Below are 72,089 nucleotides of genomic sequence, written 5' to 3'. Positions count from 1 at the left end.
TGACCCTACTAATTCAGTAATCATACGTTCTTTCATCACGGATATGAATGCAGGACATGAAGCAATTCAAGTGCCTCTTGAATTAGATTGTTTTAGGTTGTTTTTATTCTTACTTAGCAGCAAGACTGGTGGAGAACGAGATACGGGCAAGGACAAACTCAAGCATTGTATTCATCTCAGACTGGCACATTTACAGAAACACCTCCTCCAGAATCTAAATATGTCGTGTCTCCCTCCACCAGGGCACCGCTCTGCTCACTGTGGACCAGAGAAGATGGGAGGATCTGAAGAGTCGACTGAAAATAGCCCAACCTCTCCACCTGCCCCCTCGCCCCGGTACGGCCACTCGTGCTAAAATGCAAACACATTCAACAAATGGTTTTGGAAATGACACTGCGGTACAATGCATCGAGCTCAACATCATGGCAGTCACGTCTCGTCCCCTCTTCCCTGATTGAGTGTGTGGTGTGTGTCAGCGCTTGTGCATTGTTAAGCAGCACCTGCATGATTAATCCATATTTAATAGTCCTTGTTTTTCATTGAGGATGGATGCCTCGAGGGATTCATCATGACACCCAAATGATGATTAGCAGCAGTAATGAAAAAAACTGAATATGAAGACAGATAATGGCTCAGACGCTGAATCACACATCGCTGCCTTCTATGGCCAATTTATTTACTGAAGTTATCAAATTTTCACACCCACTGTTGAAGTGAGCTGCCTGCTCTATCCGCATTAATGTACATTTTTGGATAAGTAGGAACCGTATGCCAATTGTACTGATATTCTACACATGTTACAGTCTTGCTGATCACTTTTCAGCATGAGAACACTGCACATTTGCACTGTTGCTCTCCCTCCTGTGATTAGAGTCATGAGAACCGTTGAAGTGCCTCGGAGGCAGTGTGGGAAATTGCCTGTTAGTACAGTTGAGGCTGAGAGCTAACAGAAAATCAATGGCTTCAGTTTTCGTCAGCAGTGCCGCTTACACCAGCATTATCAACCTGACTTTGATCCACATCCAAAGGGCCTTCAGCGCCGGCGCCACTCACTCACCGCTGGCAGATCATTACAACGCTGCGCTGACCTTTACTCACATGGCCGAAGCCAAAACACTCGCAAAAAAACATTATCTGTGCCGTCCGCAGTCATATGTAGCAACGCCTTGCAACTGGATGTAAAGCTGTTTTATGGTAATTTGACATTCAAGTGGCTTTGAAGTGCGCAGAAGAAGCATCTGTAACAAGGATTACTAACAAGGTTTTTTCGAACAGTGATTTGCTGTGACAAGAATATTGGTCAGATTTAGATCTACAATGCTGGCAGATGGAACAGACTTGGAAGGGAAGTACATGTGAATGGATCCAACTAATTTTTGAAACCAACGTGTAATTACAGTCAATTAAAATACACAGTCATCCTTCAATGTATTCATACACTCCCAGTAAAGAAAAAACAGCTGTCACTGAAATAAATTGAAACTGACGAAAGTAATAATAAATAAAAGTTTAATGAAAATCATGACATTGCTTTTGAACTGTGGCTCAACAGAAATATACAAAATAAAAATTGATTAATTAATTTAAAAAAGAAAAAAAAGAAAAACAAGCAAACAAGCATGATGGGACCCGTAAACTAATATTTTGTCGAACAACCCTTTGAGCCAATCACTGCAGTCAAGTGTTTTCTGTAACTCTCAGTCAGACTTCTGCACCTGTTGACGGGTATTTGGATTCTTGCCCACTGCTCATCAGCAAAGTGCTCTAATTTGTCCGGGACAGTTTTTCTTTTTCTTTTTTTAATTATTCTTTTCAATCACCATTCAAAAGCAGTGTCTAATTTCACTAAGTTATAATTTTGCACATTTTTATTTATTATTACTTTTTTCAGTTTCAAGTTATTTGAGTGACTGTTGTGAATTTTGTCTTTTCTTTAATGGAAGAGTATGAATATATTTGAGGACGACTGTAGGTATTAGGTAGAGTTGGGGTGGACTCGTGAATTCAATTCGATTCTCTTCATATTGCACCATTTCACAGTGAAAGTCATCCCAGAGCGGCTTATATTGTAAGGCCACGACCTTACAATATTACATTAAGGAGAGAAGTCAACAATTCCCTTAGAGCGTGCACTTAGCCAGTCTTATCCCTTTTTAAAGCAGTAAATAGCCTCCTAATGCACCTTAGAGAAGAAAATCTTCCCTGTCTGGGAAATAAGATCCCTGCTGCACAAATAAACAGCATCCCAACCTTGAATATGATTACGCTCCCTCAAATAAGGTTATAAAGTTTTACAAATATGCTTAAAAGGACAGATGATGTCTTTTTAGTTTTTACTTGACGCACTGAAATTGCTTTTTGAGAGCCAATTTTGGAGCCTGACTGTGCAATTCTTTTTTCTTTTTTTTTTTCCAAAATCACAAAATCTAAAGCATCTTTACATTGTTAGCGTTCGTTATCTCGACGCCGCCATCTGCATGAATAAAGGTGTGTGAAACCTGCAGCACTAAAAGCTTGATGACACTCGAGTGGTCCGTGCGTGCCATCTGCTGGACAGTAAAGGATACTACCACATATTCAAGCTCTGGGTTTAGACACTGTTAGAGCCGTTTTGAACATTTAAATCTGATCTCTCACTTGATCAAAACCCTCTGCCTGAAGTAACTACTGTGCAGGTTGCAGTTAATTTGTGTTTTTTTTGTCTGTCTGACAGAAAACGGAGGTTTCCGAGCCAAGATGTATGACATTACTCAACACCCCTTCTTCAAACGGGGCATTGCTGTGCTGGTGTTGGCACAGTCTGTCCTGCTGTCAGTCAAGGTAACGCCTCAAACAACAATGCATTATGTCATTTTATCTAAGTATTGCTCTGTATTTTGTTCCATCTCTTATGATTCTTTCATTCTATTGCAAGTTCATTTTAGATGTTGTGAACTGACATTAACACACATAAACCTGCTCTTTTTTCTTAGTGGGATGTAGATGATCAAGTAACATTTCCCCTCGCCACCATGTCTGTAGTGTTCACCTTTATATTTGTGCTGGAGGTGAGCTGTTTTTCTCTCCGTACATCCATCACTTTAGAGGTGTTACTGATTGTTTCCTCTGATGTAGACTAATGTTGTTGTTTCCTAGGTGACAATGAAGCTGATAGCCATGTCTCCAGCTGGTTACTGGCAGAGCCGACGAAATCGCTATGACCTGCTGGTCACATCACTGGGTGTCATCTGGATAGTTTTGCACTTTTCCTTACTGGTCAGAAAAAAAGGATATTTCATTGAGTGATTTTTATTTTTTATTTTTTTTAAGAATTGTAATTAAGTCAGTGTTAACACAAATGTTTGTGTTATTTCTGTCTGCAGAATGCATACACCTACATGATGGGCACATGTGTGATTGTCTTCAGGTTCTTCACAATATGCGGGAAACATGTGAGTATGTTTTTAGAAAAAGTAAGTCATTTCTACAGCGGTAATAGAATATTATACTACTGAGTGTGTGCATATGATCTGTGAAGGTGACGCTGAAGATGCTGCTGCTGACTGTAGTAGTAAGCATGTACAAGAGCTTCTTCATCATCGTGGGGATGTTTCTCCTCCTTCTCTGCTACGCGTTTGCCGGAGTCGTTCTCTTTGGAACCGTCAAATATGGAGAGAACATCAACCGGTAATCATTGAATTTCCTGATCTTCATAATGTTTTTCCTGATGAGAAACAGGCTGTTAGCAGCAGATACTGTACAACATGTCTTTAGAGAGTTGTCTCACTCTGTCTCTCTCCTCCAATCACAGGCATGCCAACTTCTCCACAGCGGGCAAGGCTATCACTGTTCTCTTCCGTATTGTCACAGGGGAAGATTGGAATAAAATCATGCATGACTGCATGGTAAGATGGGCTGCTGGTCCAGCACACTTCCCCATAGACAAAGGAACAGACCATCTCGTCCCATTCTGGGAAAATGCTGTATATTGTTTACATTATTTTTTGTGTTGAAAGGGTTGCCTCACCTCAATTTTCTGCAGCTGTTCCCGTACAATAGAATGATTGGATTTTTGTTTGTGGTGCTCACAGGAAAATTAACAGTTACTGTGGCTACCTTCCGTTGTTCGTATTACTTTAGATTCTCCGCTGACCTTAATGTCAGCAGTTTTACTGGAGCTCCTTTATACAAAAGAAATAGTGAGAGAGGAAACTGTTGAAATTATGTTTTTTTGTCTTTGGTTGATACAGTTATGTTTTTTCTGTCTGTTTATTTGTTTGTTTTTCCTGTCCCCAGGTCCAGCCTCCGTTCTGTACCCCTGATAAACTTCGCTACTGGGAAACCGACTGTGGCAACTATGCTGGAGCACTTATCTACTTCTGCTCTTTCTATGTCATTATAGCGTACATTATGCTCAACCTACTTGTAGGTCAGTGTGTGCATATGCACATTTTTTTAAATCGTTTTTTGCATGTACAGCATTGCACCATCACGTGATTAACTTACCTTCAATTTGGTAACAAAAATCAAGTAGGTAACCTGTTACATTTTCAGGGTTAATTAAGGTTCGAGTAGTTTTTCAGAGAATTAAGTCAAGACAGGGTTACAAACACAACTGTGTGCACGCATAAAATCAAATGATAGCGATCTTTTGAATTGCCAACTGTGGAGCTCTTTGTCTTTTTCCGCTGTACGTTGCACAAGAATGCAAAATCTGTAAAGCTCACTTACATGTGGTTTTATCACGTCTCCGAAGAGACAACAAAGAATTTCTCTGGCGACAAGAGTTTAGTTCGTTACAGCTTCAGTACAGCAATCAAACCCATTCATGCAGAAATTATGTCTCCCTCATGTCAACAGCTGCCAGACAGGAAGAGGGAAAGCGGTAGAATAAAAAATACAGTTAATTTAAATCCCACACAAATATTGCCCAATGCATCAAAAAAACAAAGCTAGAGTAATTGTGGTAAACTCAATAATCAAATGAAAAAATTAAGCCAAATGGATCGTCTCTGATAGTTTGAGCTTGTTTTATGAGATGAATCATAAAAGTCTGGATTACAGTCAACCTATTATCTTGTGATTTATTCGGTCTATTAGCAGCCTGTGCTGTTAATTCATGCCATCATAAAATACATTTAGAGCTCTAAAGAAGTGGCTCTCAAAACTTTTTGTATCATGACACCCTTTTATAATGTTTTTTTCATGCCAGCCCTTCACATAAAATACTTGGCTGGAATGTGTGTTTGCACTACTTCAACAACTGGCATCCATACACTCTTATTACTAGTCTTAATTAAACTGCATATTTAATACATCCCACTTAATCATCTAATGATTTCAATATATTTTTCTCTTCAAATACATTTGAAAAGTTTAATATAAAATATAAATCATATCAATTTTTGCCCTGTTTCTGTATGTGATGTAATAAAAAATGTAAAGTATAGAGCATAAAATGAGAACTAACCATGTGGCACCCCGTGGCTCACGCTCAAGACGCCCCACAGTGCTTCAGGGAACCACAGCTCCAAAGTGCTGAAGAACAACTTGATTTAATTGTTATGCAAATACTGACAACTGATGCCTCTTGCAATGCAAAATACTTAGATGTTGCCTTTATGGAATATCTTCATCTGTGAGAGTTAATATCGCTTCCTGTCGCTGCAGCCATTATTGTGGAGAACTTCTCTCTGTTCTACTCCACCGAGGAGGACCAGCTGCTGAGTTATAATGACCTGAGGCACTTCCAAATCATCTGGAACATGGTGGATGACAAACGGGAGGTGAGAAATTAGCAGTAGGAGAGAGGATGAGGAGACTATAGAGAACAATATAGGACAATATAGAGAAGATAAAAGCTGCACAAGAGCTAATGAGAGGGACTGAAGGGAATGGAGTAGAGCATTCAGTAATAGGAATGACAGTAATTAGAACAGCGGGGGCTGGATTAAAAATGTAGACCCCCTCCTTTGTATCCCTGCTATCATTCAGATATAGCCTATCTCACTTCTTTGTACATTCACACGCAATTGTAAGGCATAAAACAAGTCTATACGCAGCAGCATGTTGGAACCAACCATGGTCATCTTCCAGTCACCACCCCTATTTATAATCTGATGTCCTAAATTCATTAAAGGACATTAAAGGGTTCGTACTCTTGGAGAATACTCTAGGAGCCTTTTAAGGTGATTTAGTTTATCTTTTTGTTTCCTGTAGTAACATCACTCATGCCGCTTTTAGGGGAGTGCAGCTGAATTATGCTCAAAAGACATGCAAGCAGAGTGCGCAATTAGGATGATTCAGCTCCAGCGTTGTGTGAAAATTGACTAAAATGTACTGAAAATTTCACACCCAAAATCCGACAATTAGGCACATATTCTTAATAGCAGAGATGATTGTGTTCCCCTTAAACCGTGAGCTGTGAATTATCATATCCCATTTAATCTCCCCTGTCATCTGCAGTTCAACGAAGTTCTCACAGTTTCGAATTAAGTCACAGTATCGCAGGCTTCTCGAGTCATGTCACCTCCTGATTAACCCTGCGACCTGTGGGAATCTGTGTCTCCAGGGTGTAATCCCGACATCCAGGGTGAAGTTCCTGCTTCGTCTGCTCAGAGGCAGGCTGGAGGTAGACCTGGACAAAGACAAGCTGCTGTTTAAACACATGTGCTATGAGATGGAGCGGCTGCACAGCGGAGGAGATGTGACCTTCCATGATGTGCTGAGGTGATTGAGGAGCACCACATGTAGTACACGCAGAAGCAGTGCCTCAAATGCAAACCTCACATCATTAGCAACCCAGTACAATACAACAGCCTGTTTAAATCAATAAGGATCTGGATCAAATTTTCAAACAATTGAAAAAAAAAAGACCTGTTACTCTAATCTTTTTATCCAGTGACAACAGTGTACACAATGAAAGCACGATAGATGACAATGTTGTCATTTGTAGTTTTAGTTGACTAAGGCTTCAGACACAATGACACAAAACTGTCTATTTAGCTTATTGTCACAGTAACAGAATGGTGATGCAGCTGTGTTACAGTATTTCAGAGCAGCATCTTTCATATTGGACTGTTTTGATGATGTACCGTGCATCTCATTTTATTTATTTGTTTATTTGACAGGGACAGTTCTCACTGATTATCCGAAAAATGACTGTACATAAGCCAGAGTAACCACTAAAGGCTGACTGACTTTGATGTGTTGTCCCTGGACAGTTCTTAGCCCTCTCCAGGACTTCCATCTTGCCATACGTAGAAGGTCTTTCGGGGTCCATTCGACCCCAAGAAAGAATATGTGCAAAATATCTGTTGGTTTTCATTATAGACTTCTGTACTATGTTAAATACATTTTCTGATAAGTTGATGTATTTTTGGTTCCAAATGCATGACAAATGTCCCTCTTTTTATATTGAAAAAAAAATCTTCAAAAACAGAAAAACAATACCTGTCACCTAAACCAAATGGCCTGGGGTCCAAAAGACACTAAAAGCTCTGAATAGGATTAAAGTTACCTCAAAAAAAACAGCATAAAATTCATGAATCGGATCATTTAAAAGCAGAACTGGTGTATGAAACCATCCCCTACTTTGAAAGCAACTAATTTGGGCTCTTATGAGGGTAGAGTTAGTTAAATCACATTACAGATTTTTTTGAAATACTTTAGCTTGAGTCAGGTCTTGCTGCTTAGGTGCCAACATTGCCTTGTGCAAGTTAATGCGAGTAATGTACTTTTGCTTTAAAGCTCTTATCATCTTTAATTCCACTGGGTTCTCCTCCAGTAACTATGTCTGTTTCTTGTCTGTATGTTCCTTGTTTGTTGTGTGTGTAACCATACAGCATGCTGTCGTATCGCTCAGTGGACATTCGAAAGTCTCTCCAGCTGGAGGAGCTGTTGGCCAGGGAACAGCTGGAATACACCATTGAAGAAGAGGTTGCCAAACAGACCATACGCATGTGGCTCAAAAAATGTCTCAAACGCATCCGGACGGTTAGTGTCTCAACAGAAAACACATACGCTTTGCTTTGCCTATTGCATTCACACGTGTGTATAACACGTCCCTGCTTGTACTGTGTGACGCTGACCACAAATGCCTGTCTGCACTCACAGAAGCAGCAGCAGTCGTGCAGCATCATTCATAGCCTGAGAGAGAGCCAGCAGCAGGAGCTGAGCCGCTTCCTCAACCCTCCCAGCATAGAGACCACGATGCCAAGTGAAGACCACAATACTAACAACCCAGACAACCCCTCGCAGCCTGAGGTAGAGCCCTGCAACTGCACCGCCGCCGCGTACACACTCGCATGTGCTCACAGCTTGACATACAGCAAGCGCATCATATAATCTGCAGGTGTGCGCTTGCACTGTTGAAACAAAGGATATGTGCTCTTTGTTTAGATGAGTGGTCTCCAGCAGCTACTGAGCCCCACGTTGTCAGACAGAGGAGGGTACAGGCAGGACTCCTCAGACCTGGGGAGACCACAGAGGAAGCTGGGACAGTGGCGGCTGCCTGCAGGTGTGTGCTGCCTCTGTGTGCCGTCTGTATACTACAAGTGGCGCTTTTCTTTCATTAAAAGTGAAGTGAAACTGGAGCTTTTCTCAACTTTCTCCCTGCTATAGAAAAACCAGGCAGCCAGTTTATGTAACCTGATGTTACAGAGAAGCAATTTAGTCATCTGCTTGTTTAGGATGAACTTTTACTTACAGTGGCAGCCAGGAAAGATCTAAAGGTGGAATTGGAAAAATAAGGACAAAAATTACAGGTAGACATCCCAAGACTCAGGCTGTGAATTTCTCCTCTGTGTGTGTGTGTGTTGTGTTGTGTTAGGTCGCACAAGTGTCAAGTCCATTGTTTGCAAGATGAACCCCGTCAACGATGAGGCTTCCTCTGGGTCAGAGGTGAAGAAGTGGTGGACCCGTCAGCTGACTGTGGAGAGTGACGAGAGCGGCGACGACCTCATTGACATTTAGAGATGAGTTGCGGCGTATCCTGCCGTTTTTTCTAGATGAGCTGGGAAGCTTGCTGGTTGACACAACTTGTTTCATTTCCTCTTGCTCTAGCCTAATGAAAACAAAGCTTTTTTTTCTGATCTCATTGTCACCCAGTTTCTGACTGTTCAGACGAATCGGTAGGCTGTGTGTGGACGCCAAAAATGAGACAGCCATTTTGGCATGCAGTTATAATATTTTATACCTCTGGGATGGGTATTACCATGTGTTCTTACTCAATACGATGGCTGAGTTTTTTCTATGCAGGCACATATGGTGTTAAAAGTAGATTATCTGATGACTAAGGCCATGGTGTATTCATAAAACAAACCAAGAAGCTGCTGCTGTGTGTGTTTTCTACTGTTTCATGTCAATATTTAAAATTCGCTAGCTACAATAATGTCTTTCCATGCTTTATCTCTTTTCGTCTGTTTGAGTCAGTGTTTAGGACGATGTCTCGTGTGGTCTTCGATATTATCATATAAATGTTGATTTTCTTATTGACACTTTATACTTAAACCAGGCCACTTGTTCTTGTTGGTAGAACAAGCAAATATAAGAAAATTTTTAGATTTATGACTGTGAATGTAATTAAAATGTAATCTATCTGTATTTGTGCAGCATTAAAATATAAACTATTTTGTAAATTATTATAAAACTTTATGGAAAATTCAATTATTATAATAAAGGCCGAAACCACTTGGGTATTTATGAGCAAAAGAATGGTGACATTGATTTTCTTTTACATTACATTACAGACTTTTAGCAGGTTTCCAAAATGACTTAGAGTAAGAAAGCTGAACCTCCATGAGAGCATGTTCTATGGCCATGTTCCATATATTTACATGTTAATCATAAGGTAACAGATTCTTGCTCCCCTCTGAACATCACATATCTCCACTTTTGGTGACTTTTCACAGAATTTTGCACTTTCTTTCTGCCCTGATGAATATCTGTTGTTGTTAAAACTGTTCAAAATCCAAATACACAATCTGAAATATGCATTCTGGCGAAGCTAAAAACATGGCAGGAAAAGTTTAGATATCCATGGCTCTTACTTTGATGCATTTTATTTGGAATTTGTAGGACACCTTTAGAAAATGTATACTCCAGCATTTTGTATTAAGTGTTAAAATTAATTTCAGAGCAATACACTTTTAACAGTGAGGTACTATAAAGAAGAACATTTTGATAAATCTTACATCTGTTTTTTTCTTTTTTTAGAAAAATCAACAGAATTTGGTTCCTCTCAGCATGCCCTCCTTGTAACTGAATGTGCTTTTAACTAACAGAATCTAGATGCAAAACTGGTCCAGGAAGCTTCTCAACTTGCAGACTCCCTCAATAGCAGGTGAGCAGCTTGCGTGACAGCTCTGCAACCACTGGCACATGAGTGTGTGTCTGTGTGTGTAAATGGGGGAATGAGAAACGCATTGTAAAGTGCTTTTTAGAACCTAATTAAGGTTTTAAGTGCACATTGTTCGTCATTTTTAGTTCCTCGTGGATCATTAAACTCAACGTAGCATCTGTGGGCAGATAACTAAAAAACCTAATCTGGAAGAATGAAAACTAAACACATACATGACAACCTTACTGACAAGAGGGTGCTGTTGGGAGCAGTCAATATGTCTGCTCATTAATGCATATGGTCACTGATGTCACACTGAGCAACTTCAGCTGTAGTCTGATGGTTATCCCATCATTTTTAACTGCCAAGTATCTAAAATGTTGATTCGGAGTCCCCAAATATACAGATTTTCTTGTTTAAATTTTTGCTTCACAATAAAATGAAAGTCTCTGACCCTTTACAGATCCCTTACATGCTGGTTATTGAGTCATTGCTTATCCTGGTGCTCAGCGCTCTCTCCATTTCACAGCAATGACCGATGATGACAGTCCTGTCATCTGCTATGAGCAGCTTGCTGTGGCTCTAGATGAGCTCAGTTTCCAACCAGCCATTGGGGTCAGTGTGAGTCTGTCGCGTCCACAGAATGAAATGTAGTTGATCCAGTTGACAGGCACTGTGAGTGCAGCACACACTGCCGTTCACACAAACACACAAACAGAGGTGCGTGCATAAGCCTCTCATTTCATTCCTTGTGCTCCTTGATTATGTATTTCTTTCTAGTTAATTCATCAGACAATCGCTTCAGGTTAGATTGAACCTAATTGACTAATGCACTGACATTTATACTGCTGGCTGCAACTAAAGCATTTTTCCCTTAACAAGGGCCCTTGTTAGATGGAATTAGCCTATTAAAAGAGACAGGGTCTTCATTTGTCCATTCAAAAGCCTAGTAAGTTTCACAGCTGATGGAGTGTGTATGGGGCGGGCTGGATAATGAATATGAGGGAGAGCTGAGAGGGTGTAGAGAATCAGCTGCCTGTGGGACGCCTACTTGCTCTATAGAAATCATGACTTACACATTCCAGTCTGTCGGTGACTGAGTGCTCTCCCCGACATATGGTCCTGTAGGGAAACAGTGTGACATCAGCCCTCTTGCCAATCAACTGTCTTTAATTTATCTTTTCTCACTCTTTCTTCTCTTCAGCCATCGCCTCTTAAGCTCCACTTAGCTAAGAACCAGCTCATCAAAGGGCCTTTTTCTCTCTCTCTCTTTTTTTTTTTTTTTTAGTATTTTTGCCCTGCGTGGTAGAACACTTTTTTGTCTTTTAATTGCCTCTGCATCACACTGGCTCTTGCAGGGCCTGTTGTTTTTACCCTCTCTATTGTAATTTGCCCACCTCTCCCTCGTGCATGTCCACTGCTTATTTAGGGCCTAATTGAGGCACTTTGGTAATTGAGGAGGAAGTTCTTAAGAGCAGAGGGAGTGGCAGAGCGTCTGCGAGTCGAGATTACCTGTAATTAAAGTACATGATGGCTTTGATAGCTTGGTTCTCTCCCGTCGAGATGTCACATTCAAAACCCTGGCGGCGGCGGCAGCAGCGTCATGGAGACTAGAAAATGCCTTTCTCTGCCTATTCTGCAATGCAAGACTATCACTTAGATGTGAATACTGCATGAATGACAGAAAGATGAAGAAAATAATTAAATAAGAGACACACACTTGTACCAGTGCAGTTGTTGATGGCTCTCCATAGCTAATTAAAAACAGATTCTGGAGGAGGAAGTGTTGGAAAGCTGATATAATTTAGAGCACACTTGTCACCCTCCTCCAGAAAGTCTGAATTTGTACCTCTGAGGCTTCACACAGAGACAATGTGACCAATCTGATTATTAACCAGAAATGAGGTGTGATTGCTCTTGAATGTGTAAATGCTTGCAATTTCAAACGATAAAGATGTAAGTGATTCGGTTCACTCGTGAACCTTTGATCTGATTTATTGCCGGCCAACGAGGAGCTACGAGAATCCTTAATGTCTGATTTGCCTGCGTCCATTGTCCATGTAGTTGTTACTGTGGATTTTAGTTTCATTACACCGCAGAGAAACATCTTGACAGAATTTCTTTAACTGAAAGAAAAAATGTTAAATAGAAGAACAATACAGTTTCACTCAAATGAAAGACTTGGCTTAAAACCATTACAGACGCTGCCGATCAGACCAAAGAGAAGAGCAGTCCATACAACCGGTGGCATGAGTCTCAACAGTAGCACTGATTGGAGTTTAATATGAGGTGAAGCAGGGGTAAAAGCTTCCTCTCACTGAGCTCCTCATGGCTATTGTCCTTTTTAGAAATTAGCGAAAGTGTCTGCAGCCTTCAGCCATTAAAGGGACACAGACAGGGGTTAAAGCAGTCTGAGCCTCAGAAGGAGAGACCATTGTTCCTCAAGGCCAAAACGTCTCTTTCAAAGGATGTACCAGATAATCTGGCTTGTACATCTGAACAACTAATCATTTATGCTTTTTTAAATCTGTTTGATGTAGATTTTGACTAAAGGTGCCAGAATAATAATCTATTTTCATATTTTCACCGCGGCAACCTCCCCTCGTTGTGAAGCTTTCCCTCCTCTCCACACATTCTTAGCCTCATAAATAAAGGTGGTGGCAGTGCAAATTAGCCGCCTGTATCTCATGTCAACATCCACCCCAGGTCTAGGCCTGATCCCGTCCCCGTGTTTTGAAACAGATGGCTACTACTACAATAAAAAAGTAGCAAATTATTTTAGCAGCAGGCGGCAAAAGCAATTAACAACTGGCATAATGTGTTGATTAAAATCCATTCCAGTCTCAATGAAGGGGAAAAAAAACCCTCAATTTTTTCTATTCAGTCAGTTGGCGTCCGTCCACAGCTCAAAATATGCTGACCTTGACCCGACCAAAGCTGTTGTTCTTTTTGGACCAAAACATGATTCTTTGGCCTCATTCATTTGCCATTGATGTGAGTTTTCAGTAAAAAGTCTGTATTTCTGAGTTGTAAAAGTTGGGATGTTTTTTTCTCCCACATACCAACTTATATTCGCAAGTTTTGGGCCGAGATGTGTCGAGAAGATGTCTTAGTTAAAATATTCATACACAAAGTTTTAAGGCACCATAAAACTGCCTCAGTTTAAACCCAAATTCAAGTTCAGTCCCATCATCACACTCAAATTTTAAAGCTGTAATTTCACTTTTTTTTTTCACTCTGCGCTTCATCATCTCCACAACTGATCTCTGAGAATCTGTTTTCTGCCTAATTAGAACAAAAATCTTCTATTTTTTCTCCATAAATGTTACATTTAAAAGCCCATTTCATGCTTGATGTGTGTCGTTCAAATTTACAGGCAGACTTTGACACCACGGCTCCTTTGTAAATATGATGAATGCAGGAAGTCATTTTCAGGCCTTTACCTCATGTACTTCATCACCAGCAGTCAGTTGCCACCCCACTGAACACCGAGCACCAAGTGAGAGGCTTTACTTTGTCTTTGAGCCAGAAAATCTCATTTTCACTAAACACCTAATCAGTCCCATTCATCTGGCTATGGTTCCCTCGTTCCCCAGTTCTACACCTGGCTTTGCCGTCTTTAATTACTGGGAGACAGGCTTTGTCTGATCTGGAGCCAAGATTAGAATATGAGTGGCAAATCAAACCAAGTCAATTACCCACCAATCAAAGTAGAAAGGCCTGTAATTGCAGAGCAACAATGAGAGCCTCCGCTTCAGTCCGAGCATTGAGAGCATTATTAGCAAGGCATAATGCCTGCCTGCAGGGGGTGCTATGCTCAAACTATTAAATTTCATTGCAATCTCACAGATCACTGGAAAAGCATTTCTTAGTGTGACTATAGTCGTTAGTGAGACATTACCTTATAATTTAATGTTTTTAACTCTGCTATTATGTCAAATTGGGCATGTGGCCTTTGTATGCAAGGGAGCAGAAAATAGATGCAACATTATGAAGAGGCAGAGCTGCTACACAGCAATGGGAAGAGGAGTCGCAAAAATACCAAGAAAAAAAAGTGCTTTTGTGATGTACTAGCAGCAACAGAACAATTGTGTAGGAAAAATTTCATATCAAAATATTCCGTCACAAGATGCCCTAAAAGATAGATGTTGCTATCGCCTGAGATTAAATTATTTTTCTTTGTAAAAATCAATGCCTTGTCCTGTATTTCTGTCCCAGTATCATGTCAAAGCGTTCTGGGATTTTTATATCAGGCTGTGAAAGTCTTCAAAGCATAAAAACAAATAGCAATACAACATCACATGCTAGAGTAGGTCAAGCTGAAGAGGTCTTTTTTTCCTCCGACTCTGCATCACTGTGCGCCGGAACATTGTGTATTCACACAAAAGAACAACGTGCTTCCTCCTCATCCCAATAAGAATCCATACGTAGCTTCTTATTCTATTGACACCGAAGGCTGCCTGTAATTTGTGTCCGTCCCCACCTGCCTACCTTTCCTTTTCCTTCCTCTGGAAATTGTGAATGTTTTTAATGTATGTATTTGTCGTCTGCCCCCCTCCTCCCACTGTGTCCAACCTAGTCATTTCAAGCCGCAGACCCAGAGATGTATTAAAGCCCAGACAGAGAAATGAATCTGCTGCCGACTGACAGAAAAATACCCCCACCGGCTGCAGAATGGGATAGTTGTGGACAACTCAGGTTCAAACTGACAACTTCAATTTTGCCTTTGCTTTGTTTTTCTCTTTTTCTTCCTCTTTGTTTGGCTGCATTTGAAGATTGCCAGTCACAATATCAAAAGAGAGCACTGTTGTCATAGACTTTGTTTTCCAAATGTAACCTTTTGCTGCTCTGCAAGTCACACACAATTTTTTTTTTTCTTTCAGAATCCAAAAAATCCCAACTCATGTGTGGGACACGCACGTGCACGCTCGCAGACGGACTGGCGGATGCATGTTCAAAAGCAAACAAACAAAATCAAACAACATCAAACGGTATCAAAGTGAAAATCAGTGTCCTTCATAGACTGTGTGATGTTACAGATTATTTTCTGCTTGGCTTGGCACAGCTCTGATTTTTAAGACAGTGTAGATCTGATTTGAAAATAAGATTTTGATATTTGGCATGACAACTTCACAGCAATTAATTTCACACTGGGGACAGGACTCGCCAGAAAGTGAGAACACCTAAATGTCTGGTTGCAAGATTACTGGGATAAACATTTACTTATTTTAATTATTCAAGCAAACCTAATTATCCTCTTTTTTTCTGCTGCAGTTGTCAACATGTTCTGCTGTTTAAACTGACAAGCTCTTAAACATGTGTACGTTCAAGACGAGGTTGTGTCCTTTGTACTGGAAACAGTTACGAAACCTAACAGGCGAGTCAGTGAGCGTACCGTCAAATGGTTTGTTAAGCTCGACTCAATCCTTGAGGATGAAGTTACAGGAGTCTTTGCCTCTCCGGTCTCCACACAACTCATTATTACTGATGTGAGTCCGCAACAACACCAAAAAAGAACAAAAATCGTAGAAATTACCACAACGCTGTGTACGTTTGCTGACTTAGGCCAATGCTGTATATGAATGACTGGACTTACCATAAAACGGTGCAGGAGTAATGGAGGCCGAGGGATTGAGACTCACTGGAGCGCAGACGCAGACATTTGTTGTACCGGTCTCTGGGTGGGAGATGGTGAAGCATCTTGGAGTTGAAACTGGCTTCACTTTTTCCTGTTTTTGCAACTTTGAATCACAGAGGAATGATTAAGCAGGAACAAATTCTCTGACGTCGAATAAAAAAAGATGCTGCCGCGAATGTAGACTTAAATTGAGGTCAGACAAACTCAAAATAACGGATTGTGCGAGAATTTAGTCTCTTTATGATGCAACATAAATAACGACTGGTGTGGCCAATTTGTTAGAAGTCAATATATATAATTATCACAGATAATAAGCATCCGTGCTGCCAGTTCTGACCTCACAATGACACACTCAAACAACCAAATAGATAGGCAGGAATGTAGAAAGATTCGTCTTTCTATGGTGACATTTATTCATTAATTGTATATGCTGAGTTACTAAAGGCCTAAACATTACATCAAATGTCAGAGAGCATCATCAGTCATAATGAAACTATTTATAAGAATAAAAAAGGAATTAACTCAATCAAAATGGTGCACAATGAGACATATTCCATAATGGTTCCTGAAGGTTTTCCTCCTTCTGGTATGTTTTAGCTGTTTAGGAATGATCAGGACTTGTTAACCAAAGGGTCTCAGATTGAGGACAGTTTATAGGGTCCAGTTAAATGAACGCTGCTCTTGGCTGCAGGAGGTAATCAGCAGTAAACGTGTGGTCGTGGTGGTGACACCGGTGTCACATGTGAGAAATGTGGGTCAAATCCCAGTTCCATCAAAAAGGTAAAAAAAAAAAAAGTTTGGTCTGGAATTTTATTTTCAAGTTGCACATCAGAAAAACATCACAATCCCCCCCTACAAAAAAAACATCTCCAATATCAGTGCCATTCTGTGACTATTATTTTCGCTCCGCATACAAAATATTCACATATGGAGTTAATTCACCATCCGCCAACATTTTCCACATAATCTTGCACACAATAAGGAATGCTTTTCATTGTTTTCCAGTACGGCCGTGCCACTTTTGAATAAAACATGATTGCTAGAATAATGTGTGAAGGCTCTCTGAGTACTGAGGGATTCATTAGGACGAGTTTGAGGATAGTCCAGCAGTGGAAGTAAATGCCAGCGTCTGAAAAATGTCTTTCTCACACAGAGCGATCCAACCACAGGACGAGCATCATCATCATAGCAAATAAACAAAAATCTGTGAAGTATCAACAATGTCCCAAACCACTTATACAAACAAACCCCTCAAGCAAATATGCACTGATATTTTTTTTTTAAATACAACAGGAGAATTCATCCAAGCAGACAAAAACAGAAGGAAGCATACTGAACAACTTCACCAATGTACCACAGATCATTTCCAATATGACCTATTTTAAGTTTTAGAATTGGTAATTATAGTTCCATTATTTATTAGCAACCAAAAGAACCTGCAAGAAGTTGCATTAAAAATACATTTTATGATTTAAGCATATTAAAGCATACCTCTCAGCACAGTAAGTTTGGTGGTTTCAGTTTAAAGACTATAAAAATCTGATTTCAGTCATCTTCTTACTATGAATAATAAAATTCTACATTAGCACACTTTTCTGCAAACATTAAAGGTAAAGCCGATGTCATGGACTTCTTTACACCATGTAGGACTTCACGATATTTCAATTAAATATGATGACATTCGTAGGGTTTTATGTTGCAAAGCCAAGTTCAGTGAGTCCCACGCAGACCCGATAAAGTAGCATCTTTCTGGGAGTTAAAAACTTAACAAAACACATAAAGATGTTCTTCTGATCCTTAACTTTGTTGCTTATTTGTTCATGAATATTTCATGGTATACAGGAAAACATTGTACTACAAATACTACTAAAGTTTAAAGAATCTTTACCAGACATTGTTTGGGTGGGTTTTACTTTATTCTCTATGGACTTAACATAAAAACATCCAGGGGGAACGAGGTAGTGAATACTTTTTATAGGCACTATGTGACTGTTGTTCTTTTATGCTCATTGTAATGTCTCTGATGTATTCCCACTGCATCACTGTTACTGTTATTGATGATGACTTCAAATGTAATCTCAGAATAACGATATACTTTTAAACACAACCTCTGGTAGAACAATGAACAGCATGCAACAAGGACCTAAGAGGCAAACATTGTAGTCATGTGAGGATAAGCACATATGTTGTACAATGCTGTTCATTGCGAGCTATTGATGGTAGCCACGCAGTGTGATTCTCTTAAATTGTATATATTTACAGTGCATTTGGTGCTAAATATTGATTGACATTATAAATGCAATTCTCGAAATATCAATTTCACAAAAAAAAGCCAATTTTGTGTTGAATACTGACACAAAGAAATGAATCAGAATGGTACACCAATCCTTTGTAAATATGCTGGACATACTTTTTCTTCTCTCCTTGCCTTACAATACCAGGAGGAATCATGCCTTCACAGCATGACCTCTTTTTGACTATATCAAGTCAACATCTATCACTCTGCATGGGCTAAAGTTGCTACAGTAACTGTGCCCCTGATCCTCAAGTCCTCATTGATCCCTTTTTTTTTTCTCTCTCTCCCTAAATTTAAGATTTCAGCTTCCTCAGTCAGCTACAATAGAAAATCATTCCGGAAACATGGGCAAATCGCTGCTACGGAAGACAAAAGGAGGGATGTACATTGACACTTACAACTAAAAGTTAGGTTAGAATGACTGATTTACTTTGTGAAAGATGAAAAGCAAAATCAATGCAGCTACAAAGGTGAAAAGTCTCCTTTCATGTAATGGGCAGATACTTGATGATCCTAACAAAGATCACTTCCTCGTACAGTAATACACTTCTGTGGGCAAAGCAACTCTCAGCTGAGCGCTAATGACTCATAAAGCCTCACTGCCACCTCAACTTGACAAATGGCAAATGTCAGCGGCATATTCTCCTGGTAGGCATAATTTTATTAAGTGCAAATATCACTGTGCTCCTTAGGAGACACTCAAAGGTTAGACCAACAGCTGTAGCGGTTTCATGTGTATTAGCTGGGATTTTGCAGCAAGTCAGGCTCCCCTGAGTTGATGGACACAAGCAGTCAAGCATGAGGACGGACGCTCTGACTAAATGCAATAAGGAGAAGCTCGGGCTAAGATCATGTTTATTTAAAAGCCTGGGACAGTAACCTAATGGAGGACAGTAAGGTAAAGGGTTTCGGGGGTTGGGAGGGAGTGAAAGGGGGAGAGAGGGGAAAATAAGAGACTGGTGGTATATAGAGGGGCAGATCATTTTTTCCCATTTATTGGCTGTGGTAATTTGTTGATTCACTCATCCATGCAGAGTCTTTATGTTTAATGCAGGCCTCCAGAGGGAAAGGAGGGGAGCGGAGGGGGGGTGAGGAGGAAATGGAAAGACAGGCAATAGGGGGTTACGGGGTACCCCGAGAGATTAGCCTCCACCCCTCAGTGTGAGAGACGGAGGCGGATGAATATCAACCCTTAAAGAGGGCCTCAGATGCTAATCGTGGCTTCATATTGGCACCACTCCTCTCAATACACCTGCCAAGTAATTGACGGAAATGCTCTAAAACCTGACTTCTTGCTAAAGGCTGGTTTGACCTTAGAGGTGTTTGAATAACATAAAGTTAAAAATAAATTAACCACAAATTCACCACCAAAGGACGAAGCATTCTGTAGAAATAATGTATGATCATGGTTCATGAAAAAGCCCTTCACTGATATTAATTAACTTAACAGGCAGATTCTCCTTAACTTCCACTTCAATGTCATCCAACTGTCAAATGTATGTCTGGTCTTTGACATGTGCTGCGGTCTGACACCCATCATCCTAACCCAGCTGTTACCGGCATGCCTGCCCTGACCCGGCCCTCGAAAGGGTCACACCCACGTGGACAAACATCGGTGGCCCACTGCTGGCAATGGCTCCCCGTGAGTCCCATTTATGGAAAGGGTTACCACTGTCCGTTCTGCTTAGAGGAATTTCAATATCAACCTGCCCCTAACAACTACTGACGAAAGCCAAAGCCCTCAAAATATCATATTTTTAGAGTAGAGCCCTACTGTGAAGTTTCATGGTAGATAAATGTTAAAATAAGTTAGTTTCTGAAAACTGTGTGGCAGATCTTCAACTCTGATTCTGAAAGTTGTCTGATGAATAAGAAAAGTGGCACAACTAAGCAGGCGGTCGTGGTGCGATGGCTTGGACATGGCTGAGGATTTCCCAAACTGTCCCTGCTACTTACAGTTTCTAAGAAGCAAATAGGAACAAAAAAGTTAATTTATTGCATTTGCATTTGTGTTTCTGACACGTCAGAAGAACCCTAAAGATGAGCCTGATAATGGAATAAACCCAACAGCTTTGTTTGTGATGGATGTCAGAATTTTAAAGTCTGCAACTGTGCATTGTTTGATTGAATGCTGAAAATGAGATAAAGTGTGCAGTGAACTGAATATGCTGCCAACAAGACACCTGTCAGAATATGCATCAGTGCTATTTGGTTATTTTTCTTGCTTTATTATTTAGCAGAATTGAAACAATCACCAAACAGAGCTATATTTTCTCTTCTCAGGCTACTCTTTTTTCTCTCTTTTCTTGCACAGTTTTCTACGGAGCCCTTCTGGTGACATCGATGAGAAATAAAATTAACTCGTTCCCACGCATTAGTAAATTGTGGCCATCAGATATTAATGCGTGGGAACGACATAATTATCACACGGTGCTTCATCGCAAGAAATCGCAGGATATCGTTGTAGTTCATTCCAAGGTTAAAATCAAATCAAATCAAATCAAAATGCTCCATGTTTCATGCAAGTACGCCCGTTATCCTTAGTCGACAGCTGGTATGACCGCTCTGTGAAATTTGCTCCACAACTTCTCTTGTTGCTTCATATTTGTAATGCAAGGCCACAATTTAACTATGTCATTCCCACGCATTAACAACTCATGGCCACGATTTACTAATGCGTGGGAACGAGTTCTTTTTATTTCTTATCGATGTCACCAGACGGGCTCCGTAGTTTTCAACTTTGTTTTAGGCATAAACAATATCTACATCCTAATTTTGTAACAGTCTTGGATTAATTGTGAATACAGTTTCAAGACTGCAACACTGCAAACTGCACCGCAACAGTTTGTGAGCCAAGTAAGACTTCAAATGCAAGAACTCCTTGCAGGACCGAAGCCAAAATTAAAACTAAGCTCCTATAATCGAAATGCAACCACTCAAGTTTCTAAAAAAGTTTCTAGAAAATTCCTGTGGTGGAAAAATAAAAGCCAGTTGCAACAGTGTAGAGGGCATATGGTCTCAGTAAAAGATCACACTGCAGAACATAAGGTAGAAACAATGCCTTTGCTTGAGTCATATTTGTAGTTCTACTGTACTGCAGCAGAATTCAATTCAGCGCTGATGGTTCTTTAATGTTTCCTCAAGCTGCAAGCTCTGTTTTCTGTCAAATCCACAATGAAAGCAGAATGTTACTGATTCAACTTTTTTTTTCTTTTCTGAGCCTCACATCATGTTAACTTTAGAACAAAGATGGGATCAACATTTAACTCTCCTTGATTGACTTTCATCTATTTTCGGCCTCTTTAATGATCTATCACTTCTTGGTATGTATGCCAGAGATGTTACGTTGCTACAATACAGCATCTCTTGGGTATAGAATGACATAAATAAAAGCCTGGAGCTACCTCCGGCTATAGAAACCGATGCTCATAAAGTAATCAGCAGATTGTTCCATACACCCTGCTGCCTAAAATAGCACATCTCTGGAGCATGATGTACACGATGTGCAAAACATCTGCGCCCCTGTATGAACCATCTCCAGTGTTTGGTTGAATTCTGCCTCTAGAGCACGAGCGCGCACGCTCACACATCAAGGCTGAGATGTGTTTCCATTACCCAGCTGGTGTGTGTTGGAGCTCCTTAGGGTGTGTTTTCCATCTACTGTATTTGTGTGTGCACGCATGCATTAGCGCAGGCATGTGTATGTATGTGCAGCCATGTGTGTGTCTGTCTGTGCGCAGGTCCCCAGCCACTTCCCAGTATCACTCCTCAGCACTCTCTCTCCACCAGCGCTGTCATAAGATAATGTGACAGGGTGTCAATCATGCCGGGGCCTGGGGTACCATGGCGACAAGAGGGTTTTTGGCAGAACACTTTTGTGAGCAACACCAGGAAAGGGGCAACAGCAGGGACCGCAGTACAGAACAAATCAACCTAACCACCGCAAAGATCTCACACATCCCTCTTTTTTTTTTTTTTCTACAATCCCCCTCTGGCCACTCAATTCATCCAACCATTCTCCTGGACTAAATCCTGACCCCTGTAAGAAAGAACCTGGTGGGAGTCACATGCAGACAAAATGTTCCGCCGTGCCCCGAGAGAGCCATTCCTGGCATCAAGCGGATGATCTGATCCATCCCGTCTCCATGCCCAGGGGCCTTTGCCGTACAGTAGGCTGGCTGGGTGCTGCCACTCTTCCACTCTGAGCCGTGATGTGTTGTGATGGCTCCGTCACTCTGTGAGGCAGGGCTGCAGACACCTGTAGAGGCGCTGGATAAAGTTGATGGAATTGGACAGGACTTAATCTCTGTCTGTGTCTGTGGAGGAGTGTTGATGACGACAGGTGTTGAAGATTTGTTGAATGTCTGGAGTTTAGTTCAGCATCAGGTATTTGTTTTGCTGCATTTTCTACATTTGATAGTCTAATTCTCTATGATATAGGACTCAGTAAGTTTGAAAGTTTTTTGATGCTAATACCAATATGAATAAAACTGATATTTTTCTGTACTTAGAATAAATTCCCACACCCTGTTTTTAACTGTAAAACTTTACCACTGAGTGTTTCTTTCCATTTATTCGTGAAATCATTTCAATGTAATATTTGTTTATCTAGTAACCATAAATCAAATGTAATGTGAAAGAGGCAGCTTGCAGCGATGATCCCACCAAGAATTATTATTAACTCAACCGAGTATCTATCCTATTAGAATATTTTAACAGCATATTAAGTGGTTTGGGGGTTTTGTTATCCCCTATTGTTTTCCAGGATATGCTGGTTATTTCTTTTCCGACAAAAAAAAAAAAAAAAAACTCTAATAAAACCAATGTATTCTGTCTCTGTAATCAGAAAGACAAAGTTAGCAAATATTTCCTGTCATAAGTGGATCTTTTTCTGCTCTGAAAGATAGAAAACATCATTCTCAAACAGTGTTTATTGTTGTATTTAGAGAGTACAATTTAATATTTAGATCAAGAAATGCAACATACCAAACTTTTATAGGCCCTGTTGATATCAACAATAGATCTGTTTTTATGATATGGATTAACACAGAATCATACAAATGAAATATGTATGAAAGGGTGTCTGCCAAAAAGTGAAAACCTTCCTAGCGATATCCTCAGAGAGGACAAAGGCCATGCATGCTGTCATTTTTAAACAGATTTATTACTTCTAAGGTAATGCACAAACCATCCAAACACACTAACAACAGGATGTCGTGGTACAATGTTTTTCAGCTGAGTGCATCTTTGCCAGTGATGGAAACAGCAGGCTTTGTTCCTAAACCGGTTGCATGTGACATTTGTGGCCTGTGTACAGCGATACTGAAGAGCGTAATCTGTGCATTAGTACTGTCAGCACAAATGTGGGGTTGTGCCACCGCAGCAAAATCTAAATATGATAAGAATGGATGTGTGGCTACAGAGGTTCTTGATGGCGACTCGATGATGGACACCAGTCTCCTACGTACCCATCTTGATGTGAAAAGCCTTATCATAGAGGACCACAAATCCCCCCCTGTTGTTCTTTGGCTTCATGAGGAGAACAAAAGTGTTTAGCACCAACCATCTAAAAAGTGCAAGGTACGACATTTACACACATAATGGTCAAAATGCAATGTGCAAAAAAGCTGAATCTGTTTTAACTCAGGGGTAAGCACTGGGAGCTGCAGGAAGAATGGGTTTTATGGATATTTAGTGAGCTTTGTACTGATGCTAACTATAAATATGCAAACATGTCTTCTGTTTAAGTAACACAGTGCTTCAAGATAAACCTTTAACCCCAGAAAATCTCACACAGACTCCCCAGTAGTAAAGCATGCATAGGGATGGAATCAAAATTTCTAGACTTGCACATGATTGTTCAAATAATGCAAATAAAATCTGATGTAGTGTTTATTGTATTTAGTGCATAGAACAATAAATAAAAGCGTTGATTTTGCATTTGCATGGACATCAGGTTCTTAATGAGAGAGATCTGACTGGCTTCCAAAAAGTTTAGGCAAAACATGAAGACAACAATTTTAAGATTCACTGAACCAAACACAAGATTCATTGAATAGAAATAGTTTAGAATAAAATAACACCACCATGGCCATTTTCTTGGAATGAATTTGCCTCTGACATGCTGCAAGTCTCATAATGAAGCTGCAAACTTGAGAAACTTTAGAAACAGTTCTGTCGCACATATTCTTTAAGACCAAATTTACTTTGTTTTACTGTAACATGCTTACTTTGCACTTATGCATCATTATCATAATGTGTCATCTCATCACTTTTTTCTGTAGGCAATGGATATTAGCCACCATCTTAGCTCTTTAAGTGATAGTTTCTTTGCTCCTGCCCGCTGTGTTTCCCCTCATTAATGCAAGCCATTCTCCATCACCGTCCTCTATGAAGGGACTCTCCTCATGCAGGCCACAGCACTCTGACAAGAATGAAATTACTGTTAGCTTTCACACCTAATTAAGGTGTAGATGGTTCACCTTCAATAGAGTTGACTGGATTGATGTCATTCTCTTACAAGACAGGGCTTTGACTGTAAGTAGCTACACTTGCGGTTGCTGGATGGATCCTGTACATGTTGCTTTTTGAGAATATTTCATAGGTAGTTCTCGAGCAAATGCATCCGTCAGCTCTTTTTCGCTCAGCTTCAGAGCTCATGCATAGCCCAATGGCTGTTTTTGCTACTGCTGTATAAAGAAGTTTTAATGTGATTCTGCTACATCTGTCACATGATATCCTCAGAAGCATTTAACAGAAAATATTTTTTTTTAAAAAGAAAAAGATACTAATGTTTGATGAGTTTAGTTTTCCACAGCTGTGCACTTCCTCTTTGGTCGACACCATGATGTGATGTGTCTCTTTTGAGGGACATATTTTAATGCATTTACCACATGACCTCAGCACAGAAAAAAAAAATTGAGGCAGAAAGAAAATGAAAAAAAAAATTTACATTCCTTTCTAAATGTGCTTTTAAACTGAAAAACATAGAACAGTAGTCCACGCACTGAATACCAAATGGTCTCTGAAACTTTTATAACATTTCAGAAATGTCATGTTGCTTCATTGAAGTCTTAGCAGCTTTTGTCCTTTTTCTTTTCACACCACTTTTTCCCACTCTTCTATTCACCTTCGTAAGAAAAAAATGACTGTAATTCTCTCCAAATCGTAATATAAAATATGTTTAAATGACAACTGCAAATTGTTATCTGGCTGGAAGGTGCTTCAAAATCAATCAGTGAGCTTGTACTAGGTAAATAACTTTCACTGTCTATGAGAACATGCTGTATTTTTTACAAGCTGCTGAACTGTAGTGATGCGAATCAAACTGAGTACACACGGCTGAAAGAGGAACACTCAGGAACGTATAGAAAGGAGATGAGTAGAAAATAGATTTTTCGCTTCAAGCCAGTTTTAAAGGCTACGTTTTGTGTGATACTGCACATGCTTATGTGTGTGTGGGTTTTGTGTGCTGCATATCTAAGTGAGTGACAAAAGGTGAGCAAATTAGCAGTTCTTACATGCAGGTTGGCAGGGGGAGCTTTAGAGGAGCCTTGAACATCAGCAGCTACTGATGAAGAGCTTGGAAGTGCTTGAAACGGCGTTTGATTTTCCACGAGAAGTCCCGGTGGCTCGGGCTCAATTGTGTAGAGATTTGGATTCAGCACCTTTGAGGTGAGCGTTTCAAAAGGAGACAGTTCATCTTCATCACATCAATAGTCGCTTACAAGAAGTTTAGAGGAGATGAAACGCGTATAACGATACAGTACTGCCTTTAAGGATAAGTTTGGGGATTGTGATATTAAGAAACGTTTGATCGGAAAAGGTGAGGCTTACAGTTTTATCAAAATAATGAGTGAAGAGCGCCTTTTAAAGAGGTTCAGATGGGGCGTGTGACAAGTGATGACTCAGTATCTGGTTTAAAGTCAATTAAATCTGACTCACCTTTGTTGTAGATGTCTGTTCCACCTCTGTTGCCCAGACAAAAATAGTAATGTTTTCCAAGAACACTTTGGAGGCCAATGCCTTTAATGGGGAGGGGGGGATGTAGAAATCAGGAATCGTTCGTGCTTTGAGGAACTAACAAGAAAACAAAGATTTCAGCATAAGGAATACATTTTATGTTACTAACTGGGCTCAAACACACTTATGCCCACTGGAAATACAAACCATTATGAACATGTTAAAATCTGGAAGGTAAAGAGACGAGTCTTGAATGTCTTTATTTTCTGTATTTAAAGTCTGCCTTAAAGTCTACCTTTAGTCCTAAAACAGCCTCAACGCTTTGTGGTATAAGATGTTGGAAAATGCCTTTGAGACAGACCTTTATCACAGCAGACATTGTGACTTGTCATTGCAGGAAAAGCACACGTGTATTAATGATGGAGTTCCAGCTGTGCATGTTGGCTCACTGTCATGGCTTACTGGGATACTTAGAGGAACTGAGCCAGTGTTAATGAAATTTGTTCCACCTGCACTTTTCCTGCAATGACAAGTCAAAATGTCTGCTGTGAAGAAGGTCTTTTTTGTCCATGTTCACATGATTGCATCACATCATTTCTGCAGACTTGTCAGCCGTTCATTTGTGCTGTGAATCTCCTGCTTTACCACATCCAAAGTGTTTCATTGGATTCAGATCTGGTGTCTGGTTGAAGTCACAAAGCAACACTGAGCTCATGAAGCTAGTTTGAGACAACATTTGCTTCATGACTGGATGCATTATGCTAGAAGTATAGCTATTATAAGATAATGAGGTAAGTTGTGGTCATAAAGGGATGCACTTGATCAGCAACAAAACTCAGATAGACTATAGTGTTCAAATAATGGCTTACTGATATTAAAGAACCCTCTCGTGCTACCACACCAAAACCATGGTTGGATCCGTTGATTTATGCTGTGTATGCAAAAGTCTGAACCTACCAGAAACTGACAATCATCAGACCATACCATGTCTTCAACTGTTCACTACAGTCATACAACTCACGTCTGAAAAGTTTATTTAATGGCGATTTCATCATAGTTACAGGAAACCCAGATGAAGAGTAGATCACGTGGAAGTGGGCCTCTGCTCGTTCTTTTCCCCAAGAGCTAACTACGTTGGTAGCGACCGTTCCTGGTTCACCACTGTTCGCTTGAATTTCTTCTGAATAAGTCAGTCAGGAATAATCAAAATGACTTTTAAGGACACTGGCAAGGCACATGCTGAGACTGAGGTTGGCATTCACCACATCTTTATCACCTTCACCAGCTCCAATGTCAAATCTCTGGAGAAGGTCTGTGCTGACCTGATCCGTGGGGCTAAGGAGAAGAACCTGAAGGTGAAGGGACCCATCCGCACGCCAACCAAGACTCTGCGTATCACCAGAAAGACTCCCTGTGGTGAAGGATCTAAAACCTGGGATCGCTTCCAGATGAGGATCCATAAGCAGCTGATTGATCTGCACAGTCCATCTGAGATTGTGAAGCAGATCACCTCCATCAGCATTGAACCCAGTGTAGAGGTTGAGGTTACCATCGCAGATGCATAAACAATGCATACGTTTCAATAAAGAAAATCAAAATAAGGGGAAAAAAAGGACATAGTTACAGTTTAACATCTTTGCTCTACTTTTGCACAGAGCTATTGAGGAGTGCTGGGCGTGGTGGTGGGGCTCAGTAGGCAGCAATGCTAGGATGCAGAGCAGAGTGATAAATGGGGAATTCAGTAGCTGAAATAGACCTTCTTAACTGGGAGGAATCCTGTGTACACAGTATCGCAGCTTGACTTAAATGTCTAAACTAGCGCAGAAGCTTTGATCCATTTTTGTGAATTTACGCCTACTGTAGCCTCAGATGTCTGTTTGTAAGTACAGTATATTCTGCTGGTGTAGAACAACCAAACTATGATGCAATATTTTGGTCATCTATTTGCTTTGTGGTTCACTACAGCTATAAAGAGAGGTTACCTGAGTCACAAGTCTGGTCATTCACCTCTGACCTTCCCCCTTAGCATAGCATTTCTAACTGCATGCTTCCCACTCACTGGATGTTATTTGTCCTCACGGTTACAACTTTTCCATGTTCACTCTTGGGACGATTGGGTTTTTATCAATTCAGACATTTGATTTAAACATTAATTCTCCTTGCTTTTAACCTGAATGTGTATGTTTTTTTACAGATACAGACCTGCTTCCACATTATTGAGTAATTGGATAGTTGCATGAATAAGGTGTGAAGGTGTTCCTAATAAAGTTGTTGGTGCATATATATTTTTGCAGACTTTGTAGTTTTCTATTATGGCTATTTCAAAGGCAGTACATCGCTTTGTTCCTGGTGTCTATGAGCACAGATAAGAATCTAGGTTAACAAAGAAAGGGTTTATCGCAGAGTCTGTACGATGTGGGGCACGATGCTTTATTTGACTCTCAAACTTTTCTAAAAAGTACTTGAACTTCCTCAGACATTGTTATTTTTCTTTTCCTTTGTCTCTGTACTTCTGCCACACCTTATTCTCGCTAGCAACCGAAAACTTGGCATCGATTCGTAAGTTACGCCCAACTTATTAACAAGGCGCGAGTGGAATTTTAATATATTGAATTTTAATTGTCTGAAAAAAATTACATATATTTGATGTCTGAGGTCTAAAGGGGATAAACACACATTAGCCCAAGAGAGTTTTTTCCGGTGTGCAAAAATAGTTGTATCTATTTTTGCAATAAGTATTCATGTTCTTACATATATAAAGTTTGCTTGTCATTAGTAAACATTTTGTTAATAAGCAAGACTTTGGAGAATATCACTGTATGTCACCCACTGTGATCAGAGAAAAGAAAAACAGTGCCAACTATGATTAACGGGTAATGATGAAAAACACATGCAGGCTGCATCGTTCATTTCAGGACGTTGCGTGATGCTAAGTCATTTCTTCACTTTCACGCCATTTGACCCTGACCTTTCCTCTCTGCTGTGATTCTATGTCAGACTGCACACAATCAATGTCTGTCACCTTCTGCGTGATCACAAAAACAGTGGACCCTCCCTGACAGGTTCTCCACTGGCAGCCCTGTCTCCCTGCATTTGGGCAAACCAGATCTTCCATTGGTGGTACTGGGACATCCCCCCTCATTATCCACTCCGCCCCGCCCTGGACATCTCTCTGGAAGTGATGCTAATAACATGAATTTCAACTGACTGACATGGGTGAAGAACCCAGAGATGAAATCCATACTTCATGCATTTTGCATGTAGTGGTAATTAGGCAATTTTTGGGGTACTAAATGCTTCTACCAAACCATCTACGTTCGTGGTGAGATGGGAAAAATCCATCTGAGAGCTTGTAAGATCAAAAAATGAAGTAAATTGAGAATTATACTAGCACTCTGAACTGATTTAAACATGTCTAGTAGCGAGAGGAGATATCAGAGAAGATACTGTAGGCTGTGATTCTTTTCACCAGTCTTCATGCTTCAAACTCTGAAGCTTCGCCAAAGTGGCAGCACCCATAAAAATTGTCTGTGCCGATCCAAGGGGTGATGTTTTGAAGCATAGCCTTAATTATGTGTGCTTTCTTGCTGAATAAGTGTCTGGTTCTCTAACCATCCTTGAGACCCATTTTATAGGTCTGAGAATGTGCCCCTGACAATCTTTCCCCCCTCTCGTCGCCCAGGGCCCCTGACTCTGGCCATTAGGGAGATTCCTCGTCTTTCCTAAGCAATGACAGGTGAAATGGAGCACAAAATCCCAAAGCCGGCCATGGGCCTCTCCGCAACCTCAGCACCTCTAATTCTTACAGACACTCATCTTTCCATTACCACTTCTTTATACTAATGCAATTTTATGACAGACAACAGATTACCAGTGTTTAAAAAGAAATATATACAATATTCTATTATCTCATGTACCAAAGTAGTCAAATGTGCTACTCCAAAAGAGAGAGAAAGTTTGAGCTAATGCCGTGCAAGTGAAGGATAAAATATGGACAATGCACACTCACGATTCACATCTTTTGACATGGAAGAAAAACTTTCTTAATTACATTGAGGAATAGCTTGACATGATCTCTTTGTTCAGCCCACTTGGTGACATCCATCTTTTATGAAGTTATTAATTGAAAACACTAAATAGGAGGTTCGGGGATTGCACTGACTATGCCCAAAAGGGTAGAAATATGCAAAATTGTGTGTTTCAAATAACACAGCTCCTCGTTTCCTTGTAATTCCCCAGACACTTTTATTCATGCTTTTTACTTACAGAGCCATTGGCACGATTGTTTTTTTCTGAAAAATGTCTATGTTGTTAGAGTGTTTTATTTCATGTAAGTTTATTTTTTTTTAAATATCTAAATATCCATCCATCATCTATACGCCGCTTAATCCTCACGAGGGTCGCGGGGGGGCTGGAGCCTATCCCAGCCGACTTAGGGCGAAGGCAGGGGACACCCTGGAGAGGTCGCCAGTCTATCACAGGGCTACACTTAGAGACAGACAACCAAGCACACTCACATTCACACCTATGGACAATTTAGAATCATCAATTAACCTCAACATGTTTTTGGACCTTGTGGGAGGAAGCCGGAGAACCCGGAGAGAACCCACGCTGCACGGGGAGAACATGCAAACTCCACGCAGAAAGATTCTGCGGCAACCTTCTTGCTGCGAGGCAACAGTGCTAACCAACTGCACCACCTTGCAGCCCATATCTAAATATCTTCCACAAAATATTATATAGAATATTATTCTAAGTCACATGACATGCATTACACTTTGCTTATTATTTTACACCCCATGCGGACCTAAATATTCCTTCAACTTGTTAAATAAGTCACTCTATTATTTGCATTTCCAAAACAACAAAAAAGACATTTTAGTTGTATGGTAACAATGCTCTGTATGACCTTGCAGGTGGTAAACTTCAAGATGGAGTTGATCAATCGCAGACAAAGGACAGACTTCAGCTTTGTTTAATGCTGTATTGCTGGATAGGCCATTCGACACTCTTGCAATGATGTCTGACCTGATGTTTTAACTGCTTTGCAGAACTGAAAGATGGACTGAGAACAAATGATTGGATACAACAACATGTCAGAGATTGTTCCAGAAAGTGAGAACTGAAAGTGAAGGTAAGAGGACAACAAGGCCTATTCCAGGGCTAACCTTTGCATTGAAAAGCTACACCATTAAATCTGTCCAAAAACAAAGGAAATAAAAAAAGCCTAGAAGAAGGCAGGAGAACTTAACAGATATAAACAATATTTGTATCTTGAAACTGAAGGAGCTAAATAGAATAGACCATCAATGCTTTTATTGTTTTTACACCAATGCTTTTCTTAATGTAACATATGTGATATGTGTTTTCCTAAATGGACAGCACAGCCTATGTTTGCCAGGTCTCTTGAATTACCAAGCCAGTGCTTCTGTTTGAGAAGACAGGTGGTCCTGAACACACCTTTGTCTGTGTCTGGCAGGGTTGGATGTGGTAGCCACTTGAAACCTGAGTGAGACTGGAGGAGTTGTTCATGGCAGCACCTGGATACTTTTCTCCTAATCTAACAATTGTGAGGTGTTGCACTGTGAGGATCCAGTCTGTTTTCCCATACCTGAGCCTGCAGGGCGGTGGCCACATTGAAAAGGGACTAGCAAAAGTTGTTGATGAAACATTACATTTATGGTAAGAAAAACTGCTATACAGTTGAGCTTGAAAAATCCATTTTGAATCAACATGTACAACTGACACAGTTTGAACGTTGAAAAATTGCCGTTGAATCAACATTGCATTTTCGTGATGTTTTTGCGATTGTATTATCGACATTTAATCTGTGATGCAAAGCAAACGTAATAATTCAAAATCAAAGATAAAAAATAATAATTTAAAAAAAAATCTAAAGAATCATTTTGAGTTATTGAAGGCACAGTGAAAGGTTATTCGACTGCTCTGACTGTCAGGGTCTTCTATGGAGAGTGGACCATGCATGATCTTTTTCCTAATCTTAAGAAATAAATCTACAAATTAATTAATTCATTAATTTAAAAAAAAAAAACTTCTCTCACCTTGTCTTTTTCTGCAGTTATTGTCATTCTTTTTATTATTTAAAAAAAGTTATACTTCATTCAACTTGTGTACCAGTTTGAATTTATCTATTTTTAATTAATTTTATTTGATTGTTCTATATTTTAACTTTCACTTTCTTCTTCTTTTTTTTGCCTTTAAAACACTTTTAATATTTTTTAATGTGTCAACATGTATAAACTTGTAGTTTGAATAACTCCACATATTAAGGGGGAACTTGGAAAAGAAAGGGACTGAAGAGCTTTACAGTAGTCTACAGAGTAGTCTACCTCAGAAAAATAACTGTTAGTCGGTATATGTTTTTTTAGCTGAAAGGAAATTAAAATGACTTTGTGTTTAGCCTTTAAGAGCTCATTCCACGTCCATCCTCTCAACAGCGTGTCATTCATTCAGCTGCACCTATTGGCTGAAACTGAACATGTGACATTGACGCCGGACAGGAAGTGTGTGAGCCGGAGCGTGTATATTTGTTTACAGCCGCGAATTCTCCGTTTGTACCTCGCCAGGACTGACTTGTGTCACTGAAAACCTTCACTTTTTGGCTAAATATTTGAAACTGACAGCGACTAATACCTCCGTCGCTACGTCCGTGCGTGTGTCACTTTTTTGCTGTGTAATAACGGGAATAGAACCCGCTAAACAGGACATGCTAATGTTAAGCATCATTAGCATGCTAAACATAAGGTACCCTTCACCTTCCGCCTTGTTGTGACAGTAACACCGTAATTATCTGAGCTCTACAACGAAGTGCAGGATTTAGCGCTGCGTTTGTGTGTAGGCATGATTGTTGTTTCTTTCAGTGAGTTTACTCGTTAGCTAGCCGGCAGAGAAGCTAACATGGGGTTACACAAGACAGGGTGACCTCTCTCATCATGTCTCTGAAAAGATAAGGTATGAATCCTCTGTGTGATTTAAAATATGTCCTAATGACTGTCTGTAGTTGCAACCCATCATTTGGATACATATTTAACATCTAACATTGCATGCCTCTGTCTGCAACAATTCTCTTCTCAGAGACTAGACAATGGTGCAGAATGACCAAAGACCCGTTGCAATATGGCATTGACTGAAGTATACTGGGATCATCATATACCCCTGCCAAAGCTCGCTCCAATCCAGGCCAAGGTCACTGTCGCTCTGGTGGCACTCCTGTGCTTCATTAACAGTTATGATGGGGAGTTTGTGTTTGATGATTCTGAAGCAATTGTCAACAATAAGGTGATTTTCCTTTTCCCCTCCAATAGTATGACTACCACCTATAGAAAAACGACTGCAAAATAAAGTACATTTCCTTTTGTGTTACAAAAATGGTTTACTTTATTGCACTGCATGTGCCGCATCAAACGTTGTCCCCCAGTTGTCAGTGTTTCTGGATGTTTCGTGTTTGTGTTGCAGGACTTGAGACCAACGACACCCCTGAACAACATCTGGAGCAATGACTTCTGGGGAAGCAACCTGAGTAGCAACTCCAGTCATAAATCCTACCGACCTCTCACTGTCCTTACATTTAGGTAAGGGCTCCTACTCACTGTCTGAACTCACACACTAGTGTTAAATTATTGCCACATGACACCACAACATAGCTGCTGTCAGTAATTTAATGACAGTAATGACTTGGCTGAAGAAAGATCATTCTACTTTTTTGTTTTGTCTATGTTTTTGTACTTCAGGTTTCATCTGCACTAGTACATTTTCATTTTAGAATGGGATTATTGATTAAGAAACAAACCATGACCAGGTTAGATTTTAGCAGCATTTCAGAAATAACCTCCATTGTTACGGACACGCCTGAAAATGAATATCACATGCACTGGGAATGTGTATGCTGGTGTAAGCATGAAGCAAAGGGCTTGTTTCTTAGCTGAAGAAAATACTATGAAGTAGAGCCACGTATGGGACTGTTTTCTTAATGTCACTCCTGCTGGATTTTGGATTTTATTACCACTCGCTAATGCAATGTGTGTTTCTTCCACTTCTTGGTAATGGTGCAGCAGATTTACAATTACATTCATAGGAATTAGTCATTCTAGGGCAGTAAGTACACGTTTCATACATTTGCCAATAGTTTCTTGTTGTTCTGAGGGAAACTGAACTGGTAGAATGGAGCAGGCATGCTGCCTCAACCTACAGGTGTCAGATTTGTCCCCGTTGCATAGCAATACTTTGCACATTTATCAAAGTGAAGTCTAGTTCATTTCCGTCTTTGTTAGTAACAACTAGAAAATTATCCTCATGACAGTCTTGTCTTGCTTTGCTTTATTTTGTATTGTAAAACCCACCTTATCGTCCTTTTACTTTCATTTTTGACTCAGTTTTTCTGGTTACTGATAAATCCTCAGAACTGCAATTTGTTTTTTAACTGTCTGATCTGAAAATGGGACCTGCCAGATCCCTTTTTGAAGAAAAAAACAACAAAAAAACAATTTGCTTCAGGAACAGCAATGGCAAAAAGTAAGAGCAGAGATTTCCAGAAAAACAGAACAGCTACTATCATAGACAGCATAGCAATAAACTTCTGTAGTTCATTATTCATTTTGAATTAACCACCAGTAGTCAAGGCAGATGGCTTTGTCTTTTTCCGGAATAAGGCCATGTAACAGGGGAGTGAAAAATCACACAAGGAAGTGACTGATGAGATCCAATCAAAATGCAGATGTGGGTGTCTGCTTTATTGCTTTACAAATGTCTCAGCTTCTGCCAGTCTGGACTAAAGTGCAACCCCAGGGTTATCAAACTAAAACTGGGTCAGACAGTTTAAAAACAACTCTCCATTTATGAGGTTCAGCGTAGTTGCACACTAGGTGTAAATGTTATGTGTTGTAAACAAAATGTGTCAGTGTGACATAGCCTCAGGATAGCTGGCTGTGTCTTTGTGTTTACTATACGTAGCAGTATACCAGACTAGTTATTGATGACCCTGGCTATGTGGATAACACACAATGCCTGATAAAGTCTTTTTCAACATTTGCCAGTGGCATTATCATGTCAAATTAGGCTTAATAATAGCTTCCGCCCCCCCTCACAGATTCTGTATGTACTTGTCTGTACTCCTCTACACCTGCCATACATTTAGCCCCAGGGTTTTCCCTCTCTTGCTGTTGCAGGCTCAACTACCTCGTAGCAGGAGGCCTGCATCCTGTTGGCTTCCATGTGCTGAACATCCTCCTCCATGCTGTCATATCTGCCCTTATGATCGACGTGTTTGCTATACTGATTGGTGGGTTGGCTTATGATGAGAAGGGCAGGATACTGAACCATGCTCCCAAGACCTCTCTGCTTGCTGCCGTCTTCTTTGCAGCACACCCAGTTCATACAGAGAGTGTAAGTAGAGTTCATTCTGTTAAGTGTTTATTTAGTGCAATACAATGCTCCTATGCAAATTAATGTCAGAAATATACTATGATGTCAAGTCCGTATGGTTTTACGGTGTAGGAATCGTACATAGAAGTGAATATTTTGATAGGGATTAGTGCAGTGCATACTGATTCATATGTATGTTTTTTATTCATGACTTGGATGCATTGATTGATTGAAACATTATTCATCAAAAGAAGATGCAAACTTGAAACTCTATGATAATGTAAAGTTTAAAGAAAATAAAAGCCTTGTTTATTGAGGAATGATAAGTATAAGATAAAAGTTTGATAGTTTTGGATGTGCTTAGAAGATCATATTGAAACTGTGCTGTACAGTACGACAAAGCCTTGCATTGTCCAGTATGACAATGTAACGAAAGGTGCAGCTATTGCTCGTAGACAACCTTGCCTGTACATACTCACACATTTCTTTCCAACTATCCTTATAATAGTTTTTTCAAAAGTAAGGGAAACTGTGTGAAGAGACCCCGAAATTATTCAGATGACGGTGAATACAAATGCAGTTGTGATCACTGCTTCACCATATTTGCAGTGTTTGACCAAGCAGCAGAAATGCAGAACAAGGGCCAAAAATTGGAACTGTTTTCTTTCATCCAGCACTTGGCACTCCAAGAGTCAATATTTTTTGGAAACAGAGCAAATATTTCAAATCCTTAAACTTGTGAATATTGAAATTCAAGCCTGTCATTTACATATTTACATTGTCAGTTGTTCCTACTGTAGCCTGATGCAGGAGCTCATTTGCCAGCTCCAGTTTTATCTCTGAACGTGACGTGGGTCATTTGCTAAATTGTTGATCAGGTCAACAGTTACTGTTGTGGGCCTGCACAGCTCACTGGCTATGGTTTTGGGCTACAATCAAACTTTTCCTAACAACATAGACTCCCTACAGCAGCGTACCATGGCATCTTGACATACAAGTCCAGAGGTTTTATTACTAAACATCCAGTGGTTCCATGCCAAGAACAAAAGCCCCGTCTCAGCTGGGAGTGCAGGGCCAAGGTGCGTGCAGTAGCACGGCCTGACTATTAGCTGTGTTGGGATGCTTATTGACCAGCCAGCATATGTGTTTTTGCTGTAAAGCTTGGCTGGAAGGCAGCAATTTCCCCTCTCCATTCTCTTTAATCATGTAGGGCAAGGACAGGGTGAGACCTGGGGGGGTGGGAGGGAGGAAGACTGTTGCCTTAGACCTGCTGTATGTATCAAAGCAGGCAACCCCAGGATGCCAACCATACTGTACCCACACACTGTATAGAACACACACACCAATGGGCCACGCTGGTAATGAGAGTTTCTTCCTACCTCTCTTCATAAGCTTCCAGTTGTAACTGAATGCACCATGCAAAACACAATATGATAGGACACGTGAATCAAAACGATGCATGTGATAACACTGTTTCTAAAAGCATACTTGGTGGATAAACTTGTTTTTTTGTGCCTTATGTGTTGTGTCTTATCTTCATTTCCTCTCTTCATCTCAATAAGGTGGCTGGCATTGTGGGTCGAGCAGACCTTTTATGCGCTCTGTTCTTCCAGCTGTCTTTCCTCACCTACTGCAAAGCTTTTAACAAAGGTAGATATCTATTTCTAGTATTACTCTTTAAGTACACAGCAATACTGTGCTTTAAAAAGGACTGTCCATAGGTACTTATACAGATGTTGCCAGCTTTAAACATTATCAGGCTGCTGTTTTTTAAATGCATCTGTTTGAACATGCACATTTTAAGTCTTCACTGTCTATAACTGGCTTGGTCTTGGCTTTGTGTTCTCAGGGAGTGACAGAGATGACAGATTTTCTGTCCAGTGGGTTGTGGTCAGCCTCTTGCTGTGTGCTGCAGCAATGCTTTGTAAAGAACAAGGCATCACCGTCTTGGTATGAAGTCTTTTTGCGAAGCCATTTTTAGAGTTGATGATTTCATCACATCCAGTGGTAGCAATGTAAAAAAGAGAGATCTCATCAGTGATACAAGATAAACACTCTATACAGACATGACAATTGATTGTATCTCCTCTTTTAATTCTTGCTTACATGAAAAGTCTGAAAGTCTCGTGTTTTTCTCATCTGTGAAAAGAGGTAAAGATCCATTTTGTTGCTGACCTATATAAATTTTAAATGCCATTTCTCCCTCCTTCTCTGTGTATTTTCCTTCAGGGTGTGAATGCAGCCTTTGATGTCCTCCTGATCTGTAATGTTAATGTGTATGAACTCAGCCAGAGGCTACTCCTTAGGAAGAATCCACTTGATGTGAGTTACATTTTATGTACCCACCCCCTCTTTTCTGTCATAAATTATGCACTCCCTTATATGATTAATGTCACATCACATACATTTTATATGTAAAGCAGTATGATTTTCAGTATGTTACAGATGTGACAGTACTTAAAGGAACTAACAAGCATTAATTGTCAGTCACGTGTTCATATTTTTATGATAGATAAGTGAGATATTCCGAATGGGATTGCTGACACGATTGACTCTTATGGGTCTTGGAGGGCTCTTAATGCTCTATGCACGCTGGAGGATAATGGGGACCGGACCACCAGCATTCACTGAAGTAGACAACCCTGCCTCTTTTGCAGAAAATATATTTCTTAGAGTGAGTAAGATTTGTTTATGGAGTTAATTTAATTGGAGACACAACATGTATGCATGCATTATTCTTATGCACAATTTTATATCAACAGTATATGTGATTCTGAATTTTTAATGCTGTTCTTCCCTCATCTTTCCGTATTCTCTCCCATTCTGGCCCCATCCTGTTTCCTTTTGATTGGCAGATAGTGAACTATAATTACTACTACTCTCTTAATGCCTGGCTGCTGCTGTGTCCCTGGTGGCTGTGTTTTGATTGGTCCATGGGCTGTGTGCCTCTCATTAAGTCAGCCACTGATTGGAGGATGGTGTGGCTGCTGCTGCTCTGGTGCATCCTGATAGGCTTGATAAGCCAAGCCTTATGCTCGCAGGACAGCCAGAGAAGGAGGTAAGCAAGCACAGCCATCTCATACTATCTCGAGATGAAATGAAGAACATGTTGGCCTCTCTAGACTTCCACTTGATTATGAAATTAAATTTCATCCACTGCAGTGTGACCAGAGCACCACTTCTCATTCGCTGTTAGAGAACTTCTCTGTTGGTTAGAAACAGGTTGTGTGTGGTGGTTTATAGGGAAAGTACTCTGAGTTTTGGATGCTTTTTTCATCCATCCATTGAGCCTAGATTTCTTAAGCTCAAACCTAATCTCTTTACAGTGTCAAACAGGGCTTTAGCTACAAAATATATCATGATAAAATGTTTTACATCGGTCAATACTGATAATTTTTCATCATTTTAGATGCCCCATTTTTAGTAGAGCAGCAGAGTAAAGATTTATTTGGAGTTTAACAACCCTAATTTCAATGTAACCCCTTTATTTATCAATTGTCATAAACACAAATATATCAAGTTACACACACAAATTAGAATATTAATAAATAGGTTAAGTACAAAGGAATGATCTCACTTTGAAACATATTAAATATAGAAAGCAAGTAAAATCAACTTCGAGGTAAGCTGTCCTTAATAGTAACACCAGCAAGCATGCACAAAATAAACACGCTTAAAAGCAGCTGTTGAACTTGACAAAAAAACTGGTACAATATGTGTACAAGTGATTTAGAAATGTTGGGCACAGGTTGCTGCACTGCACTGAGAGTAAGGTTTCAAGTGGTTGGCTAGGACTGGCTTTTACCGGATGTTGACCACCAGTAGTGCATCACTGAAGTGAAGCTGGTTGGGTACACAGGGGCTAATAGAGGATGCAGCAGAGGGCAAAGGGGCTCCATTTTCAAGGTATGATTGGCTGTTCATGAGCCAGGGAGGGAGCACGCTTTGGGTGTGTTCAGAAAACCAAACCTGTGTTTTCGTTTTGAGCATATTCTTTGGAAAACGAGGTGTGTCAGAAAAGTTCCAGGACTGGTGTCACAAAAGATATAGGGGAGACCGGGAATGATGTAACATTTTTTGTTTGAGCAAGTGTAACTCAGTGGATTTTTGTGCTAGAGATCTCACATTTTTGTTTTGTAGTCTGAAACAGGTTAATGTGTAAAAGCATTTGAAGACTTGGAGTTCTGTGGAACAACCAACAAACCACTTTTGAACAGGAGACCAGTACAAAACGTCAACATAAGGGGAAGGGTTGAAGAACAGTTACAACCCTCCCAATGTCAGGCAGCCATTAAAAAGCTAAATGTTTTTAGCATTTAGCTTAAAAGCTAGCACTAATGCAACACATCAAATTAAACTAGAGAACTCCTACTTGATCTTATGTAGGTGAAACAATTGTATCTACAACACAGTGGGCACGATGCAAAAAATATTTGTGATGAAACTTTTTACTTTCTTACTTGAAAAATTGTTTTTTGGCTCCAAAACAGACAGTTTTCAACTTGGAGACATGAGGCTTCACCTGTGAGCTCAGTTTGTAAGTGGGCATGGACTGTATTGATGGCCTCACCACAGCTCATTTCTGACTAGTCAAACTGAGAGTGTTAGAACTATCCCTTTGTTACAACCATCCCTGGTCTCCCCTATTTCAAATCCAAGCTACAAACTACAAGTTTCCCCCTTCGAAATAATCTCCCTGGAGTCTTAACACACTTCCCCAGCCTTCTCTGCCTTCACGCCGCCATGCACTCCTGGAAGGATTCTTCCAGGATCCTCTGCAGCTCCGTCGTCACAGCCATCTTGATGTCATCCACATCTTCAAAACAGGTCCCTTTGATGACCCCCTTGAGCTTGGGGAAAAGGAAAAAATCCACCAGAACCAGGTGGGGTGAGTAGGGAGGTTGCTCCAGCACGGTGATGTTCTTCTCAGCCAGGAACTGTCGGATGCTCAGTGCGTTGTAAGCAGGCGTGTTGTCATGGTGAAGCAGCCACGACTTGTCCTGTCACAACTCTCGCCTCTTCTCGCGCACTGAACAAAGCAAACGGTGCAGGATCTCAGGATCGTCTGAAGGGGAAAACTTGTAGTATGGGTTTGAAATATGTCTTTTGTGACACCAGTCCTGGAACTTTTCTGCCATACCTAGTAATTTCCTTATTGCTGTTATGTCATTACCAATGTGTCATTGGGACATAATGCTATCTTTTTATTGCTCAGTCCAAGTATTAAACTTGATTTTTTATTTTATTTTTTAAACTGTCATGTACGTGTGTGTGTAATCTTTTGGCATTCTGTTGCCTTTTTCTCCATCTACCAGGACACTGACGTTGGGCCTGGTGCTGCTGGTGGTCCCTTTTCTGCCGGCCTGTAACATTTTTTTCAGAGTGGGCTTTGTCATTGCTGAGAGAGTGCTCTACCTGTCTTCGGCTGGCTACTGTCTACTGCTGGCCTACTCCCTAGGACACTGCTTCTGCTGCTGGTCCAAACACAGGGTAGGGTTAAACTGTACAATAAAAGGTCACACTAAAGTAAAAGATACTACGCCTTGAACAGTTTTTCCAGTAAAAATTTAACACGGTGATTTATCTAAAGTTACCAGGTCGGATTTTAAACTCTTTTATCCAACCAACTGTTTATGCAGCTTTGATGATTCAGAGATGCAGAGCAGGGACATACATGAGAAAGGCTAATGACTTACCTATAAAAGGATGATGCCAGCAGGCGATGTCCACAAGTTACAGAGATACATTTGTGGGCTATTAACTCAGTGCTGCGGATAATTTATTTTCAAGTTCGGTGTTTTGATGGTTTACCTTACATGGCTGTGCAATGTCTCTGTTAATTTTCTTTTTCCAGAGGTTGCTGTGTGTCATGGTGCTGGCGCTGTTATGTGTGTATGTCGTCCGCTGTGCTCTCCGCAGCCATCAGTGGCGGTCAGAACAAAGTCTCTTCTCCAGTGCCCTGACTGTTTGTCCGCTCAATGCCAAGGTTAGAATCTTTTGTGGTTTCCTGCATCTCTACAGTATGTGTCAGTAAATTCTTTTGGTTTAAAAATAAATGACAGTCACACACGTTAAGCCACATCCTGATGCCTTCTGTGTTGATGACGGATTTCCTCAGGTGCATTACAATGTAGGAAAGAACCTGGCTGACAAAGGGAACACTTCCGCAGCCGTCAGTTATTACAGAGAAGCAGTCAGGTGTGTCTCCTCACAAGCAATGGTTAATCTTATTACCTTCTAACAAATAAACAAGAAGTTGACTTGTTATGTTGCAATAATTGTTATGGCTTTCAGGTTACATCCTACCTACGTCCATGCAATGAACAACCTGGGGAATATCCTGAAGGAGAAGAATGAGCTCGTCGAGGCTGAGCAGCTGTTGTCGAAAGCTGTTTCTATTCAGTATGTTGCCCAAAACAAAAGAATACACCACTCAATATGCAAAAACTGTCATTTCTTTGACAGATTTCAACTAAAAATATGGTTTGTTTTTGAGAATTATGTTTTTTGGGTTTTTTTTTTTTACATCTGTGCAGGCCTGACTTTGCTGCAGCTTGGATGAATCTGGGTATAGTTCAGAACAGCCTGCAGAAGTTTGAGAAAGCAGAGCAAAGCTACTGGAACGCCATCCGCTTCCGGAGAAAGTACCCAGACTGCTACTACAACCTGGGACGCTTGGTGAGGATGTAAATACTGTGCGCGAGTTGTTGTGGTAAAATAAATAAGAGATGATGTGCAAACAAAAATAAGGGTTATAGTCAGATTTTAATGGAGCTCCTCTACACTTAAGATCCTACATTTACTCCAAATATAAATGGAAAAGCCTATTTCTATTTTGTAGGTTGAGAAATAATTTTCTAACACCATTAATCTCTTTTTGATGACAGTATGCTGACCAGAACAGACACGTTGATGCCCTGAATGCTTGGAGGAATGCAACTGTGCTAAAACCTGACCACAGTCTGGCTTGGAACAACATGGTCATTCTGCTGGATAATACTGGTAGCAACAAAATGCTCTTCCTCACACATACACAACCATCTTTTAATACACAAACGTCACCAAACGCTAAAGAGCAATTACTTTCATGTTTTCTTTTGGTGTTCGTATTAGAAAAAAAAACAATGGATAATTTTTATATTCACCCATTTTTTTCATATATAGGTGAATTTATGAGTGATTTTACTGTCAAAGAACACTCTGTTGTGTGGTGCAGCTTGTTACACAGCATTAACAGCCAAGAAACACAGCATTGTTATTTTGGAAAAGCAGGAAATCTAAATGGCCAACAAGATTAGACCGGAAGAGCAGGAATCAGCAATGCTTGAAATTTATGTATTAAAGCTTTGTGTTGTGAGTTTTGAAGGCATTCTTCCCTGCCGTGTGGAGAATGCTCTGATTTCCAAACGCTCGAGCCGTTTTGTCAGAAGCTGCTCCCGTGAGGGCGGAGTCTCCCAGGAGGGCACTGGAACTGTCCAATCAGGGCCCAGTATGTTCCTGATCAAACGTGGGCAAGCACAGCCAGAACAGCGCCCCCTCAGAGTTCCCCCACCGCATTTGTTCCCCAAATCTGACAGAAATAATTCTACCCATCTCCCCAGCTCCCCACCAAACAAAAAAAAAGAGAGAGAGAGAGAGGGAGAGAGAAAAGAACAATAGGTGTCATTTTGAAATAGTGAGGAATTGGGAATATTGTTTTCTCTTTGGTGTTCACCCCTCCTTTTTTGTTTTGATCATTACACAAACAAAAGACCAAATCAGTGTAAATTCAGGCAGACGCGCACAGTCACACATGTAGTCACATGTTGGCAAGCTGTGTCTGAAGGGCACAGGCCATGACTCAGGACATGACTGCCATTGTCTCGCCCTCTGTTTCTCTGTCTGTCTCTCTTTCTCCATTTCTGGCCAGACATCAGACAGATCTGTGACAGAGATCAATAACCCAGTGGGCCTTGTGTTCAACCTTAATTAGGAGACTAAACCACTCCTCCATGTGTGGAGAGGGAAAAACTCTGCTCTAGATACTGCTGACAAATAAAGCAAACAGACGCTCTGTATAGTAGCTGTTGGCAGTGTATCTTTGAGTTTGTGGTTTTAACAATCTACTAATTTTAGGCAACATTTTCACAATATCTCCCATCATTTGAACCATCTTTGTGGCAAAAATGTCTGCCTTGTTGTGTAGATTACACTAAGAATAGATTTGAGCATGTTTCCTGCAGCTGTAGGTCAGCTCTAAGCATCATTTAATATTAATGTCTGACATTTTTGGTAATTTTCCGGTGTGTCTTCGAGGTAACTTGGGTCAAGCAGAGCTGATCGGCCGAGAGGCTCTGAGACTCCTCCCCAACGACCACACGATCATGTTTTCGCTGGCCAACGTCCTGGGGAAATTACAGAAATACAAGGTCAGTCCAACACAGTACAAACAAAAAAAGACTCAGATTATTTTTCATGCATGTTAAAGGTGTTGTTCCTCACGGGCTTCTCTGTGTCTGCTCTAAGGCGGGAGTGGTAAATTTCACTGACTACTAAAGATAATTCAGTACGTTTTTCTTTTTTTTTAAATGTTTTTCTCAGGAGTCAGAGGGCTTCTTTCTTCACGCCCTTCGGATCAACCCAAATGCTGCTAGTTGCCATGGCAATTTAGGTACTGCCGTTTTGATTGTGTCACATATTTTAGTGTTGCCGAGAGATTGTGAGCGCTCAAAAACAAAAAGAATTACTATGCATGCTAGCAGAAGCAATATTTCGCAGCCTACCTGTATTGAATGCACTGAATGAATAGAATCAGCTCAAAGGTTTCTGTTTTTCCTCAGCTGTGTTGTATCATCGCTGGGGGAAGCTGGAGCTGGCAAAGAAACACTATGAGCTGTCTCTAAAGTTGGACCCCGAGGCTCCTGGGACCAGAGACAACTACAACATGCTGCGACGCAAACTGGACCAGCTTAAACGCAGCACACCCTGAGGGAGCCCGCTGGGCCCCCTGCCTACTGTAAAACAAATTTTTCCATTGTTCCTTTTGGTATTATTTTATCTCGCTAATTCTCACTTTGAAACATTTGGAAATAAAGACCATGATCTCTGTATCTTGCTTTAGTTTTGTTCTTTAGCGGATAAAGTGCTTAAAGGCAGAAACAAAAGGGAAAAGCAATATGTTGCACAGCTGCACGTGCCATTTTGTAGTTTTAACTATTATTGTAGACTTTTTCATGTATGAGACCCAAGTGTTGAGTGTCTAATTTGATTTCATGGGTGTGAGATGTGTCTGGGGCAGGGGGTGCTGGATGCCTGCGCTGGTTACATGGTCGGCTGCACTGTGCTGTTTTGTTGCCCCATTTGAAGGCCATGTGGACCTGATCCATGGTGAACCCCATCCTCTTTTCATCTCTGACCCCATGTTGTGTCAGCTGGACGGAGCACCGTGCATGTGTGGATCCAGAGAATCTGCTGTAAAACTTATTTAGTTTGGCCCTTTTTCAGGAATGTTCCTATACTCAAAAGCTGCTATAGTTTGGACCAGGAGTATCACTATGCACATGGCCACGGTGTTGTGTTGTCTTTACTCACGCAGAAAAACACAGCACTTTGTTTGTAAGCGGCATCAGCTGGTGAGTTTTGACCACTGGTGGGCTGATGTGGTGGTTGTTTTCTTTTTTTTAATGCCGGTCTCTGCTCCTAAGTAGGATGGCACTCGCAAGGTTCAAAACCCCCTTATAGCCTCCCTGCTCCTCTTGTAGCCTCTGTAGTTAATAGGAGAAAGGTGTTTGTACAGGGAAGTTTTTCTCAAGTGTCCACGAGAAGATGAGGGGTCAGCTGAGACAGGAAACCCATGGCCGGTGCTGGATGAAAACAGCTCCGTAGCACAGAGCCTTCAAAGGGAGACGGGGGATGAACTCCCGGGGGATGCACGCAATGCACGCACACACACACACACACACACACATTCGAGGCCTCTTGAAGAACGCTGCAGAGGGAAAAAGCAACCCCAGTGTGAAACATCAGTCAACAAGTGTGTGCCTGAGGTCAAAGTTCAACACACTTCTATTTTTTCACCTGCTTCCTACAGCTTGCAGGAAACTTTTGAAGCTGTGGCGGGCTGGTATGGCTTTGCTTTAGGGGCCGCTAAGTTTGTTTACACATACAGTACAATACACCAGTCGACGCTTTGATGCTTGGAAGATGTTACTGATCCGCACGTTGGGGGGTGCCACGGCACACACGACCATCCATGTCCTCTGTATATGACCTCCTAAATATGCAACTAATATCACATGAAAAAAATTTCCTTGTTACTCAACTCTGTTTTTATTTTCGCTGCTTTGATGTAAAGAGTCAGTGGTAGTTACGTTTGAAACCACAACAAATAGCTTATATGCACAGCACACTCCAAAGTATTGTTTAGTTCAAGATGAAACCTGTTTCAACAAGACTCATGTAAAGGTCAGTATGGTGAAAAGACTTCATGCTATGGAGCGAATGCAGACAGAATAAGATCAAAAATGTTTGGATAGTGACAAGCAAGACTGAAAGCTCTTCCCTCATATTATTTTCCGTCATGCGGTGTAACATGCAGTGCGGCGGATGTACGATTGGCTACAAAACCATCAGCTATTCGCTTTATGTACTTATGATTCCTTTCTTTACTTTCTGTGTGATCCTTTCATTCAGTGCCTGCAGCCGACTGTCTAGCTGCACAGCTGTGCTGGCACACCAGTGGGGGAGCCCACTTTTATCATAATCATTCTTTGAATACCTTTCATTATCATAAAATATGTGAGTATTAAAGGGATGGATTCACCGGCCCCGCCAACATCTTCATTATCCATTCTGACTGACAAAAACCTGCTGTCCTAGGGAGTGACATTAATAAAAGATGGGATACTACAGCCTTATGAAGTCCTCTCCTTGTTCTCCCGGTTTTCACTGTACACCTTTTACCTGCTTGGATGCTCCATCACAATGATATAATGAAATCAGCTCCCAGGAGGGGTTCTTTATTGTGTTCTATTAATCACACTGATGACTTTTGATCATTATAATCAATGAATAAGGGAGAATCGCGTCTGATTGTTCGCAGCCAAAACCACTCAAAAATCTGTAATATTAAATTCAACAAGGCATTTTGTTTTGATTGCCACGAAACTTGTTATGGACCAAAAAAAAAACAAAAAACTAGACATTGTCATCCTTTTGTTGCGAGCGGCATATTCAACAGAAAAAAGGGAAGCAGGGGAGCACTAATTTGAACCCACTGAGGGTGTTTTGAAACAGCAGGTGTGCTATTTTGCATGTGATAAGCACCAACAGCATACCCCCCCCTCCATAACAAAATAAAGAAACAGGGCTTACCAAAACTGCTACACGGAAATGTGCTGAGATATTAAACGAGGCAGGAATGGGATTAGCTGTGACGATCATCCTGAAATTGAGTGACTTTTGAGTTCATTATTTTGAGTAAACCTACATTTTAAGGTAAACGCGACACCACGGCTAACATTCTGGTGTTTCGTGGTATGTAGGACTGTGAGCAGGCGTGGCAGCTCGCTCACACACACGCAGTCACGAACATACTGTACATCTGTAAAAGTGGCTTTGACAGAGTTCTCATCAATGTGACAGGATGTGATCAAGGGCAGTCCTGTGATGTGTCCGCTGGGCCTCTGTAGGGCCCTCACTGTCCCTCCCTCTCACTCCCCCCCCTCCACCCTCACAAACCACAACAATCCTAATGGGCTCTGATGGGCACCTCCATCTTTCCTGTCTAATTGATGTAAATACTGCGCATTTGAACCCCACAGTCCTTCCCACCACCCCAGCCGGCCCCTCCCTCTGTTTCTTATAACAGTAGGGGTCAGAGGTTAGGCTGACTGAATGATCATTAGAATGGCAGTCCTTATTAGAGGAGCAGCTTGTCTGACACCCCATCCGCATCCCAGAGAGGGACCCACCCTGTCCGCTCCATCTAGATCATATTACATGACACGACCTCAGAGCAGATACTACCAGTGCACTACAACACTGTAGGCCACTCGGGCACGGTGGCATTTTCAGAAGGGTCCCCTCGCCTGTCACAGCGCCTCCCTGACACCACTCTGTCCGTCTGGCTCGGATGCACTCTGTCATTTTAAGGAGGGCTACTGTCAGTGGGCATTGGGACCGGCGCGTCTACATGCCCTGGCATTTTTCAGCAGTGTTCTTCTGTAACAGAGCATCCAGCCACCCTCTCGAGAGTCCGTAATGTCGCGGCCAATGATTAATAGTTAGAGATGGGCTATAAAGTGTCCAGTATGGCCAGATGCTAGTCAGGGCTTTGTTGAACTGATATAATGGACATAGTCTGCCAATTTGGCTCCCTTACAAAGCCTGGAAGTTCCCCAAGATTGATTCTGTTTCAATGTAGTGGTGCCCTGGGGGCTGAATTTTGAGGATGCACTCTTGTGAAAAATGTTGTGGTGTATTATCTTCAGCTGAGAAAAAAAAGCACTCTGAGCGATCGTGGATGTAACAAAATGGTCAATATTATACTCACTGACATTTGCATGCAACAGTGAAAATGTAAGCCAGTTTAGGATCATTTTATCATTTCTTAAGTCGTGGAAAGTCTCTCTCTGGCTGTGAATGAATAAAGGGGGGCGGCTGGGATAATTTGCAGCAGGAGCCCTATGAGGCTGTTTTGCAAAACAAAACGAAGCAGCTAGACCCTTATTGAAAAATATAGTGCAGTGAGACGGAAATTTATTAACTGGCACCAGTTAATGTGTGCATTATTCATTTCTGGTGAGCATGAAAAATGATCTAAAGAGGTTTGAAATTGCAGACGCGCAGGCTGACTGCACAGTGGCTGGGCTTGCTGGTTCGTTTCATCCTCTTGCAGGGGTGTTTGGGCAGAGAGGTGGAGGGCTGCAGGGACAGAGGGACGGAGGATGGAGGGGAGGAGTGCGGGCCCCTTTCTGGACAGTAGGGCTTTCCAGTAACAGCTGTGCTTCTCTCACGAGGGGGCGGCAGCAGCACCGGGAGAGAGGCTGCTTGGGACAGATGGACCAGCACCACCTCCCCTCTAACCTCCCACCACCACTTCTCTTATTAAAATCTCCAACACCATTAATGTATGGAGCTAAATATGTGTCCATGAGCGCTCCTGTTGTACGGGAGTGTTAAAGCAACTGAGAAGGTTCCTCATCTGTTAGTCGTCCGTATTTAAGGTTTTGCTCACTTTTCTATTTTCCTCTTGCTTTTGAAGCCGCTCTCTCTCATCCTGTCGTTTTCTCTGACTTTCTTCTCCTCCTTCTTCTCTCCACCGCTGCTACAGTAGGAGGTGGTGGGCAGGAGTTGGTGCCAGTGGCATATGGCTTTCCACTGTGCTAAACATTCATACAAAAGACAGGCCCATCAGTCATGGCTGTGGCCGGATGAGGGGAGAGAGCAGGCCTCTGATGAATGGTGTTTAGGACTTACCTGCTGTTAAAACATTACCTCCCAAACACCAGCTCCCCAAAGCACACTGAACATTAAGAGCCGTATAATATCATAAAATACAACCCATGCGAGCACACATCATGTACGCCAGGTTATAGCAAATAATAAATATGCTTCCTAAACCCCTTGCACAGAACCCCAGGTCAGGCCTTCATAGACCAATTAATGCAGAGCATCTGCTGTATAGAGGGAGCACGGTAAAGAACTTTCGAGCCATTTTGGGCAATTTAATAAGGAGGAGAGCAGCTTCCTGCTTGCTCCAATGGCTCTCATTGCTAGAGTGAGCATGGAATGGGTCTCCTCGATTAGACCAAATTAATCCATTCTTCAGGGATTCTTTTTCTGGTTCTATGGTGAAACCAGCACGCCTTTGTTCTTCCTTGAGCCCCGGTGTTTTTTCTGCCAAATTTAACAGAAGGCTCGGAGGGTAACAGGGGTCCAACCCAGTATCACCTTCTGGAGCAGAGCAACTAGCAGAGAAAGACAATCAGCCTGAACCCTGCTGTCTCCAGCACAAAGTGAAAAGACTCTAATTGGGCTTTTTTACGCTGCATTTTCCTGCAGGATTGCTGGATCATGAAAAAGCAATTAAACCTCAGAGCTGCAATTCATTCATTCTCATTTTTATCCTTTCATTGGAAAGAGACAAATTTGAAATCACTTATGTGAATCAAGGCTTATGCTTCTTGTGATATATTTTTTTTTGTTTGTTGTGATTTTAGTGGGACAAGGTGTCAGTGTAAGGGGCCTTATTGCATTCTGAGACTAATGGAAATATAGTCAACTTATAAAAAAGTGAAGGTTCTTTAGTCAACATACCTGTTAATTCAAAAAATAAGAAAATCTATAAGCTGTTATTATTTGACACAAAATGTATTTAAGCCTTACAAATTGTATTTCAAATTCTGGCAGGACTGTAGTTCTCGATGTTACACCTAGAGGCAGTGCTGCCCACAAAACCTTGACCTCAGGACTGCAGAGGAAAAAAGTCAGAAAACATTCAACATGTATAATCTTTGTAAAATGTATTTCTTCTTTTGCATTTAAAGGGACGAATATGTGTCACTCAAAAAGCAGACACAGACAAAACTTTAAAGCTACATGCAAACTCTCTAAATCGCATTTAGTTTCCGTTTCTGACAGTCGTGGTGTGTGAGTGAATGAGCAGCAGAGTTTTTAGGCCTGCCACAAAAACGTAGTACATGTGATCATGGTCAAAGATTTTTGAGCATAAAAACACAAATAAAAATCTAAAAATGTATGTTGTACTCCTGATATGAATATATGATTATTCAACTAACAGCAGCATTTTAAAGCTCCCTTTTTTGTTCGTGCTGCATTGCAATCACTTCTGTGATTTTTTTCTTCTTAATTATGTGAGTCAATATTTTGTTGACTGTCAATTAATTTTTTTTTCTTATTATAGAATCCTATTTGCTTTTGCATTAAGAAGAAGAACCCAATTTTCTTTTTATAAGGGGAGATTTATTTTTTCTTCCATGGAATCTGTTTAAAAAATATCTCAAACTTGCAGCAATGCAGAACGTGTTTGCATGAACCTGAAGATTGACAAACACATAAATAAATGTGCTTATTAAAATCTGAGGAGTGACAATAAAAAAAAAAAGGTTAAAAAAACAATTCATGACATAAATAAACAGATGTTAAATATATTTCAACGACTAAATTAATGTGATATTGTGCCACACTAAAATGTATATGGTACAAGGTACAAATAGTGCTATAAATTATTATGACTACACCTCAGCTATTTGTTTTTACATTTGTTTTTTTTTAGGTAATTGTCACTGTTGATTTTAGAATCCTCTCTGCAAAAACTCCTAATCAGAGCCACACAGGATGACCATCAGCCGTTTTCAATCCGAGCATTGTTAACCAAGCGCTTAACTGTCTCATAACTCCAAATGTTCCACTCCGCAAAGTCCATACATTGTAAATCAGGTCTGTTAATGTACTCTACTCTGCTCACAGACACACACTGGTGGGTGTAACTGCACACACATAAACGCGCACCCTGCCTCACACACACACACTCACACAGTCTACGCTTTGGAGTTGGCCTTGCATGCACTTTTGTTTTCCCACCGTGCACAAAGTGATCAACTATCACACCCCAGACGGTGAGATGTCAACATGAAATACCTTCATTTGCATCAGCTTTAAAAACGGCCTGACTTCTTGTTATGCCAGCGACCCACCAGTGTCTCCATAAAATTCACTTTAGCCACGGGGGTCCTGAGACCTTGCTAAATACTGCCCCAATACTGCTGTCAACAGTCCGTCAATCACATGACAAATCCTTCTGATTAAACAGAGCTGCACTGGCTGCTTCACAATGGACTGAAATCAACTGAATTAAGTCTGGACATGTCTGTACTGCACAATTATGTTCTTCTGAAGCCATTTCTAAACACTGGGGCTCATTTAAAGTTATGCAACTAAAAAAAAAATCAAGCTTTAAAATCATTAATGCAAGCTTTTAAATGTTTGTTCAAATTTGTTTGTGCATTTGTGTGTTTGTAATTCTAGTTTAGATATTGTGTTTAATTTTTGGATGCTTAATTTTTTCCACTGCAAATGTGATGTTTCACACAAAACAAATGTTCCATAAACCTGACAACAAACAAACCAAAAAATTATATATTTTTCTGCTTCTAGCTGCGCCAAATTAAAATCATACAACAACTTTTTCTGCAGATGCATTTGCAAATTTTTCAAAATAAAGTACTTGTTTTTTTTTTTTTTAAGGAACAACTCTTTTATTGATTTGTTTTTACAGCTGATTTAATAACAGAAAGAAAAAGAACTCTGACTCTTTCTTGAAGGAACCAGCGAGTGGACTCCTCATACAAATGAAGCTGCCGCGCTAAGAGCTTCTAAGCAGCCTGCAGAAAGCCTCAGACAGACAGCTGAATAAAAGGCAGCTCAAAAGACAGGCTGTGGTAAGATAAGAGACAACATCTAATCTGACTCGGATAGCTGATACAGCCCTGCCACGTCCAAATCCTGGAGGTTTGGTCTGAAGAGGAAGGATTTAACTTAAACCCCCTTTCAACGTGCTAAATGTGTTTTTGTAATTAAACCCATACAATTAACACAGACAAGCACAGGTCAAAAAGAGCAGAGCTCCTCTGTTCAAATGAACCTCTGCAAGTGAAAAGGGACAGAGAAAGAGGACAAGAGAAAGAGAGATGAAGAGGGGAAGATAGAGGGAGAGAGAGCGCATGCTGCCACACTGCACAAAGTTACAAAAGCTGCTGCTGCTGCTGCTCGAGAGAGAGAGAGAGAGAATGAATGAAGGGTGAGGTGGGGAGACGAGTGAGGGAGGCACTTTCATTGAAGCAGTATGGATTTCAGTATTCAGGCTATATGGTGCTCTGCAAGTTAACCTCCAGACCACAGTGTTTATTCTGGGACTGTGTTCCAGATCTGGGGGGATATCCAGTTCCCTCACATCAAAGACACAGAGCTGTTGGGACAAAGCTTTTAGCTGCTCCTTAAAGCCCGACATTATGTGAATTGGAGCAGCTGTGGCAATGTGTGACAATATTTTTACTGTAAATACAGCTCCACATGGCTGGGGCTAATGGATTTCCAAAAGCAGGATTACTGTGATTTTAATGCAAAAACTGTCTTCAGTGGGACGACAACAAAAACAGCATTCAAACGCTTTACTTGAGAAAGAAAAACGCGTAAGTGCACTCTGATGTGGATTTTAAATTTTGAATTAAAGACAGTAAATAAATAAATTAATAAAGTTCTATGAGTACCAAAAGTAACTAATTAATTACAGGTTGAAGCAGATTTAGGGGGAAAAAAGATGTTTGAAACCCTATAATGAACATATATCACTGTTTTTCCCTACAGGCAGGAAACTTTTTTATTTGCTGTTGGGATTAAAAAAAAAAGTATTTTTGCATTCCACTTACACCCCTATAGCATTATGTGTCTGTTACTACAAATTACATGAATTAGTTTATAAATTAAAAAACAGAATTTAAAATGACTTTAAGCAATTCTTCCTTCTTTTTTTAATTATCTTTAAAAACTGTTTCATTAATTTTTCGAAAGGTTGACCTGAAATTGTATGTTAATTAATACGCCTTCATAAAATACTGAAAAATGTGACTTTAAGTGAGTGATCTGTCTTTTTTTGCAATTTCCTCGTGTGGCATTCTCCATGAGTAACACAAAATGTTGTCCTCAGGTAACTCTCAGTAAAGCTGACAACACATTTTTATAAGATTATTTTTTCAAGGCTTTTTCTTACCTTTATTACACAGGGACTGGGACGGGTGGGAGAAAAAGGGGGATGACATGCAGGGCAGGGCCCAGGCTGGAATCAAGCCTCAGTACGAACCGAACACACTCCACCAGGTGAGCCACCAGGGCACCCTTTGGTATACCTTTTAAAGAGCCTGCAGTTAAAACTCTGCCCAGTCAGCCATGAAATAACAGTGGATTTCATTCAGCGGCGACGATGATGGTCACTCATTATTGCAGAACCACTGCTACCTCTATTGTTGCCTGCACCATAAAAAAAAGCATTTAGTAGTTAAGATAGAAGTGAGGCCTGCAGACTAAAAATTACAGATTTCTTTTCTTCCGTCTCAATGTTCAACAACATGATAAACCTTAAATGTTTATAGCAAGCCAGTCTCTTTTCAAATGAACATTTTATGCAGAATGTCACAATGCAGGAGTTTCTCAGTAAAAGCGAGTCATGCTTTTGTTTTTCTGTACACAATAACTATCATGCAGCTAATAGAGTTTTGATAAAGTACGAAATATGTGTTTATATATACAGTTTAATTAAACGCATATTGTGTGTATTTGTACTACATGACAAGTTGGAATTAATGTATTTCCTTTTTTATTTATTTAATACATTTTTTTAAATGCTAAGAGACACAGATTTTTCACTGTTTGCATGGAGGTCACGAGGGAGCCGTTGCACATCGCCTCCCTGCACAAACAGCTACAAGAACTGCTTCGCTGCCATGATCTTAGTGGGTTCTTAGCGTGTGACCCATGTCACGGGCATCACGGCCTGATGGACACAGCTGTCTTGCCGCAGGCAAAAAGGAGCAAGAAGGGGTTAGAGGGAAAAGACAGGAAAAAAAGAGAGAGAGAGAAAAAAGAGAGACAGGGAGGGCAATAGATTGTGTGTGTGTGTGTGTGTGTGTGTGTGTGTGTGTGTGTGTGTGTGTTTGGCGGCCGTGTTGATTGTCCTCTGGCACTTTCTGGGGCATGTGCCCACTCAGCGTGGCATCCCGCTTATTCAGCACCCCACGCCGACCCCACCGCAAACTCCACACAATGAACAGCAAAAAAGCAACACAAGTAAAGTCACACAAACGCTTTTGACACAGAAGAAAACAGTGTCTCTCGTGTAACCACACAGAGCACGCAGACACACTTCCACAAACCCTTGGTAGGTAATACCTGGGCCTGGCCACCGTACAGCTACACGATGAGAAGTGGCTGGTGAAGTTGCCGGACGCCATAAAGGAAGGCACACAGTTAATCCCATGAGACGTCCTCATAGGGAACAATAGAATGAACACAAATACCGAGACAAGACTTGGCTGAGAAAGTCTGGGAAACAAGATAATGATTCCCAGAATTTTCTGTTGAACTCTACAAAGATTAATATTGTGCCAGATTTCAACTGAGACTAGAAAAATGTTTCCTTACGTAAAGTGTCTGCGAATACACTGGAGGAAGTGTTGAGAAATTAATTTGAATATTAGTCGGCTATATAGCAAATTAAGGGAAAATCACATATAAATTAATAACAGTGTACCTGTTTAATTACACTTTGCTTAAAATCACTGTTTTTGGGTCAAAGCATTTTGCGAAACAGTAACATGATATGATCATACCCAGATGATATGACTCTACCTAAAGTCAATAAATGAAGATACTGAATTTTTGCACAGCTCTGTCGTTGGAGAATCTAATATGCTTTCCTTGCCACAGTGAACGGCCAGCTCCTCAGTGAGGCCCTGTCTGCGGCCGACAGGGCCTCACAGAGCCGAGCAGGGCTGGACAGGGATGGGGAGCCACAGAGCGCATGTTAGGAACAGAGGAAAGAGCCACTCAGACTGGAGGAGAGCCACATGTGCTGGGCCATGGAGAGACACTCCGACACTGCTCACGCTGTCAACACGCTGACATATACATACACAAACATTTGTGCGGAGGTGCAGACACGCACACAGACACACGCCGATGCACGTACACACCGCAGGGCCAAGCCAATTAACACCCTGCCACAGCACAGATCATATTCGGAGCAGTAGTGGAACAGGAGGGCATATGTGGATAATCATACATGCAAATTAGATGAACAAGAAAGGCATCTGAATTCTGGCAAGAACTCATGACAACACATCAAACGGGGCATCCTGTCAAAAATGTATATTGCACAAAGACTGGCATAACTTTGCAATTTTTATTTATATCATATATTTATGATTTCTTGATAAACTGTACATCAAGACAACGTCTAGATAAATCTTGGACAGAGTGAAAGTTAAATCTGACAGAGCCTAAGAAGTGGTGGCCAGTGATTAGTCTGTAACTGCATTTTAATGTGAAATCAAGAGAGGTAAAAGAAGAGACGTGTTTCTTTTAGATTTAAGCCACAAATCTGAGCGATGGAGTGCTGAAGGGTCCCAGGGAAAAATTGTTGCTTTCCCTGAAATGTGACTCCAAAACCAGAAGATGGCAACATACCTCTGGCTGAGACACCGGCCAGCCTCCCTGCCTGCTCCTTTACTTTTTTATGCATTCATATGTTCACCTAGTGCTTCATTTATTTATTTATTCATTTACTTGCACTGCAATACAAACATTTTAAGTCTTGAAGAGAGGAGCAGGTAAATATAATGAATTATTCACTGCCTGACTTGACTACTGGTGGTTAGGCAAGATAAAAGCCAGACACACAAATCCCCATGGTTGGTTTTGAGCGTACGCTGCACATGTATGCGTGCGCGCACATTTGTTTGTGTGTTTTCGAGTATATCGACAGCCTGTTATTAAAGGGGGATCGATTATGATAGGTGGTAGCTGCAGCATTTAAGAAAAAAAAAAAACATTCTTAGCTCTGAAGAAGAGTTTACTATTATTCACTATTCCTCACGGTTTTTCTTCTGCGCTTCCTCTCCTCCTCCTCCTCCTCCTTCTCCTTCCCTGCACTGTATGACGTTTGTTACATAAGCAGAGACCACTACAGGGTTCCAAAATTAACACCCAAAAGCAAAGAAATCAGAGTCAGTCCTGACTAATGCAGAGCGGGTGCCTTTCCAACAAGAGTGTGTGAAAAAGAGACACAACTGAGTGAATGGTAAATGAGTCTCTCCGTTACAGTAGTAGGTCCCCACTATACGACAAGGGCTGATCCACTTTACCCGCGACTCACAGCATTGACTGTCACTTCAAACAGATTGGGCTAAGATGAGTCTATTTGCCATGGTAAACAATTTAATATTTGATGTACAGTACAGTAAGCAACCCTCCCCACATGTTTTTCTCGCCTCTCCTCTGTGTGCTTTCTTGTGTGTGTGCATGTAAGTGTTGACGTGCATGTGTGTGTGTGTGTGTGTGTGTGTGTGTGTGTGTGTGTGCGCGGTGGGGTGGGGTGGGCTGGGGCGTTGGTGCTGGCATAGTCAGCGAGGCTACATGAGGCAATGAGAGTATCTGAGTGCATGCATAATCTCTCAGAGAGATGACGATGGAGAAAATACGCCGGCTGCTAAGTTAACACTTAGATAGCGATACGGTCCGTTTATTCGAACTGAACATTGCAAAACACACATATTTTCCCAAATTATTTCCTTTCTAACCATTTAGTTTTGGTTCTCTCTGCATGGGTTTTACAAAACCTCCAGGATACACCTTCTGCCACCAAAAGCATACATGGGAACAATTTATAGGACGTGGTTTCTGTTAAAAAACGTAAAAACATTTTAAAAATGTGTGCATGGTTTCCTAGCTTTGGTTTTTATTTTTTATTTTCAGTGCATCATGATAAAATTAATATGGGGATGAGAATTCTGTAATCACCGATGGAGATTCATCTGAAAAAAAATCAGCATCACACTGCCTAAAACTGCTATGTTGTATTAAATCTCTGTTCTGGGGGGGGGAGGGCTGTGGGTCTGTGCCAAGATGGCCCATGAGGGCAATGTGGCACGACCAGGAGGTCGGAGCCAGTTGGATGGCTGAAGAGTAAGAGCTACAAGCAGAACAATTACAGCAGTCACTTACCATCACAGTGTCTGGTTGAGGCAATGGCACAGCAGGATGCCGCGGGGCAAGAATGAAGCTTTCATCCAGCTGGTATCACAAGATCAAGCTGGTCATGCCAGAAATGACAAAACAATATGCTGAGCCCAGTAAAAGGTTTTACTACATTTTTTTCTTTCTTCTTTTTTTTTAATAATTCAGATTTACAGATTAGAGATATAATGGACTCACATGTAGTTACCAGTTTGACTGGTTACCAGTTATGTGAAAGGAGATCAAGCGCATCAAAATCTCGGAAAATTACATTTCTTTCACTTGCCTTCATTTATCTAATTTCTTTTCATCTTGATTTTGGAGGCTCAACCTCAACGTTTGTCAGTTGGCATCTGTCACAGTTTTGGGAAAGTCCAGTAGCAGCCATCACAAACATTAAGAGTCAAACACTGCTGATATTTTGTCAGCTTTCAAAGTAAAATGAAACATCATACAGCTAATGAAATACTTTGGGTCCAGATGGAGAATGTGACTGGAGTGAAAAACTAAAAAAAAAAAGAGAGAGAGAGAGAGAGAGAGAAGGAAAAAAAAAGACTACATGTGCCAAAATAACCACCCACAGACATGGACATTCAAAGACGTGCATTCACGCAGACATTAACATATCTGCATGTAAACACTCGCACAAACCTGCACACACACACACACACACACGCACACACACACACACATACACAGAGCTGAGGCAGCTGACCGCATCTGCCCCTCGTCCTCAGGTTCAGTGCTCCTGCAGCCTCACCTCCCCCTGTCACGTCTGATTCTCCTGGTAGGATCCATCATCTTGTTGGCAGTCTGGGTGCCAGTCAGCTGCATCTCTGGGGACTCCCAGGCAATGGGAGCCTGGAGGCACTGGGCTGAAGCCTCCCCAGCCTCGGCAGCAGCTGTGTGGGAGACAGAGAGAGGTGCGGCACAGATGTGGGAGTCTGGAGCCAACAGAAGGTATGGCTGATTTCAGCGTCGGCCATGTTTGTTATTCCACCTTTTCCTGGGAGGAAGAAGCAGGCCCTTGATCTGGCTCACAGCTAAACACTTAGCTTTTGTTCCCGAGATGAATAACTGCAAAGGAGAACGAGTCATGAGAGGAAAAAAAAAAAAAAGTGAGAGAGAAAAGGGAAAAAAAAGAAAAAAAAAAAGACTTGGGGCCAGAGGAGAAATCCGGTGACCAAGTGCAGAGTGAGGTTGGTCATTCTATACCCCGCTTAAACTGAGCCCCGATTACAGTACAAGAGCCTCCGAGCAATGACACACCTTTCCTTTTGCTGCAATGCCATAAAGCTGCCGACAAACTTACTCATTCTAAATCACAATGCCTGCACAGCATGTCTCGACAACATAACAGGGAAGCCATTTTTTCTCTAAGCTAGATTATGTGTCTATTATGTATACGTTTTCCCGTGTTCATTCACAGTAAAAAAGAAGTCAGCATTACATTAAATTTTAGTCGCAGAAAGGTTTGAATTTCTTTTGTACAATTTTCTACCTCTCCACTTACATTTACGAAGGGTGGGAAGGGATTCAGCCCACCATAAACAAACTTGCTCTGCTGACTCTCGGTGGACCCGTGGTGATGAATAGTACCAGTCAAAATCATTGCTAATGCTCCTAACCAGATTTTCACAGGGAATTTTGCACAACTTCATTTTGTAGTAACACTATCCACCTTGTAAAAATGAACACCCTCTTCTAACAGCACAAGTGAGAAATGGGATAGTTTTCCCACTGAGTTCCCAGATGTAGGATTGCCATTGTATTCACACACCCGGTGTTAGCCCAAGACGGCACCCTCAAATACAGCTCTGTCTTGGCTTTGCAGAAAAAACAAGGCTGTGATATGGAAGAGGTGGCAGTGTGAAGTTGTCAGTACAAAATGCTTGTTTATACTAGAATAACCCCAAAAGCAAAATTCGATTTGAAATTTGACAGCCTCTTCTCATATTGCGTTTTAAAACCATTGTCCTAATAAATATTTGAGTTCCCATGATGTGCCTAATGCTAGAAAATACTGTGCGTGTCATGTGCATGTGTGTGTGTGTGTGTGTGTTTGAGCGTGTGTGTGTGCAGTACAGCGGAGCAGAGTACATCTGCAGTGGTAAGGAAACAGTCTGTTAGCATACAGCTTTGACAACTCCATCAGGCCAGTCTCAAGGTAGCTGTCAATCACAACAAATCATCTCATCCCTCAGCGCTGCGAGGACCTCTCTCCACTACTACACACATGACAGGCCCCTACAGCTCTATTTACCCATGCACACCCTCCCAGTGCCACTGGGTTTGTAATTAGAAAACAGGAAAGGAGAAAAGAAACGGGGGCTGGTAGTAAAAGTAAGTCAGTAACAAGTTTGGATACAAAGCGAATGAATGGCGCCTTTTCAGCAGCTACATTGGCATTTGAAGAGTGGGTTGGCACTTGCATGGTGGCGGTGCATTGAAAAGCGTTCTCATTCACTCTCCCATTTAGGGGACAATGTAAGCGTGTGTGTGTGTGTGTGTGTGTGTGTCGGGGTAGGGGTGTCACGCCCAATCCCGATTTGCAAGACTCATTTTCAGCTATTTATAATTAGATTAATGTGGTGATGGCATAGCACAAAGCCAGGCTCACTCCAATTCCGATCCCAGAGCATACGAATTAGGGACGAAACACATCTCTATTCCAGGCAGAGAAAGTGGCGGTGTGAGTGTTTAGCATACCCCTTTATGATGGGGAAAGATGTTAATTGTGTGCCATTACCTCTAAACTGTTTGCTTGTTGTATTAATCACTGTGCTAATTGATGCAGAAATAAAATTGTTGCCACAGGCGAGGAAGGGAGTGAACCAGAGTCAGGGATGGCAGATAAAAGATTATCGTAGTGAACATATGGAGATGGCACTGCTTTGAAAGTCTGCTCTATGTGCCCACCAGCACCACATGGGCTGGCGAGTGGAGTGCCAATAGCAGCACCTAATGTAAGGTTTTTGCAGAATGAAACAAACATATTGTGAGCGCTAATAAGTTGCTGTATATGGAGCGACTTTCATTATATAATAATCTGGACTTGGCCTTTACTGAATTTGCATTACAAAGAATGTGCCAGGTCTCGTTCACATATAGAGCGCTTTATGATTCAAAAAGACTGTGCTCAGCTTCAATTATATTACAGCAACCCTGTAATTATTGACACAGTCAGTGCTTTGCTCATGTGCACCTTTGAACAGGTAAGTTTAATACGTATAATTACCATCCTGCTCAATTTTCTCCCGTGAGCATCAATGTAATACACTATGCTGCCTTCAAATGGAACTTGGGAGGTTGTATTTTCGTCGTGGGAAGCCAAACATGAAATAGTACTTGGCATTTCAGTGGCTTAATTAACATTTTTGATGACTGACAGCTAAGTTTATATAGCCATCATTTTGTGCTTGCAATTCATTGTGATTTTAAGAAAGTAGACGATAAAACGCCTTTGGAAAATAAATTAGAGTAACCGTAACTTGAAAACATTAAGAAAAAAATGATAAAACACATCATAACCTGGGAACTCTGAGCAAAGCATCATACTGGGGGATATGGAAGCATCCTAAAAAGGTCTGAAAATGCACACTTTGGGATTCTAGTGAGCTTTAAATTAGAGAGTTAGAGAAATCATTCATTTTTTAAATGCATTAATTGTAATAAATATGCTCGTGCTGAAGTGGAGGCTTTAAGGGGAACTTTCAAATAATAATGTCTTCATCTTATCTAGGAAAGTTAAGTCAAGTTTCTTAAAATAATAAGAAAAAAAGGCAATATACATGAAAATACTGGTGTGTAAACTGAAATACCAACGCCGGTGTATAAACCATATTTAACTCAAGTGCCTAAAATTATAATAATTAATTGAATGATAAATTAATCAGCATTGCTCTGATGTTCTGAACTTTCTAGCAGCTCTATCACCATTAGATAATAGAAAAGATTCTAAGTAATGATGATGGAAATTATTTTAATATCCTCCAATCTTCTTTCTAATAGTGTCACACTGTAATTATGCAAGAAATAATGGTAGAAATATGTTGAGAAATTATTATGCACACTAGAGCTGAAACATTTAGTGCATCTGCAATATTTTTAGCTTTAGAAATATTTACTTTTATCTTTTATAACTAGCTAATAATTAATTACTCTCATAACCACTACACATGAATGAGCAAGTGATTGATTTAGTTGTATATATGAGAATTATAGACATAAGACCTTTTATTATATTAAAATGTTCTACTCTAAAAGTTCAATACACCAAATGAGTGGTTTGATTAAGTTGAATATTTATGTGAAAACATTTAATAGGAACCCACTTAAAGGTACAATCTATATGCTCCTTTTTCTTCTTTATTTTGTACTGCAGCCTTTTCAGAACCTCCTCAAAATTCAAGAGATTTCTAAAGTTTCTGCACGATATTTAGCAGGTAAAAGGATGATGTGCAGGTGCCAACCACAAGCACAGAGGCTTTAATGTGTGGCTGTATGCCTCACTGCCTCACTAACCTCCAGCGTGAACAGGGAATAAACACAGGCGGCCATTTAAAGAACCGTAAGTCCATAAGGAGCAGGCAATGAATGAAGAGATTCAGAGAGAGCTTCAGAGGCCCTCACCAGTGGACCAGCCGCTGCCTCCAAACCTGCTGTGTTTTTGTATGCAGATTCCCCTTGTCAGAATTCATTTATTCAAAGGGAGTTATCTGAGAGTGCGGGTTATGAGACAAAAATAGTCGCATTCACATTCGTCTTGAAAAACATTTGGAATGCTTATGCCATGAGAACATGCCGTTTATGCGCTTGTGTTTGCGTAAGAACCCGATCCAGCGCTCCCTTGGCTTGCTGGCCGAGAGGCACAGTTCACATAGACAGGAGAGCACTGATACCACTTACAGGGTTCAATAGTCTAAATCTGCTCTAGGAACACTTTTATTTTGCCAGGAACATTCACCATCGGCACTCGCTGTACGAAGCAGTTTGATCCGCTCGCAAAAAAAAAAAAAATCCATATTTTCTTAAAAGGTCATTAGATCACTCTGTTCACAGCCAATGTTCATACAATTGCAACCTTTGTCTATCAAAATAGATGTCCTCGGTGATGATGACAAAATTGCTCGCCCTAAACTAAGAAACGATAAATCTCCAGCGTTTTACAATAGCTTGAACCGTGGCGTCACAATCTTGTTCTCTCTGTCTGTTTCTTGCGTCTCTCTGTGTTTCTCTCCATCTCCCCGGCTCTCTCTTGCTCGGCACAGGTGGTAGGAGCTTCCTGGTAGAGTCTTTCTCATTCCTTTTTGTTCCCCTCCAATTGCTTTGATCGGGAGCTGTTGATGGTGATGACAGTGCTGGCTGTCCATTGATTTGCTGTGGCCCCTAGTCGCGAGTTCACAGCAGATGACACTCTTCCTTTGGCTTTAATTAGAGCTGCCCCCATCTTCTCTTCTCTCTGCCCTGGATGTGGTTCGACACATGAACACAAAAAGAGCTCCTACACACAAAAATCCCTGCAAGGAAATAGCCAACACTTGCCTACCACTGCTAGTATTTAGCTACCAAAAACCTGTATGATCAAGATGGAACTTGAGTTGTTTGCACTATAAATAAAAAAAACACCATACTGTGACCAGATGTACACTGTTTCAGTAAATAGAAGTTACGCATTTGTGCATTACACATACACACTTTCTTTGTTATCCTTGTTCATGATACAACTCATAAGAAAACTGCTATTAAACTGGTTGGATAGCAAATTTTGTTCATCCTTATATCACCCATGAGGCTTTGTCCTACCCCCTGCTCTGCCATAAGATACAAGGGCCTCAACTTACCATCTGTCCTGGACATGAGCCACTCCAAACCTGGGTGGGAGTGGAGTGGAGGAGAGAGTGGACAGAGAATCCACGGTCTGGGCAGGGGCTATTATCTCAGCGGTCACGGGTCCTTGCACATATTTCATGGTTGCTCCCAGGGTGTCTTCTCACAGCTATTAGCACACTGTATTCATTTAAAGCACTTGTGGGTCACTTGTGGCCTGCATAATGCTCTTTCACCGCTGAAAAACAAATGAGATAAGAAGCACATGAGATGAGTTCTGAAGGATCCATCACAATACACAGAACATTCAATTACATTTGCTACAACTCTGGCTCACACACAATTTATCATGGGCATCTCCTCGGTTCTTCTCCTTTCTTTTTTCTTTTTCCCATTCCCTCTGTGGAGAGGTAGTGGCAGTTCCTTTAGTTCAGTGTGGGCCTTGGGATGTTCACGAATAAAACAAATTTCATTTTGTGGGGTTTCTTCTCACTTTTTTGCCACATTTCTTTTTATTTTTTTGCATGAGCTGAAAACAATAAGCTGACAAAATCAGTGCAAAATGAGGCAATGCAAAAAATGTTGCAGTCGCTGTTGTAACTTTTTAGCAGACGTGTCCTTAATTTGTATTCCAAGCATGACAAGATTATCCACCATTCATGAATCGATGCATGTTGCCTTTGTCTTTCTATGAACCCATGATTTATTTCTTCTCACTGTGCTGCAGATCATATGTGTGTGTCAGAGGTCAGCTGGCTGTCACTTGATTACAGTCTTTGTGGTGTGATGCAGACCAGTTTTTGATACCTAACATGAAGCTTTGGTCGGCTTTTGACCGAGCTAATCTTTTTACAATGCCAGGGCCAATAAAGCTCCTGATATCTGAGGGGAAAATCTGACGCTAAAGCTAACAGCAAAAACAAGAGCTTCCTTTGATCCTGTCAAAGACCTTGAAAATGTCAGCATGATGACTTAGGTCCATGGACTTGCCAGTGCATAAAAACACACTTGCAAACCCCACGCACAAATCTCTAAAACATGTGTCCACGTGTTCCAAATGCTAAAATGCACATGCTTGACTGCATGCTTGCAGACAAACACATAATCAATGCAGTCTTACAGCAGGGCTGACCAGTGGGTGGGCACGACCTGCCAGGTGACCCATGCATGTCTCCACTAGTGCCAGTGCATGCCTTTGAGTGTGTATGTGTCTATTAGCGTGAAAGTCAGCTGTTCATCCAAGCGAGCATGGTATCTTTTATTTTACAAGTTTAGAAGAAGCACTGCGCATCACTACATAATGAATGCACACAGTGCTACAGACAGCACTGACAGTGACCGGTATACTGCTTCCACACTAATTAACCCTCTCAACAGCTCTCCACCAGAACGCCCATACATCTGCATCGAAGCACTGTCTCTGCAGCGACAGTTTAGGTGTGAAGACATCCTGATGACATTAGGAGAGCACAGAGTGGAAGTCCAGCCATAAAGCCAATCAGAGGAGTCCTCATTGGGCCTCATAAATCTTTTACTTTGTAGGGTTACTGGGAGGTCTGGGAAGTGGAGATTTCCCACCTATTATTCTCAGGAAACCTCAGACAACCTCCCCCTGAACTCAGGTCACGCAAGGTCATGACCTTGGGACGATTGTCATTGTTGTTTCAGTAACTATGGCAATCGAGCGCCCCAATGATGCTGGATTCAAACCCTCTGTGCATAAAAGAGGGTCTATATAGGCCTTAATAGACTCACATATAATATATAAGGAAAAAAAAAAAAATCTCAATGTTATATTTGAACTGAAGCTTTTACAAAGATTTTCTGCAAATCTGTAATTCTGCTTATTTAATGGTCAGACAATTTATCAAGTCAAATCAGACCTAAAGTGTTCATGAAATTCTTAGACTTTACAAATAGAGGGATACGCTGTTTTTTGTTTTTTTTTAAGCTTGTGAAGTATAACCAGCAGTGTATTAACATTTAAGGCTGTTCTTCTTTGTAATGCCTATTTGGTGCATTTCAAGAGTTACCAAAATATCTAATTTGCCCCAGAGATCCTCAGAAATTTGCAAACAACTGCAGATAAACACAAATTTATATTCATTATGATTAATTTCCCTTTGAGACAATAATGCATTTGAACTGACATAATAAAAATTTAAAAATAAATAAATAAATAAAAATGGTATCATCTTTTCATCACCAGAGATAATGCAAGGCAGTAGTGTTGTATGAATATGCAACTATTTGAATGCAATTTGTGCTGTTGCCGTGTGTAGCTTGTGTCCTCTGGGTATTTCATTGCAAACTCAAGCCTCAAAAACCTTTGTGCCAATGTTCCAGACACCTTAACAGGCATGAGACACATTTCCAGTAGGACACCAGCCATCCTTACTATCTCAGCTAAGAGCACCGCTCCAGTGCCAGCCTGGTGGCATCAACACAGGTATAAGCTTACTGACAGAACATTGACAGGCTTTTCAGAGCCTCCTGAGGTCATTTCTGACAACTCTACCACAACTGAACCACAAGAAAGTGAGTGACAGGAACTAAAGACCAGCTACGTCGTATCAAAGTCTCCATCAGTCTTATCCCTATAGTTTGTTCCTGTATTTTTTTTTTATACATTCAGTTCGATTCCTACAACAACAACAAAAAAATGTTACATAAAACTTGTTGCCGTTTACAGAATGGAGGAAATGACAAGAAAGTCTCAATTTGCTTAACAACATATAATTCTTATTTCGATGATTGTATGTGTTTTACAGAGAGAGACCATAATTTAGCAAGAGAGACCACATTTTTATGAAGTGTTGTGATCATGTTAAACAAACATCCTATTTTCCACTTTTACCACAGAATCTCAAGCAATATATATATATATATTTAAAGATAGATAAAGCACACCTTCCACCTCTAGCACTTAAAAAAGTTTCCCCCAATATATCAAAACGTCTTTTTATGACTTCTGTTCCACTTCTAGTTCTTGTAACAGCCATGTAGGCCATGCCAAATGTGCCCAGAAATAAGCTGGGCCTCCCCACTGTCTCTGAGATTGCCCACCCAGGAGTCTGGCACACGCCACAGTGAGCAGGAGGCCCTCTGGATTACAGTAATACACACTATCTCATAATGGAAAGCTGCCGTGCACATTTCCCTCTCTCCGCCCTCATTGTCCACACTACCAACTGCACAATCAGGATATGAGACTGTGATTGCACCCGTTAGCATGTGTGAGTTTGCTGGTGTGCTGCTCACCCCCCACCCCTCCCTGTGTTCTGAGCTAGGCCCTGCTTGTCTCCAACAAGGTAAAAAAAAAAAAGAAGAAGAAGACTAAAAAAAAACTAGCTAATAACTGTGTCATGACAGGTAAAAAAAACAAATAATAAATTTTAAAAATAACCTTATCACACAAAATGTATCTAAACCCTTCGAATAGCCTGATTAATTTCAAGCAAGAAGTCATGGGTCACAAGGAGACAATGGCACGTGGCTTAACCTGAGGTACTAACATGGTTAAATAAACAGTCCAGGCTGCCCTGTTTGGACCCGCCGCACGCTAGGCAAACTTTGCCACTTTCCCTCTCACCCCGTAATCACCAGAAGCTGTAATTAATGGGGAGGCTGACCTACAGTTTAGGGCAGTAGAGAGGAAAGCCAGACAAAGTTGAAAGCCATTAAGAGGAAAGGGAGGTTAAGGGGAAGACAGGCACAGGAGCTATGGACTTTGTTAGTCAGTCTTCCCTGGGTGGTTAACAAAGGTGCAGGTGGGTCAGGGAGAGCAGACGTATGCTGCCCAGAGTTTAGACCACCAGGTTACCACAGACTGTACATAATTACACCACAGAGGTCATTTGCTCCACTAAGTGGCTTGCCTACCAACCCTTTTGGTGAGTGCACACTAATCAGGCTGGTGGCCTTAACAATGGACCATGTGTGCCTCTGAGTGTAGTGGGAGGAGCAGAGGTAACCAGTAGACCACCACCGATCACCGTGGACGAGATGTTTCAAAAGGAGCACAAAAAGCTCTGGAAAAAGGGGCGAGTGTGAGGAGACACCAGAGGCAGACAGACGGACAAGAGGAAGGGTCCGCTAAAGTTGCAGATTGGCACGTCTTCAAACCTGTATTTATCCAGGAGGTTCAAGAGGATAAAGGCGGATACAGTGACACTTAGGACAAGCGTCGAACAGATGCTTTCTCACACAAGGACAAAGAGGATTAGAAGACTTTAATAAACCACAAGTCTCAGATATCCACTTTATCAAAAAATGTTAGAGGCCTTTCACTTTTATTTGATGTTACTGCTGTATTGTATTCCAGTGACATGTCCTTCCAAAATAAAACTTAACAGATGCACGTAAAAAAAAAAGACTACAAAACCAACAGATGAAGGATTTGTTACCGGTGAGCATAGATGTCCCTACACCACAGCAGAACTTTTGATTTTTAAGCTGCATGTCAGATGGTCTGATAGCATTGAAAACCCCCTCTCCTCACACCTTTTCAGTGCCAGGTAGGTGTCTGCCTTGAACATAAATGTGTTTGATTTCCATGAGCATATGTAAAATTCCGAACTGGATCAGGACTACAAACTAATCCTAGCCATTTGTGCAATAACAGCACCAAGACTCATCATACCCCATGCACCGCCTTGAAAAGCATGACCGTTCCCATAAGATAAAGTCTGTGACTGCACAGCTAACTCAACTAACTAAATAGCCTGTTCTGATTGGAAATGTCCTGCCCCTACTACGCCACTGTTACACAGGAGCTTGGCAGCTCCTTAGTATGATATATGTATCGCTAACAAGCCAATCAGTCCGGCCAACAGAAGCAGTGGAAGCACAGAGAGCCATTAAAGGCCTGGCTCCAGCTACAAAAACAAAACCTATCCACCTGAGACCACAGAGGGACAGGATGCAGGCTACTTATAGCAACCCAAAACCAACTCACAAGAATAGCAGGAAAAACGACTCGGTGCGGGAGCTACACTGAGCCTTTTGAAGTGCGCCACCTCTAAACTATTCTGATAAGCCACCCCAGCATCTTTGAAGGCAGGTTATCCTCCGCGGCCTCGTGTCCTGTTGTGGACGAATTGTTTCCTCTTTCACTTTGTCTCTATTTCCCTGCAGAAACTGACACTGCTTTATTGTTCTCCTGGGCCAAACTGTTGTCTCATGGAGCGCTGGGAGGGGGGAGACAGGACCTCTCGCTGGTCTCCTGTCGACGAAGGGGGACAGTAAGTTACCGACAGGTGACGCAGGAGTGGTCATCCCGAAGAATCAGGAGAAGGATGACCCCCCGCTTATGGCTACCATTTCCTCTATCCTCAAGGTCGTGACCTTTCGGTGCCCTCTTGGTTAAGAATGGGCCATTAGAGTAATTAATCAGTGTGTGGTCAGTGATGTCATTGCACAAACACGGCACAAGAATAGGGAGAACTGTGACATATTTTGTTGTTTTTGGTGTACTCCCTGTAAATCTAACAGATTTATGGCGTTCCCAGGCAGGAGGAATATGCACCTGCCACTTAGTGCAAAGAAAAAACAACAGATAAAGACAAACTGAAAAAACAAAAACAAGCACCTACTGCATCACTTCAATACTTTTGCTAGTTACTGTAAAGTTACTTCTCATACAGCTCAATTTAGACAATAATTTATATAAAAATTAGAGCTGTGAAACAACACATTGGATAATGTTGATAAAACGCCAGAAGAAATAAGCATTTCTTTTATTGCACTTCACTAAAACATGTCATACTCCTGAGAAATGTAATGCAGTTGATGTTGCAAGGTCTGCAAAAAAATATGAATATATATATAAAGAAAAGAAATGTTTTCACCTGTGAGCATTGTAACCGAGTATTATCTGTGTAATCTGAGATAGATGTACAGTACATGTGCTTCCCTCGACTCCCGCGGAGAAGGAGAGCTCACTTTAACACTCAATATCAGGGAATCTAATTGCACTTACAAATCGTTCTTGCTTCTCTGGAACAAGTCTATGGCGAATAGTGTCTTATCACAGCCCTATCGGGTTTATTACAGGCAGAAATACAGCAGTCTGGCAGAAAATGTGATCTGAGGTCGATATAAGATTTTTTTTTAAAAACAGAATTAGAGTAATATAATTACATTTCATTAACTTATTATTTTATTGGATATGTTTTCCTGGCACTTGTGAATATTTTTTTGTGTCCGTTTCCTAATTACTCATTTTGGTCGGTTTATTTATTTATTTGTTTTGCATTTATTGTATTGTGCACTTTGCCCACAGAAAGCTCTGGTATTTCCTACAAGGAGCCAACGTGCAGATCAGCACTCATTTTCTCAGTGCGCGGGCAACCGATCAAAGTACAGTCGGAACGCTCACCAGAGCTAAAAATATTGCATTTGATTCGGGGTAGAGGTTAATACGTCTCACCTCTTGGAGCTACTTTGTTTACATTAAACACAGACCCTGATTGGTCTATTTGATTAGTTTCCCTTCACTTATCTGCGAAGCCACTTACACCCACATACACAATTAGAGTTTTTCTCCACTGACAGTTTGAAGGGTAGCTGTGCTGTGCAGAATCACTGTGTGGTGGGATTCTGTCCCAACTTTGTGCCCTGGACTGTTGCACAAGGTCACAGTATGATCTGCCATGTAGTTTGCTTTTTAAAAAGAAAAAAAATCAAAGGTGGTGACCACCAAAACATGACAAATCTCTATCCTGATGGTAGAATGTGGAATACGCAGCGTCTAAAATAGGCTGATTTAGTTCTCTGTTTAGCTTATCAACACTTAATGATTGCAGACGCAAGCGTATAATCTCATATATTATGTCTTTTGTTGTTTTTTTTTAACTGTATTTTCAGCAGTTGAGTGTATGAGGAGGCTCCGAATCACTGTTTGGAGAATGCATTTGCTGTTTTGGAAACTAAATCCCAGTTTTGATGCTTTTGTCTCCTATTCTTCAAACCGGGTCTTTTAATGAAAATACATCCGAACAGTTGAGAAAATGAGTTATCACTTGACTCAAAGGCTTTGTGCAGATGCAGCAGTGCTTGCTGGACAGCAAATTGTCATTCACGTAAATTAAGAGACCTAAACAACAGAACTTAAACTAATAGAGTATTTCTTGTAGTAATGACAAGAGATGAGAATAATGAATTGTTAGTTCGCTTCATAATGACGCTAGATATCCAGGGAGTTGTAGATAGGCACATTAGAAGTCAAAGACTGTTCCAGAATAATAGGAAGGCTCAGAGATAATGTACTCTCACAAGGGGGCCGCGACATTAGCAACAGCCCAGCAGGACTCGGCTTGCACGTGTGCCAATGACGCATTAAATCCTTCAATGACAAAAGATACAAGAAAGGTATATCTGTAGGCATATTGTTTTACTACCATCATACACTAGACAGCACACTGTACATACTGCTGAAACACAGAGGAGCTGCTGAGATGGTTAGTGTTAATAAATAAGTCCATAAAGCAGGAAAGAGTAGAAAAGGCATATTTACTGGAAACGTATGTGTGAACATTCATCATAACCCAAATTAATACGAGGCTGTCTTTGCTGTGTTAAAGACAAAGCACAAATAGAAAAAGAAAATGATAGAAATCCTTGCTCACTATTTTAAAATAATCATTAATAAAAGGCCGCTTACAGGAGTCAAAAATCTTTAATCAGCCCACACTGTGATGAAAGCGCAGATCCAGCGTGAACCTCACTAGATGAAAACACAAATAACACACACAAAAAACGAAAGTACAGATGACATTAACTTCTGCTCAAATGAGCACAGTAGGAGAGCACACAAAGTATTTAGCACCACTCTTTTCTGTCTTTTGATGTTGTTTGTCAATTCACAGCACTCACTGCACTATTTAGTGTCTTCAACCTCTATCTTCCCTGATGGCACTCTTGGCCCTCTCCTTCATTAGATATTAATTTATTCATTACATGTTAACTCTGCGAGACCTTGGAAGCAGACGCCAGGTGACTCTTCTTCATTTTGCCCCTACTGCTCTCCACTGGGCCCAGGAAAACCACAGTAATGCCACACAGTTGGGGAAGTACAGAGCAAATTATTCAGCTCCATAGAGAGGGACTCTTTGTGGTAAACACGCGGTGGGACACTTGTGCTGTCATAATTAAATCTGTAAATCCATAAGAGCAGGGTGCCTCCAGTTTGGTACACAAACATATGTCATGGGAAACAATATCAAGTAGAGGATTGTACAAGGAGTATGCAACTATAATGGATGAATTCTGAATTTCTAGGTTAAAATTAGGTTATATTGGTTCCATTTTCAGGTTTTTGTTAATACTGTTTTACAGATTAATAAGCATGTAGAATAAATAATAACCTCTTTAGGCAAATTTACAGAAAAAAAAAGTGTGAGGGATGAAGGAGGAAAAGTTAGGGGTGGGCGTAGGGCGGTGGGACTTTATAACTTCCTTATATGAAAGTGAAAGAGCTCTCAATCTTCAACCGAGCCACGGCAGATCAGAGAGAGAGAGACGCCAGCGAGCATCAATCCCAGCTTCTCTCAGTGGCCCATCAATGGGGGGAAAATCCCCAGTGAACAGCCAGTCTGGCTAATCCACAGCTAAATGACACCTCCAGACGCTAATGCCTCAGACTGACCACAGAAGCAATCGGCGGCGACTCCTCCACACATGTACCCGCTGATGCTTTTCAGTCCAAGGAAACTTGAAAGGGCCGGGGCCGTCTCTGTCTCTCTGTGTGCCACCTGCTTAGCATCCCCGCGCTGCAAGCTGCTATAGAGAGACATCTCCGGCAGAGGAGAAAGGCCCATTGTGTCCAGACGCCTTTGAGGGCATTGTTCTGCTTCACTGAGGCCAGGCCGACATCT

The 72,089-nt window shown here is 41.0% G+C and overlaps 2 protein-coding genes and 1 pseudogene across 4 annotated transcripts in view; all 3 read left to right on the top strand.

Annotated features, from left to right (window-relative positions):
• nalcn (sodium leak channel, non-selective) overlaps nucleotides 1-9,693 on the top strand; it is an 84,089-nt gene extending 74,396 nt beyond the window's left edge. For both annotated transcript variants that reach the window (XM_008282237.1, XM_008282230.1), the window contains 14 exons: nucleotides 243-336; nucleotides 2,714-2,820; nucleotides 2,973-3,047; nucleotides 3,136-3,255; nucleotides 3,363-3,431; nucleotides 3,518-3,666; nucleotides 3,791-3,884; nucleotides 4,276-4,408; nucleotides 5,650-5,765; nucleotides 6,551-6,708; nucleotides 7,824-7,974; nucleotides 8,095-8,244; nucleotides 8,380-8,497; nucleotides 8,810-9,693. In XM_008282237.1, the coding sequence (XP_008280459.1) occupies nucleotides 243-336; nucleotides 2,714-2,820; nucleotides 2,973-3,047; nucleotides 3,136-3,255; nucleotides 3,363-3,431; nucleotides 3,518-3,666; nucleotides 3,791-3,884; nucleotides 4,276-4,408; nucleotides 5,650-5,765; nucleotides 6,551-6,708; nucleotides 7,824-7,974; nucleotides 8,095-8,244; nucleotides 8,380-8,497; nucleotides 8,810-8,952 (1,677 nt within the window). In that variant the 3' untranslated portion in view covers nucleotides 8,953-9,693. The remainder of the gene's footprint in view (nucleotides 1-242; nucleotides 337-2,713; nucleotides 2,821-2,972; nucleotides 3,048-3,135; nucleotides 3,256-3,362; nucleotides 3,432-3,517; nucleotides 3,667-3,790; nucleotides 3,885-4,275; nucleotides 4,409-5,649; nucleotides 5,766-6,550; nucleotides 6,709-7,823; nucleotides 7,975-8,094; nucleotides 8,245-8,379; nucleotides 8,498-8,809) is intronic.
• Nucleotides 9,694-27,337: 17,644 nt separating this feature from the next.
• Nucleotides 27,338-27,816, top strand: LOC103357585 (40S ribosomal protein S20 pseudogene; annotated as a pseudogene).
• Nucleotides 27,817-32,727: 4,911 nt separating this feature from the next.
• On the top strand, nucleotides 32,728-44,684 carry tmtc4 (transmembrane O-mannosyltransferase targeting cadherins 4). Of its 2 annotated transcripts, XM_008282210.1 has the most exons (18): nucleotides 32,728-33,186; nucleotides 33,310-33,513; nucleotides 33,691-33,806; nucleotides 35,400-35,616; nucleotides 37,158-37,245; nucleotides 37,445-37,545; nucleotides 37,825-37,917; nucleotides 38,108-38,269; nucleotides 38,451-38,653; nucleotides 40,911-41,085; nucleotides 41,450-41,581; nucleotides 41,714-41,793; nucleotides 41,890-41,997; nucleotides 42,132-42,273; nucleotides 42,483-42,597; nucleotides 43,891-44,003; nucleotides 44,176-44,245; nucleotides 44,415-44,684. In XM_008282210.1, exons 2-18 carry the CDS (start codon nucleotides 33,352-33,354, stop codon nucleotides 44,561-44,563), a joined length of 2,226 nt encoding a protein of 741 aa, XP_008280432.1. In that variant the 5' UTR covers nucleotides 32,728-33,186; nucleotides 33,310-33,351; the 3' UTR covers nucleotides 44,564-44,684. The 2 variants fall into 2 exon arrangements, with proteins under 2 accessions (XP_008280432.1, XP_008280439.1); XM_008282217.1 differs by lacking the exons at nucleotides 37,158-37,245; nucleotides 37,445-37,545.
• Nucleotides 44,685-72,089: the final 27,405 nt, after the last annotated feature.

This window comes from Stegastes partitus, unplaced genomic scaffold (genome assembly GCF_000690725.1).
Source record: "Stegastes partitus isolate 25-593 unplaced genomic scaffold, Stegastes_partitus-1.0.2 Scaffold7, whole genome shotgun sequence".
Lineage (NCBI taxonomy): Eukaryota > Metazoa > Chordata > Actinopteri > Pomacentridae > Stegastes > Stegastes partitus.
Note: the sequence above shows the minus strand (reverse complement) of the source record. Positions and strands in the feature narration are given on the sequence as shown.

Coding starts and splice junctions, on each gene's coding strand:
- tmtc4 (XM_008282210.1), top strand. CDS start 33,352: ATGGCATTGACTGAAGTATACTGGGATCATCATATACCCCTGCCAAAG. Junction 41,794..41,889: donor TATTACAGAGAAGCAGTCAG/GTGTGTCTCCTC, acceptor TATGGCTTTCAG/GTTACATCCTACCTACGTCC. Junction 42,274..42,482: donor ACTACAACCTGGGACGCTTG/GTGAGGATGTAA, acceptor TTTTGATGACAG/TATGCTGACCAGAACAGACA.